Source organism: Ranitomeya variabilis, chromosome 7 (genome assembly GCF_051348905.1).
Source record: "Ranitomeya variabilis isolate aRanVar5 chromosome 7, aRanVar5.hap1, whole genome shotgun sequence".
NCBI classification, from domain to species: Eukaryota; Metazoa; Chordata; class Amphibia; order Anura; family Dendrobatidae; genus Ranitomeya; species Ranitomeya variabilis.
Window position 1 is genome coordinate 204,222,332 of NC_135238.1, and position 72,089 is coordinate 204,294,420.

A 72,089-nucleotide genomic window follows, 5' to 3' on the forward strand; every position below is an offset into this window, starting at 1 on the left:
AGGAGTATTCTCTGTAATGAGCATTTCAGGGTCCTGGAGTGGCCTAGCCAGTCTACAGAACTGAACCCAATAGAAAATCTTTGGAGATATGGAGGAGGGGGCCAAAATCCCTGCTGCAGTGTGTGCAAACTTGGTCAAGAACTACAAGAAATGTCTGACCTCTGTAATGGCAAACAAAGGTTTCTGTACCAATATTAAGTTCTGTTTTTCTATTTTATCAAATAATTAATGCAAGAAAATGCAAATGAATTATGTGCAAATTAATTCTGAAAAAATCATACATTGAGATTTTTTTTTTTTAACCCCTTTCTGACATCTGACGTACTATCCCGTCGAGGTGGGGTGGGCCCGTATGACCACCGACGTCATACGCGATCGGCCGCGCTCACGGGGAGAGCGCGGCCGATCGCGGCCGGGTGTCAGCTGCATATCGCAGCTGACATCCGGCACTATGTGCCAGGAGCGGTCACGGACCGCTCCCGGCACATTAACCCCTGGCACACCGCGATCAAACATGATCGTGGTGTACCGGCGGTATAGGGAAGCATCGCGCAGGGAGGGGGCTCCCTGCGGGCTTCCCTGAGACCCCCGGAGCAACGCGATGTGATCGCGTTGCTCCGAGGGTCTCCTACCTCCCTCCTCGCCGCAGGTCCCGGATCCAAGATGGCCACGGCATCCGGGTCCTGCAGGGAGGGAGGTGGCTTACCGAGTGCCTGCTCAGAGCAGGCGCTGGTAAGCCTGCAGCCCTGCACAGCAGATCGCAGATCTGACAGAGTGCTGTGCACACTGTCAGATCACCGATCTGTAATGTCCCCCCCTGGGACAAAGTAAAAAAAAAATTTTTCCACGTGTAAAAAAATAAATAAAAAATAAATTCCTAAATAAAGAAAAAATATATATATTGTTCCCATAAATACATTTCTTTATCTAAATAAAAAAAAAAACAATAAAAGTACACATATTTAGTATCGCCGCGTCCGTAACGACCCAACCTATAAAACTGCCCCACTAGTTAACCCCTTCAGTAAACACCGTGAGGGAAAAAAAAAAAAACGAGGCAAAAAACAACGCTTTATTACCATACCGCCGAACAAAAAGTGGAATAACACGCGATCAAAAAGACAGATATAAATAACCATGGTACCGCTGAAAACGTCATCTTGTCCCGCAAAAAACGAGCCACCATACAGCATCATCAGCAAAAAAAATAAAAAAGTTATAGTCCTGAGAATAAAGCGATACCAAAATAATTATTTTTTCTATAAAATAGCTTTTATTGTATAAAAGCGCCAAAACATAAAAAAATGATTTAAATGAGGTATCGCTGTAATCGTACTGACCCGACGAATAAAACTGCTTTATCAATTTTACCAAACGCGGAACGGTATAAACGCCTCCCCCAAAAGAAATTCATGAATAGCTGGTTTTTGATCATTCTGCCTCACAAAAATCGGAATAAAAAGCGATCAAAAAATGTCATGTGCCCGAAAATGGTACCAATAAAAACGTCAACTCGTCCCGCAAAAAACAAGATCTCACATGACTCTGTGGACCAAAATATGGAAAAATTATAGCTCTCAAAATGTGGTGATGCAAAAACTATTTTTTGCAATAAAAAGCATCTTTTAGTGTGTGATAGCTGCCAATCATAAAAATCCGCCAAAAAAACGCTATAAAAGTAAATCAAACCCCCCTTCATCACCCCCTTAGTTAGGGAAAAAAAAAAATGTATTTATTTCCATTTTCCCATTAGGGTTAGGGCTAGGGTTATTGCTAGGGTTAGGGCTAGGGTTAGGGCTAGGGTTAAGGCTACAGTTAGGGTTGGGGCTAAAGTTAGGGTTAGGATTACATTTACGGTTGGGAATAGGGTTGGGATTAGGGTTAGGGGTGTGTCAGGGTTAGGGGTGTGGTTAGGGTTACCGTTGGGATTAGGGTAAGGGGTGTGTTTGGATTAGGGTTTCAGTTATAATTGGGGGATTTCCACTGTTTAGGCACATCAGGGGCTCTCCAAACGGGACATGGCATCCGATCTCAATTCCAGACAATTCTGCGTTGAAAAAGTAAAACAGTGCTCCTTCCCTCCAGAGCTCTCCCGTGTACCCAAACAGGGGTTTACCCCAACATATGGGTTATCAGCGTACTCGGGACAAATTGGACAACAACTTTTGGGGTCCAAGTTCTCTTTTTACCCTTGGGAAAATATAAATTTGGGGGGCTAAAAATCATTTTTGTGGGAAAAAAAAAAGATTGTTTCTTTTCACTGCTCTGCGTTGTAAACTGTAGTGAAACACTTGGGGGTTCAAAGTTTTCACAACACATCTAGATAAGTTCCTTGGGGGGTCTAATTTCCAATATGGGGTCACTTGTGGGGGGTTTCTACTGTTTAGGTACATCAGGGGCTCTGCAAATGCAACGTGACGCCTGCAGACCAATCCATCTAAGTCTGCATTCCAAACGGCGCTCCTTCCCTTCCGAGTTCTGTCATGCGCCCAAACAGTGGTTCCTCCCCACATATGGGGTATCAGCGTACTCAGGACAAATTGGACAACAACTTTTGGGGTCCAATTTATTATGTTACCCTTGCAAAAATACAAAGCTGGGGGCTAAAAAATCATTTCTGTGAAAAAAAGGAGGAATTTTTATTTTCACAGCTCTGCGTTATAAACTGTAGTGAAACACTTGGGGGTTCAAAGCTCTCAAAACACATCTAGATAAGTTCCTTAGGGGGTCTACTTTCCAAAATAGTGTCACTTGTGGGGGGTTTTAATGTTTAGACACATCAGGGGCTCTCCAAACGCAACATGGCGTCCCATCTTAATTCCAGTCAATTTTGCATTGAAAAGTAAAATAGCGCTCCTTCCCTTCCGAGCTCTGCTATGCGCCCAAACAGTGGTTTACCCCCCACATATGGGGTATCGTCGTACTCAGGACAAATTGCACAACAACTTTTGTGGTCTAATTTCTTCTCTTACCCTTGGGAAAATAAAAAAATGGGGGCAAAAAGATCATTTTTGTGAAAAAATATGATTTTTTATTTTTACGGCTCTGCATTATAAACTTCTGTGAAGCACTTGTTGGGTCAAAGTGCTCACCACACATCTAGATAAGTTCCTTATGGGGTCTACTTTCCAAAATGGTGTCACTTGTGGGGGGTTTCAATGTTTAGGCACATCAGGGGCTCTCCAAACGCAACATGGCGTCCCATGTCAATTCCAGTCAATTTTGCATTGAAAAGTCAAATGGCGCTCCTTTACTTCCGAGCTCTGCCATGCACCCAAACAGTGGTTTACCCCCACATATGGGGTATCAGCGTACTCAAGACAAATTGTACAACAACTTTTGGGGTCCATTTTCTCCTGTTACCCTTGGTAAAATAAAACAAATTGGAGCTGAAATAAATTTTGTGTGAAAAAAAGTTAAATGTTCATTTTTATTTAAACATTCCAAAAATTCCTGTGAAACACCTGAAGGGTTAATAAATTTCTTGAATGTGGTTTTGAGCACCTTGAGGGGTGCAGTTTTTAGAATGGTGTCACACTTGGGTATTTTCTGTCATATAGACCCCTCAAAATGACTTCAAATGAGATGTGGTCCCTAAAAAAAAATGGTGTTGTAAAAATGAGAAATTTCTGGTCAACTTTTAACCGTTATAACTCCCTAACAAAAAAAATTTGGTTCCAAAATTGTGCTGATGTAAAGTACACATGTGGGAAATGTTACTTATTAAGTATTTTGCGTGACATTCTGTGATTTAAGGGCATAAAAATTCAAAGTTGGAAAATTGCGAAATTTTCAAAATTTTCGCCAAATATCCGTTTTTTTCACAAATAAACGCAAGTTATATCGAAGAAATTTTACCACTATCATGAAGTACAATATGTCACAAGAAAACAATGTCAGAATAGCCAAGATCCGTTGAAGCATTCCAGAGTTATAACCTCATAAAGGGACAGTGGTCAGAATTGTAAAAATTGGCCCGGTCATTAACGTGCAAACCACCCTTGGGTGTGAAGGGGTTAAGATTCTGTCTCACAATTGAAGTGTATCTACAATACAAGTTACAGACCTCTCCATTCTTTATAGGTCAGAAAACATGCAAAATTGGCAGTGTATCAAATACTTATTTACCCCACTGTATGTATACAGACTGACCCACTGTATACACCTGGCCAAAGTACAACTATATTATGGACATACACCACAAGCTGATAGTAGCAGTGCAGCACAGACCGGTCTCGGTGGAATGCAACGTCTCTATATGCCAACATCATATCCTTGTCGCCATGCCTCGGCTGCCCAGCATTTGCCGACCCAGATGAAAAGTGGTTTGGCAACTTTGGAGATATATCTGCTCCTAGACTGTAACTTAGTCCGGTTATGCCAAAAGTCTATCCATTTGTTTGTGGGAACACCGAGTGCTTTCCTGGAGACCTTAGTAATTATGATGGACCGAGGAACGGATGTGCCAACAAGTAAGTAACCAACCGGCTTCCCTCTAAGGCAGGGTTCATGTCCTCATTGTGTTTCACAGGATCCTTTGTCCAGCAGCCATGGCGGTCAGTAGTCCGTGGCCGCTGGACAGGAGCCCTGCAAACCACTTCCTACTTTATGGCATCTCCAGCGCCTCTTCTGACTAGTCGGCCGGATGTGCCACCCTGTACATCACACCGTGGATTCCAGCAGGTAGGTGGTGGTGGTCTGTAGGGCTCCAGTCTGGTGGCCGTGGAGATCTGGCCTTGTCGCTGGACCAGGTTCCTGTGAATCGAATTGCTCATCTCTACTTTAGATCAGTTTTTCATGGCAAATAGTCGCAAATCATGGTGCATGCCGTACTTGCTGGAGAATTTCCAAAGTTTTCGACAAAAATTCCGGCAGCAAATTTGTTGTAATTTATATTAGTAGTGAAAATTTTAGCACAAATCGACACCAGCTAACAGCACAAGGCTTTATCATTAAGAGCTGTGCACACGTCACTCCAGCTAACTTCACACTGTTAGACCTTGTAGGGGGTGCGGATGTTGGGAGTGGGCTCAGAGCTGAGCCGGCTCCATATAGGGAAGGTGTCGGCTCATAATACAGGGGCGTAAAAATCACAGTCAAAGAGGTCGCAACATCGCCCGTGTGGATGAGGGGCCCGCCGACCCCAGCGCAAACTTCAACTGGATGTGACGCACATTCAGCTGAAGTGTATTGTTGCACAGAGACCTGCCAGGTCTGCGCGCTGCAATAAACACTCCTGGCCAATCAGAGGCCTGCAGCTGACGTCTGTGTGCACGTGACCATGGGCGCATAGCAGTGACGTCACCTGCTCCCGCTGTTTGCATGCTGTAGTCAGCTGACTGCTGCAGAAGAGGACTCCACCCGACGGGGGAGCGCAGGGAAGGTGAGTAGAATCAGGAACAGCGGCAGAACAGGGGACATGTATACCAGGATGGGGGTCATATATACCAGGAAGGAGCCCAAGAAGGGGGACATTACTACATAATGGTTATATTAGGTATTGCCGTGTCTGTAAAAGTCCAATTTTTTTTTTAAACATGTAAAAGTATTTATCCCATAAAGGTAAAAGCCATGCAAAATGAATTTTTTCACATTTTTTTAAGCTACTAAAAAAAATAAAATAATAATAACTAAAAACGATATAGGTTTGGTACAGCCGGATTGTAGTGACCTGGCGGGTCAATCTGTCTGCTGCTTTTTAATGTACAATGAAAACCATTAAAACATAACGCCAAAAAAAAGGCAAATTGCGTTTCTGTCATCATTTCACCTCACTTGGAATTTTTTCCTAATTTCTCAGCTCATTACATGGTAAGGTGAATAATGTCATCTAAAACTACAAAAAAATGATTCCCGTACGGCGATGTCAATAGAAGACTAAAAAAAAAAGTTATGGCTCTTGGAAGAATAGGAGAAAAAAATTAAAACAAAAACTGGCTGTGTCCTTAAAGGGATTGTCCACTAGTGGATCACACCTTACTAACTGCCCCACGCGGCAATAAATAAGCCATATACTAACCTTCCACATCAGCGCCGCTCCTGTGTTGTTAGTGTCATTGCTGGGAGTCACGTGATGCAGCATTCACAGTTCAATCACACGGAAAAGCTCCATCTGAAAGAACTATGACGGCTGCAGCTGATCATCAACTGCTGACTAGCTGCAGCGGTCACGTGACATAATAACATCACGTAACTACCGGGAATCTCAGTGCTGCCATCATGGAACAGCAGCGGTCCGGGGCCTAAGTTTATGTCTACATTTTATGTTATGCGGGCAGATAAAGGGACGCGTCAGCAGAAAATGACCAGGTTGTGTGTCGGGCTTTCCTAGACTCCCAATTCCTGCAGAAGGTCAGACGGGGGAGATCTGTGACGTCGCCTATGGTCATTGGTGAATCCTCTGTTATCAGCTGGGTAGTAGTGTTACCGATTGTTGTGATCCTGCCTCTGATGATAATGAGACTGCTGACAATGCTTCCCGCGAGGACAGCGAGTAGGAGTCTAAAGCAATCCTAGTGGCCAATGTGAGAACTACAGAAATATTAATTTATGGGTTTTTTTTCGATACAGATGAGAATAGAAAACCCACGTATAAAAACAAATGTGATTTAGGCAACAAGTCTATTGGTGATGATCACTTCCCTTTAAACATTTAAAAGGGGGGCTGTCCAGCAGTGGACACTTTAATGGGTTAATATTACACACCATCAATAAACGTGTCAGAATTAATAAAAAAATAAATACCAGTGTGCGGCTCATCAGCACTTGTAGATCTCACGCCTGCACGTCTACAAGTCACAGTGAGGCTGCAGAGCTTTCCTAGGTGGGATATTTTAATAACTGGGACATGAAGGTTTTATTACATGAGAGCAGCCAATCTGGGCGTCCACTAGCGCCGCTCTAGTGGAGACCTGTGTGTACTGCAACTAGACAATAACATTTCCATGTGGTAATAAGATACGTGTTTGCCATTAGGCGTGCACACTCCAGGCTGCAGTACGATGTCCGTGCGTGCCTCACACGGACACAGTACGGGCGTATACCGGCTGTACAGCCTACGTCCTGCGCGCTGACCCCTCCGCCGCCTCTTACCTCCACGCTGCACGCAGCGGAGAACTCTGAGCGCCAGCATCCTCACGTCTTCTCAAATACAGTCACGTGATCCAAGGCCCAACTCTCCAATTGGCTGAAACTTACTGGCGGAAGTAACGCTCCATATCATGGACAGATCCAGAAAAGGGAAACATGGCGCTGAGCGACGGAAGCCTGTATGAGCCACACTGCTGAGAAACGCAAAGCTAAATGTAATTAAAAAAAAAGATTCCTTTATATATAAGTGCATGTTTTGTCATGTGCAGGGCAATGTTCATCATGTATATGTTTAACCCTCTATTATTTTATGTAAATCACTTTTTCCAATCTTATTTGAAGAGCTGTAGCTGTTTTTGTTGAACTTTTTGACCGACAGAGCTGCAAGAAAACTTTTTTTTTGTGGGGTGTGCGTATTCCTAATAGCAAAAACTTATATTGTCTCCCCTGCGATGGCTTTGTGTGGGGGGCAAACAGGGTCGCCGCACACTGTTAAACACTTCATATGTGACAGGTTAGACAAATTGGCCTCTGATCAGCGCCTGATGGCCCAGGCCCTTCGTAACAACCCCGGGACCAGGACAGGATGCGGCTCATAAGAAGCAGGGTTGCCCAAAATTAAAGAACCCTGGCTTTTTTTAAAATCCGAAGCACTGTCACCCCTGACCTTGGCTTGTGTCTGCGATTAAGTCCCATTGAAGTGTACAGAGCTGAATTGCAACACCGCGGACAACCCATGGTCCGAGGTGGCGCTATTTCTGAAAGAAAGCAACATAATCCTGGACAGCCCCTTTAACAGTAGCTGTTAAAACATTATACACTGATAGTTATGTGGTTAAAAAATACATAGATGATTCTGCTGAAAATAGATGAATACAGGGCAGGGTGATCTATCGCAGTCCCATAGGCAATAAGACGTGTTTTTACGGCAATCGCTTTATTCCAATATTTTTATATATTCCAATATTTTTATTCTGGGCCTAAGAACTTATAGGCAGTTAGCATTGATCTGCCTGATGTATCCAACATTGATTTCTGTTGGAACAAAGCAGTCACAGACCGCTCCTGCCGGCGATTCATCAGCCGGCGATTCATCAGCTTCTCTTCTGCTAAGCTGATGGAGAGCGACTGATGAGGTCATTCTGATTGACAGTTGGCTCCCCGCTGCTTACCAACAGGGAGCCGGTTATGAATTAGCATGACGTCAGCAGTCACACCCCATCGACAAAGCCTGGAAGAGGAAGAGCTGCTTTGTTGATGTAGAGCGGGTGAATTGCCGGCAGGAGCAGTCAGTGACCACAATGAGCCGCCACCGGGTAGAACAGGCAGGTAGTGAGCAAGTACCTGACGCTTCATTTTTTAAGCCCAAAGTAAACAAAAATAAATAAAATAGTCCTGGATAACTCCTTGATATGGTATGAAATTTAAATTGTTTAAATGCTTCCGGACCGCCCAAAGACTTTAAACATCTCCATCTGTCAGACAAAGCCAAGCTCTTCATAGAGAAGGAACAGACTGTTTATCATGTCTTCTCAATCACTGTATACACGGAGTAGAACAAGCACGATGTATACAGTAATACGAAGCGTATGGCTGTGTAATGGCATTTCTTCCTACAGTGCAGTCATGTGCTTGCTGGGTGTAGGGAGTAGTGATTAGCGAATGTGCTCAGATATGGTGATATCTGAGCATACTTGGGTGCTAACAGTGTCCTCGGCCTGTTTGAAAAAATATGTTCGAGTTCCTGCGGCTGCATGTCTCACAGCTGTGTCCTGGGCCAAGTCCTGCTGGAGAATGAAATTTCCATGTCCAAAAAGCTTGTCGGCAGAGGGAAGCATGAAGTGCTCTAAAATTTCCTGGTAGCTGGCTGCGCTGACTTTGGTCTTGATAAAACACAGTGGACCTACACCAGCAGATGACATGGCTCTCCAGACCATCACTGATTGTGGAAACTTCACACTAGACCTCAAGCAGCTTGGATTGTGGCCTCTCCACTCTTCCTCCAGACTCTGGGACCTTGGTTTCCAAATGAAATGCAAAATTTACTTTCATCTGAAAACAACACCTTGAACCACTGAGAATCAGTCCAGTTCTTTTTCTCCTTGGCCCAGGTATGACACTTCTGACATGGTCTATTGGTCATGAGTGGCCTGACACAAGGAATGCGACACTTGTAGCCCATGTCCTGGATATGTCTGTGTGTGGTGGCTCTTGAAGCAATGACTCCAGCAGCAGTCCACTCCTTGTGATTCTCCCAAAAATTTTTGAATGACCTTTTCTTAACAATCCTTTCAAGGCTGCGGTTATCCCAGTTGCTTGTGCACCTTTTTCTACCACACTTTTTCCTTCCATCCAACTTTCCATTAATATGCGTGGATTCAGCACTCTGTGAACAGCCAGCTTCTTTAGCAATGGTCTTTTGTGGCTTACCCTCCTTGTGGAGTGTCAGTGACTGCCTTCTGGACATCTGTCACGTCAGCAGTCTTCCCCATGATTGTGGAGACTACTGAAACAGACTATGGGTATGTGTCCACGTTCAGGTTTGCTTCAGGCTTTGGTCAGGATTTTATGCAGGTAAAATCCTGACCAAAACTGCACGTGAGGTCACAGGCAGGTCACCTGCGGTGTTCTTGCATGTTTTGCTCATTGTAGCAACATGCTGCGTTTTGAAAAAACGCACCGCATGTGCGTTTTTGCGGGAATTCCGTATGCGTTTTTTAATGCACAGTGGAGACGGGATTTCATTAAATCCCCTCCACTTGGCTGTAACATCTGGACGCTGCATTTTTGACGCTGCGGCTCAATGCTGCGTCAAAAACGCAGCGTTTCCTGAACGTGGACACATACCCTAAGGGACCTTTATAACACTTTGAATAATTAACAAAAAAAGGCTTCCTAATTTACTGAGATGACTTTTGGGTTTTCATTGGCTGTAAGCCATAATCATCAACATTAACAGAAATAAACACTTGAACTAGATCACTCTGTTTGCAATGATTATCTAATATATGAGCTTCACTTTTTGTATTGAAGAACTGAAATAAATTAACTTTTTGATGATATTCTAATTTAGTGAGAAGCACTTGTAAATGGAAGTGGAAAAAAAAAGCCAATGCAAATCACTGCTCCGCCCTTTAACAAAAACCTGTATCCGATATATAAATATAATTGTTACAGAAAGGAGAACAAATTGCTGTTGTCCTTTGTGGCCACGGAAAATGTAAAACAAAAGGGAAAAACAGACAGTTACTTTCCCACAGGTATCAGCAAAAACGTTAAAAAAAAAAGTAAATGACACAAAAATGAAGTGTCACGTAGGGGGGTTTAAACTTTCATTTTAAAAAATGAGACCAGGAAGTGCAGCCGTACTAACTGTCACTTGAGAAGTTGCTTCCCAGACAGTCCTGAAAAATCCCAGCTATAATCGAGATCTTAATCTGAGGTTACACTCACACATCTGCGGAAAATGTACTGGTTTTTTCAGGTATACCATGCCTGAAGAAGAGCCCTAAGAAGTCTCGGAAGCTTGCTTTGTAACATCATTTGTTATTCTTGTTAGCCATTGAAAGTGATGAGCAAGCATGCTCTGGTGCTAAGAGTAACTTCGACATGCAACCGTGGGAACTCGAACATATTTTTTCGAACAGAGCACATCGAAGTCACTCTATTAGCACCTGAGCATGCTCAGATAACACCTATTCCCAGCACCCTCGCTCATCACTAATCATAACTACAAATTATCTTGGTTTTCCCACTGAGAGCAATCTTTTTTTTTTATCTTTTAAGTTTGGAAAATGCCAGTTTCTCTAAGCTTTTCAAAATCGGAGGGGCTCTTGGGGACGTCTGATTGATCTAAACCCCTCACACCAGCATATTTTATTCCCCAGTCTTATGTTGTCAAGCCTTATGATAAGCCTTACGTGAAATGGGTGGCGGATATTCCGGACTGGGCGGTGGAGGAAGGGGGAGAAGTGGGAGATACATTTTATTCCTCATAGGTGAGTGCTAGGGATGGTTTGATCCAGACAACTTCTAAATAGTTTACTAGACCCCGGAAAGGTTCAGGAGGTTTGGGATGGGTTCTGGATTATTTGTGTTTTCATTATCAAGTAGGGTAAAAGCCTTTCTGCACTCAGGTTGGTCCTGTCCGAAAATGTATCCATTCTGGTCTGAGCTACTTCGGATTCTTCATGGACACTTTGATTTGCCTAGGGTGTTGTCCCCTAAAAAACACCTGATGGTTAGTATTGATTGATCCCATGATAGACTATTGTTTAGATTTCTGTTTTTGTGCCCTAAAAAAATAATTTTACGGCACGGAAATCCATCGAAGCCCCCCAGTATGCTCCACTGGCTGCACGTAGTCAATAGGTATATTCCATTATGTAAAGTCATCATTACAAGTAGGAGATGAAGTTTGCCAACTACCGTCCCCAGCACTTATCAATCACAGACACTGCAGGGCACTGGTCAGGGTCCGACACCCCCACAATCATCTGTTCTCGTTGTTGGCGGCTGCAGATGCTAGATTGCGGAGCTGCTCCGTCTTCTGATAGTGGCTGCGGCCGGGTGTCGGACCTTAACCGGTCAGATATTGATGACCTGTCCTAAGGATAGGTCATCAATGAAAAGGTAGTGAACAACCTCTATAATGACATTTCGGAGGAGGGGTGACGGGCATTGATTGTGTGCGGTGTATGAAGTTGCATGTACTGAGTATTGGTAGGATTCTTTAGTTTTTTTCAATTCGTTCTATGCACCTACATTATATTGCTCTAAAGTCAGATATTGAACTTGGTTCAGTGAACATTGGTGACACTTATCGATTCTAATAGTTGCCATTGGTAACACTTTCATTGTTTGAAAAAAATAAAAATAAATAAAAGTTAGAGTGGCGTTTAAAAAACAAAATACTGAAGTAGGTAGACTATCTAAACTTTTGCTTAACCATTGGATCAATGACAAATAGATAAAGACAGTGTACAGATGTGTCAGTGCAGCGTTAAACAGGATATCGTGGACTTTACAAAAACAAATCTAAGCAGTAACAAGAAAAGTAATAACTTGCCCATCTGTTGTGCACGGCGCCGTTCTTTCCCGGCAGAGTGGCTACATACGCTCCTCTCGGGCATTCAGAAGCCTCTGCTGACGTCACATCTACAGAGTGGAGGCTTCTTTTCCGCTCTGTAGACAGGACGGATGTTCCGAGGTCATTCTGATTGATAGCGGGATCACTCTGCTGTCTATCTGGGGGATCTGGCTGTCGGTCGGAATGACCTTGGAAGTCCCGTCGCGTCAGCAGATGCAGCTGAATACCCGTTGGAGCACGGCGCTGTGCATAGTAGGCAGGTAAGTTGCAATTACCTGCTTGTTCGTGCTTAGGAGCATTTTTGGTTTTTTTGTTAAGTCCCGGATAACCCCTTTAAGGGAATGTATTGTCTGATAATGTCATAATGAAAATTTAGTTACAAACATTTAAAAATGGTGATTTTCTGTGTTTATGATCAATTAATTAAAAATAAGGAACGGAGGCTGAAATTTCCAGTTTTCTGCAGCTTCACTTTCCCTGTGCCATAGTCAGCAGCGTGACCTAACCATTGGAAGTTGAAAAACGCAAAAGATTTCTTTTAGAAACAGTGTCATCACGGACCATGGCCCTATTGAAGTAAATGGAGTAGAACTACAATACCACACACACCCCACGGTCAGGGGTGACACTGTTTATGAAACATAGCAGCCATGTTTTTCTAATCTGGGACAACCCCTTTAATGACATGATGACACTGCTGTGCTATGGGAGACCCAGATAGAGTAGGACAGTAAAACTATAGCTTGTACACATGGTTATGATTCTGTATGCAGCTCGCCAGTTATTGTTACTCATTGGTGAGGCACGGTCTTTATTACCCCAGATTGTATTAATCCATTATACCGGTATCCTATTAATTGCAGCTGCCATAAAAGCGAGCACTGCACGCACAGTTTATACAGAAAATACGTGAGGGCCCCCAATGAAATCCTTTAAAAATAAGTATATTTAAAAGATCACTTTATACCCATTCTACTTCTAAAAACAAAAATTGTTCATGCCAGATTGCCTTTAATATGGAAGAACTCGATCAAGAAAAATAAAACACATGCCGATATATAAATGAACAGTAAAAACTTTTTTCACCTTTTTTTTTTATTATTTTTAGTAGTTAAGTGCCACTGAATAACTACAGACATTAAGAACCAGGTTGAGTTTTCTAGAAAAATAAACAAACAGTTGAAATGCACAAAAAACCAAAGTGGCATTATATGTCATACACATGGGGGCAGAGATCAGACTATGTACAGAAATAGAAGTGATGTGCAGCAATAGCATTTTTTTTAATTATTATTTATTAATTTTTTTTGTTTTTTACAGCTCACCACAGACATTGTGCCTCCGCCTTTGTATGAAGGCACACAAATGAAAATACAGGTCAAATACAACTCGTGCAATAAACCAGTTCGATTTGCCAGGGTTTAGGGTTTCTGCTAATGCAGCGTGTGAAAGTGCTGCCTCCAGGAACAGCATTAATACATCACAGACCGATGATACAACTCAAAATGTTAAAGTCCGAAAATTTACACGCAAGAGATATGGACACAGATTTGTTTTTTTTTGTTTTTTTCATTCAGAGATTCACTGGCAAACACTGCAAACGGCTGAAGTTAAGAAGGTTGTACAACTCTTTGCAATTATCAAGTGCCTTATGCCTGGGCAAGTCTTTCCACCGTCCTCCTGAACTCGGACACCAGCTCCTGGTAACTTTCCTCTAGCTGCTCGTGTTGAGTTTTCAGGTCTATCTGATTCATTTGGTTGGTAAGCTCCTCGGGTTTTAAACATCTTCTCATCTTGGCCACCTCCCTCTGGTTTTTCTAGAATTTAAAAATAAAATTCAGATTAGACACAGAAGAAATTAACATTTCTAAAATAGCTGCTGTTAAAAACAAAACAAAAAAAAACATTAAAACAATACATTATACATCAGAAAAAGTAAAAAAAAAATTATCTAGTTTAGAATTATGGCTGATGATGTTGGGATTAACACTGCCTTACTATCACTGACTGAGTCTTCCTGCCGCTGAGCTGGGAGATAAAACTATGTAGGGTAGATTGTTATTGCGGTCTACATAATGCATGTATGTGATATATAAAGCAATGCAAGATGGATTGCTGTGTGTTCTAGAACAGCAGGAGGAGAAGGAGGAAACATCCAAAAGAGGTAAAGTGGTCACAGCTTCTCCTCCATGTATCTGGTACAGGTGTAGTGAGAGACTAAGGAAAACCCTTTAGAAGCAGCTATGGCTGATTGACCCTTTAGAAGCTGCTGTGTCCTCCATAAAACACAGGGACATCTATTACATGGCTGATAAATAACTGAAGTTCAGGCTCCTCGTATTGGATGTGAGGAAAATATTCACCTGATCTGCATTTGGCAGCATATTAGTATTCAATGATTAATTTACGTTTGTAGTTTGCTTTTGGAAAAATTGATTCTCCCATTGTATTTTTTGCTTGAATGACTCAACAAAACAATGTGAAGTTACGAGTCCATTCTAAAAGGCCCCACATACACATTAATGACGGCTTCTAATAGTGTAGTCTAATGTGTATGGGGGCCTCCGGACAACGGATTCTCAAGGAAGATTTCAATTGTGTATGTCCAGTTTTTGACTTCTTTGTTCTCCCAGAGATGAGCCATCGCCATGTCTTTCCCACAGAGAACACAGGAGCACTCAGTCGAACAAGCCGAAACTGCAATCAACCAAAGATTCGTTTGTCCCATAGCTAATGTGTATGGCTGGCTTAAACCATGCACAAGATTCCAAGTACCAGTACGATACTTTTAAGAATGGTTTGACTAACTTTAGAGAAGCATAGATATTTTAAAGGACAGAGGACGCTATTCTGTCTTCCAAAGAGACGGTATATATTTTTTTTACATTACAGTCAATGAGCGATGTATGCAAAAAATGTAATGCTTAAAGGGGTATTCCCATCTCCAGGATCTTATCCCAATATATAGTAACTGTAATATTAATATTAGCAAATAGCTCCAATTAGAAATGTAGTATAGTTCTTCAGATTCACTATGTCTCTATCCTCATTGCACAGCCTTAGGTGTCCATGGTTACTAGCAACTACCTGTCACTATATTGGTGGTCGCAACTATGGATACCCTAAGGTCCAACAATGCCTGCACAAGAGAGAAGAGATAGCGAATCAGAAAAACTATACTACATTTCTAATTGGAGGTATTTGTTAGTCTTATTATTATTACACCTACTACATATTGGGATATGATCTTGGAGATGAGAATACCCCTTTAAGGCTTAAACATACTGTATACGTCTTCCTTGCTTTTAACCAAAAAAGTTAAGATTCAACCCTTCTCTACTCCTATTCCTCTTTACAGTCACCCAAAAAAGGAGGCAGAAAAATACTCTGATGTCCCAGAATTTTTGACTGCAAGATTATCTTAACATACAGCGCTATACATACTGTCAAAAACAGTCAGAAACTTTATGGATTCCCAGTACAATGAGATCCAGCAAGAATCACTGGGAAAATAGGAGAGTCATGCCGGTCATGGCTTTGTTAGGAATGGAAGCCATGAGGCTACAGACAAAGCCCCAAGAACAAGAGAATTACCCCAAACCCTACAGTAACTGTTTCTCGATTTCTGGACTGTATCCATACCATTACAGCGAGTGGCTGAGTCCCAACAGTAAATGCTTGCGCTCACAGGCCTAGCTTTTGGTACAGCACAAATTAGTATCAGATGTCAGTAATTTGACGACATAAGATAGACGCTGTAGTCGTACCTTATATGGGCCAACAAGTCGTTTTTTTATTTCTAGTCTGTAAGCTCGGGATTTCTCAGAATCACTCATGTCCGTTGCACGAAGCCGAAGAATTTCATAAACACGCCTCGCATGTTGCTATCAGAACAGAAGCAAAATTTTAGTAGGACAAAAAAAAAATAAATATACAGATTAGAAGAAAAAAAAAAAAGACTAATTGTCAACTTAAGAAGGGAACCGGTCACCAAGTATTTACTCTACCCATCTGACAGCAGCATAATATAGGGACGGAGATCCTGACTCCCATGATGTGTCACTCTAGGGGTTACTGCAGTTTTGGTAAAATCCCCGCTATGTGCTGCAAATCTAGCAGTGTTCTAAACGCTGAGCTCTGTATAACCCCGCCCACACCACTGATTGGCAGATTTCTGTGTACGCTGTGCATAGGCAGAAAGCTGATATCTATCTATATAGTAAACAAACAAGGGAAACAGCACAAAAAGATGTAAAAGAAAAAAAAAAAAAAAAAAAAAAAAAGGGACTTTAATGCTCTGTGGCGTGGCAAACAAATCCTCTTTCATGGCTTGAGAAAGGATTTGTTTTATCTGAAAAGTTGCCACGCCACAGGGCATTAAAGTCCTTTTTTTTTTTTTTTTTTTAAACATCTTTTTGTGCTGTTTCCCTTTTTTGGTTACTGTCTGAAAGGCCATTGGAATGCTGGTCAGGGAAGCGTGCACTATTTAAGGTATTTTTTCTGGTGTTGTTCCGCTTTCTAATATATATATATATATATATATATATATATATATATATATATATATATATATATATATATATATATATATATATATATATATATATATATATATATATATATATATATATATATATATACCCAAAAAAAGGAAAAGCAGCACAAAATAATTGAAAAAAAACTTGACAAAGGATAACACATCCGAAACGTTGCCACGCTGTTCAGGCATTAAAGTCCACTTTTTTTCAAATATCTTGTGCTGCTTTTCCTTTTTTTGAGTTTATTACTTTTTGACCATTGGATTGCTGGTCGGATGTATATATTTATACACACAGACACACAGTTAGGGGGAATTTTTCACCAAGTGTTTTTGCAGCATACACATATAACTGTATAAATTATATCACTGTCTATATATCTACACACATACACCCCCTAGCAGTTACAAGTGCAACCACTAAAAGAAGCCCCCTAAAATCCAACCCCATTAGATTGGGGAACAAGCTATAAGAGTACTGCGTATTGCTGTCCATTTAAGGCAATGTGAATAATGTATATTTTTAGGGTATTCCTTACATTCAGACCAGAGCGGAAAGTTCATCGCTTTCCCACTACTGTTGAAACTTCATGAAAGGAGACTGAATTCCCATGAAGCCCAGATGATCATATGGAATAGTGTATGTAGTGTTCTTGTAGTGGAATTTGTGCGAGTCCCCAGCCTGTCACTGTAAAGAGTGATGTCGTGTACAGTCATCGTGGCCGGCGGTGGAGTTCAGATACCTTATTTATCTTGAGTTTCTGCTGAGCTTCTGTCACCATCTCTTTACTGAACCCTTCAAGGAGTTTCTCGGGAGAGAAGCATGGCAGATTTTGGCAAAGTTTAGAGAGAACGAAATCTCGGAGCCTGACAAAGTTCTCAGATGGATCTTCAGCTAGAAGGAGGGAAAGGTGACGGCTTTATTGCTTTTATATTTTACACAGATGCTACATAGTACATACGACAATTTTTAAAGCAAGACGACATCTTCTGTTCATGTCACCCATTGGCGTGTTCCATAGTAACACAATCAACCTGTACCAGGGTCCACAGCAAAACTTCCACTTTCAATTTTCAAAACCACTTTCTGAAAAGAAAGCAGTAACTGCTGTGTTCCCCTGTACTGGTGATATAGCACATCACTTTTTATTAGGAAAGTAGCGAGCATGTGAATATAATATATATCAAGAGAATACACAAATAAGCAAGGGTATAACGCACCTGCGTAAATTGTAAACCAAACAGTAGTAACAGTTATGTACCGCAAAATAATAATAATAATAATAATAATAATAATAATAATAATAATAATAATAATAATGAACAAGTTAACCATAGGAGTTTAAAAGAAAAAAAAAAACACCATTCGGAAGCATGGAAGTTAACCTTTAGTTTGGCAGGAAATTCAGGTGGTGAGTGGAAGAAGGGGTGTGACCAAATAAATTTAAAGGCAACCTGTCAGCTGACTGTGCACAGTAACCTACAGACAGTGTCAGGTCGGCGCTGTTATACTGATTACAATGATACCAGGGCTGATTAAATCGGTCTTGTGGTTGTTATTTAATCTATATTTTCAGTTAACGAGATCCTCGTGCTCTGGGGCGGGGCTATTGGTGGGGCAGTAGGCGGGGCGATAGGTGGGGCTTTGTGATGCTCTCTGGCCTTGGTCATCCTTGTGGGTTAAATGACAGGTCACCAATCCTTCACTGACCTGCCCTCTATTTTAAATACTAATCTTGTGCAGTTAACAGTGTGGTCTTTGCAAAAAAAAAAAAAAAAAAATGTTAAACTCCAGCAAAATGACTCCGGCGCATGAGCAGTAGCATCTATCACTTGCAGACATATGCTACTGGAAATGCGCTGCTGCCATTTAGCTAGAGCAATTTTTTTTTTTTTGCTCAAACAAAATGGCACCAGAGGCAACGCATCTGCAGCAGCGTCTATCAGCAAATGATTGATGTTACTGCACATGTGCAACCTACTATTTTGCCGGAGTTTTTTTTTCTTTTTCTTTAACCCCTTCATGACCTTGGGATTTTTCGTTTTTCCGTGTTCGTTTTTCACTCACCTCCTTCCCAGAGCCATAACTTTTTTATTTTTCCGTCAATTTGGCCATGTGAGGGCTTATTTTTTTGCGGGACGAGTTGTACTTTTGAACGACTTGATCGCCCGTTATTGCATTTTAATGCAATGTCGCGGCGACAAAAAAAACTTAATTCTGGGGTTTCAAATTTTTTTCTCGCTACACTGTTTAGCGATCAGGTTAATGCTTTTTTTGTATTCATAGATCGGGCGATTCTGAACGCGGCGATACCAAATATGTGTAGGTTTGAATTTTTTTTATTGATTTATCTTGATTGGGGTGAAAGGGGGGTGATTTAAACTTTTATATTTTTTTTTATTTTTTTCACATTTTTTTACCTTTTTTTTTTTTTTTTTTTTTACTTTTGCCATGCTTCAATAGCCTCCATGGGAGACTAGAAGCAGGCACAGCGCGATCGCCTCTGCTACATAGCAGCGATCTGCTGTTCGCTGCTATGTAGCAGAAAATCAGGTGTGCTGTGAGCACCGACCACAGGGTGGCGCTCACAGCTGCCGGGGATCTGTAACCATAGAGGTCTCAAGGACCTCTATGGTTACAATACTGAAGCATCGCCAAGCTCCGATCATGTGACGGGGGTCGGCGATGACGTCATTTCCGGCCCCCCGGCCGGATGCGGTAGTTAAATGCCGCTGTCTGCGTTTGACAGCGGCATTTAACTAGTTAATAGGCGCGGGCAGATCGCGATTCTCACCGCCGGAGCCCGCATCAAAGAGGGGCTTCTGACCTCGGACGTACTATCCCGTCCGAGGTCAGAAAGGGGTTAAATAACTCACTATTAAATGCGCAAGAACAGTATTTAATATATAGGAGGCAGATTCACTGAAGGTTCGGTGACCTATCATTTAAGCCACAATAATGACAATGATGCTAAAGCACTAAAAAACAAACAAACAAACAAAAAAATAACAACCCGTAAACAGCCCCCCAAACAGGCCACACCGGAGCATGAGAATCCCTTAGAAGGGAACCAGCCAAAACATTAATATAAGGATGTAGTGTGTAGTGGTACGGCAGTGTAGGTGGCTGTCCTCCAAGAGAAATTAGTATTTAGTTATTTATTTTTAAGATCTGATGTGCCAGCCATGACAAATCTATGCGCCATATGCAAAGCAGGGTGAAAGTGCACTGGGGGAGTGTCAATACACTTGAAATGGACACGCCTCCAGTGCACTTGCAGCCTGATTTGCATATGGCTTCCACACTAGATTTCTCATGGCTGTCACATCGGGTCCCTCCAAAAAAAGGTATAATTTTAGTTGGAGGACTGCAGCCTACACAGCCATATCACTGCACATATGCAATACTATGTATTACACACACAAAAAAGTGCTGACAGGTTCGCTTTAATTCTAAATTTAATAAAATAAATGAAAAGTTTTAGAATTTATATATATTTTTTCTGCATTATTTATTCACACAATGTTGGTAGCTCACTATTTTTAATTAATTTAAATTCTCACAAAATATCGCCCTCTATATAAAATATTACTGGATCGTTAAACAAAGCACAATATTACTGAATATTTTAATTTATCACAAGGCAAGTAATTTAATTTTGTCAATTTTATCTGAATTTAAGGAGGACTGAATCTAACCAGAGACGGTGATGTAGATAGAGGGACAGAGAAATGTTACACATTACTATTAATAAGTAGCTGTGTAAGGAGGCTTTTTAATCCCAGGCATGGAAGCAGCTGCCTGGGAAAACCAGCCTGGCTACCATTATCCATAGTCATTAGCCACTCCATTGTACTGTAAGCACATAACGACCCAGCGTGTCAAAGGGAGGGAAACAAAAAGATTTAATTGTTGAGAGAACCCTGCGCCGTTTTCCTGCCAAAGTATTCAACCAATGGCAGAACTACCGGCTCGTAAACCGTAGACCGGGCAATGAGGAGTTCAGCGCTTGAACCATTAAGGCAAACCTTCATAATGAACCTGATCATGGAAAGATGGCAAAACAAAAGAAAATTTAACAACTAATGTTTTTGGAGAATTTCACTCAGATTATTAAAAATGTAATATAAAAAAAATGAATGCAAAAAAAAAAAATCACAGAAATTATATTCGATGTTTTAAAATGCGCTGTACAAAATTCAATATAACAAAAAAAAGTACCACTCGGCCATAACCTACATCTGGTATTCCATAATGGGTCAACAGTCCATGGACCTGAGCGCTTCAAAGCGTGGTTTATAGCAATCCCTAAAAACACAATCATGGAGCTAAAACCATTTGCAGAACTCCGAGGCCTCGTCGGTAGTCAGTGTTAGAGTCCTGCGAACCTACTCCTACCTTACAGCATCCCTCAATGCCTCTTCTGATTACTAGGTTTGATGTAACATCATTGTATCATGGCGCAGACATGTCGTTGAGTCGGGGCTACCAGCAGAGAGGAGGTGATCCTCAAGACTCTGGTCCAGCAGCCACAAATCACTGACTGATCAGGGCCTTGCATTTTTGCTTAACTCTAGTATTCTGTATGACATTCTCGCAAGCACCCATAGGCTGGAATGGGCGCCATCTGATTTACTGAAGAAACTAGTGCACGCTACGATTCTTTTCTCACGCTACCGGTCAGTGAAAATTCACATCTGCAGTACCCCATTGAAAAACATTGCTCCTTTTTTTTTGCCATGGACAGCATTCAGACCAAAAATACAGTCGCGTGAATGGGCCAAGAGTCTGGAGGAGCCCCTTCATTCAAAAGAGCATTTATTGAGGTCAGACACGGATGTTGGAGGAGAAACCCAACTCAGTCTTCGGGCTAGATGATGCCAAAAAGTGTGATGGGATTGAGGTCCGGGCTCTGTGTGGACTTTCAAGTTCTTCCACACTGAAACGCCCCCAACCATGACTTTATGGACCTTGTGCACTGGGGCACAGTCATGGGGGAAAGAAAAAGGGCCTTCCCAAAACTGTTCATACAAAAGTTGGAAGCTACAATTGTCTTGTGCTGAAGAATTAAGATTTCCTTCAAATGGAACTAAGGGTTCCTTCACATCACATTTAGTGTGCTTCCTTTTTACCCCGTCCCCCAAAAACAGGATTTGGACATATGCTCAGACGGGGCCATAGACTGGAATGGTGCAGGCAGTGTGTATGTGCACTCTGTCGTGCATGATTTGCAAGAGTGTACGCCTACTGGAGGCGGACATAGACGTAGTAGACTGCGTCCGAGTCTCCACCTCCACGCTCGCTCTGTCTTCTTCACTATAGCCTATACATGCGTCCAAAACCAGTTTTTGGGGGGAAGTTTGTATGTATGCCTCAACGGGGTCACCGAGCCTGTACTAGACGCTAAGTGAAAGCACCTCAAGGAGCAGAGTCCGATCCCTTAAGCACAACACTGTAGGATTATTATTCTTCCTCCAAAATTTCCAGTAGGCACACTGCAGTCATGTGGGCAACGTTCTCCTCGCAGGCACGAAACCCAGACTCGTCTATCAGACGCCAGGTACAGAAGTGATTATTCATATGTACATAATATGTTTCCATTTATTACACCGGTGACATCCTATTACAGGACCACGCTGGTGGGGCTTAAATTTATACACCAGTGGTAATGGGACCAAAAAGGAACGCGAGTCCTTATTTAAGTCAGAGCAAGTAGGTGTGAGGGTGCACGTGTGCGTACGTCTTTTTCCCCCACATATGAAAAGATTTATTATTTTAAGCTTTACATTCTGACATTTGTTACCATCCAAGTTATAGGTATTTTTTTTAAAAAACCATATCTCTCTCTCTATATATATCTATATATATGTATAGCTCTATATATCTATCTATATATCTATCTATCTATCTATCTCTCTCATATATATATATATATATATATATATATATATAGTTTGAGAATCTACTTAATAGTGTATGTCAGTTTAAGAGGGAAATCAAGACATTACACCATAAACAGAGAGGGGGGAAAAGAAAAAAAAGTTTATACTCTATCCAGAAATCGCCAGAACATGGGGATGCAGATCCTCAACATATGGCAACCACATTTAAAGTGAAGAGAAGGAAAATCTCATCAAACATGTCCGGTACAAGATGCGCTATCTGCGTGCTTAGCATTCCTTTACTTATATACACATCCATACATAATAAATAAGTATCGGCACTGTATGTATGCAGAATATTTCTGTTTAGCTTCAATATTGCATTTACGCCTTTTCTGCGGTACTTTGTTTTCTGACTCCGGTACAGTGATAAGTACTTTCTGGTTTTCTACCATTCCTTGGAATAAATGTTAGTCATACAGGAACGCACTCCTCCGTTAATGATGGACAAAAAATGGTTATACAGTAAAATAAAAAAAAATCCCATACATGTATAAATCTACACATTCAGAGCTTACATTTTCAGATTCAAGCAATCACCCCCGTTTGGGCACACAGAAAAAAATATGTAATAAACACTTAAGTAGCACTTAAAATGTGCATAAAAATAGCTCATGCATGTTAATCGCCTGAAAAAAAAAATCTACCTCTGCAACAAAGCAGATCGGCAAAGTGTTTTCTTTCATGTTCTCCCACCCTACACTTACAGCTGACGGGCCAAGGTGCAAGGAGCCCGGGCACTGCCCACTGTAAAGTATAGTGAAGCACACAGTCATACCACGACGCTCAACACAGACCTCGTTATATAAAAGGGAAAGGGAGGAACTCGAAGAGCGGACACGAATTGTATGGTTGGGGGTGGGAGGTCTGAGGAGAAGGGGGCAAGGGAAAGACAGGCAGGTGTTTCCGAAGAAATGAAAATAACCTTCTCTTCGGTGTTAAAATATATTCACCAATACACAAAGTATTTAGGGCAAGTTTTCATCTTGATAAATCAATAATTACTGAAAACAAAGTAAGCAGCATCCACCAGCCGAACCACCAATGATCGAGGGTGTATTCCTCGCTTCTTCAGTAACACAACAGATTTTAGGGGTTTTTGGTTTCTTTTTTTTTTTTTCTTCAGGAAATTAAAGCCAGATCAGCACCCTGGATACACACAGACCTCACATCCAGCCTATATTACCAGAGGGACACACAGACCTCACATCCAGCCTGTATTGCCAGAGGGACACACAGACCTCACATCCAGCCTGTACTGCCAGAGGGACACACACACCTCACATCCAGCCTGTACTACCAGAGGGACACACAGACCTCACATCCAGCCTGTATTACCAGAGGGACACACACACCTCACATCCGGCCTGTATTACCAGAGGGACACACAGACCTCACATCCAGCCTGTATTACCAGAGGGACACACAGACCTCACATCCAGCCTGTATTACCAGAGGGACACACACACACCTCACATCCAGCCTGTATTAAAAGAGGGACACACATACCTCACATCCAGCCTGTATTACCAGAGGGACACAGACCTCACATCCAGCCTGTATTACCAGAGGGACACACAGACCTCACATCCAGCCTGTACTACCAGCGGGACACACAGACCTCACATCCAGCCTGTATTACCAGAGGGACACACAGACCTCACATCCAGCCTGTATTACCAGAGGGACACACAGACCTCACATCCAGCCTGTATTACCAGAGGGACACACAGACCTCACATCCAGCCTGTGTTGCCAGAGGGACACACAGACCTCACATCCAGCCTACATTACCAGAGGGACACACAGACCTCACATCCAGCCTGTATTACCAGAGGGACACACACACCTCACATCCAGCCTGTATTACCAGAGAGACACACAGACCTCACATCCAGCCTGTATTACCAGAGGGACACACACACCTCACATCCAGCCTGTATTACCAGAGGGACACACAGACCTCACATCCAGCCTGTGTTGCCAGAGGGACACACACACCTCACATCCAGCCTACATTACCAGAGGGACACACAGACCTCACATCCAGCCTGTATTACCAGAGGGACACACACACCTCACATCCAGCCTGTATTACCAGAGAGACACACAGACCTCACATCCAGCCTGTATTACCAGAGGGACACACAGACCTCACATCCAGCCTGTATTACCAGAGGGACACACAGACCTCACATCCAGCCTGTATTACCAGAGGGACACACAGACCTCACATCCAACCTGTATTACCAGAGGGACACACAGACCTCACATCCAGCCGGTGGCCATCATATTGTGAATATGGAGGGGGATGGGGTGGCTGTGGAACCAGCCATCAAACTATGTACAGAGGGGGTGCCGGTGGCCATATTGCATATGTAGAAGGGATGGGGCGGCTGTGGCGCCGACCATCATACAACATACAGAGGGGGGTGGTGGTGGCCATCATATTGTGAATATGGAGGGGGATGGGGCGGCTGTGGAACCAGTCATCAAACTGTGTACAGAGGAGGTGCCGATGGCCATCATATTCCGTATGTAGACGGGATGGGGCGGCTGTGGCACTGGCCATCATACTGTGTATAGAGGGGGTGCCGCTGGCCATCATATTGCGTTATGTAGAGGGGATGGGGCGGCTGTGGCACTGGCCATCATACTGTGTATAGAGGGGGTGCCGCTGGCCATCATATTCCGTATGTAGACGGGATGGGGCGGCTGTGGCACTGGCCATCATACTGTGTATAGAGGGGGTGCCGCTGGCCATCATATTGCATTATGTAGAGGGGATGGGGCGGCTGTGGCACTGGCCATCATACTGTGTATAGAGGGGGTGCCGCTGGCCATCATATTGCGTTAGGTAGAGGGGATGGGGCGGCTGTGGCACTGGCCATCATACTGTGTATAGAGGGGGTGCCGCTGGCCATCATATTGCGTTATGTAGAGGGGATGGGGCGGCTGTGGCACTGGCCATCATACTGTGTATAGAGGGGGTGCCGCTGGCCATCATATTGCGTTATGTAGAGGGGATGGGGCGGCTGTGGCACTGGCCATCATACTGCATACAGAGGGGTGGCGGAGGCCAGCATGTTATGTATTTTGGGGTGAGGGGGTGGCTGTGGCGTCGGCTATCAAATGACGTAAAGATGAGTTGGTGGTGCCGGCCATCATACTGCATATGGTCTGCTCATTTTGTCAAACCAGTCACGTCTGCAAATTGGATCAGTGTCCGTAAATTAGACTAGCACATGCTACGATTTTGGTTTCCCCCCCAACATAGACATTATTGTCTGTGTGAAAAATAGCACACGGATCCAAAGTAAGCCTGTCTGTGTGCAAAAACAAACAAAACACGGATGAAAGAATACATTAGTCTAAACCACCCTAAGGCTTCTTTCACATTTCCGTCGGTACTCGGCCGTCGCCAAGTGTCGGCGCGACGTACCGACGGAAGTTTGTGAATTTGTGAGTGACGTGAGCAGCGAACGCAGTGTTTCAACGCATCTGCTGCCCATGGTAAAGTCCCAGGGAGGAGGTGGAGTTCCGGCCGGGCATGCGCAGTAAAAATTGCAGGACACAATGTACGAAAAAACGCTCCCTTGAACGTTTTTCGATACGACGGCCCGCCAAATACCGACGCATCCAGTGCACGACGTATGGAACGTGTGTCCATACGTCGCGATGCGTCGGTAATACAAATCTATGTGAAAAAAACGCATCCTGTGGGCAACTTTGCAGGATGCGTTTTTTCACAGAACGACGCATTGTGACGGTGTGCAAAAGACGGAAATGTGAAAGTAGCCTAACCAGCAAAATACCACATTTCAGACCGCACTTCTTACCCTAATTCTGTGCACTTAATTGTAGAGCCTACAGTAAACGTATAATGCTCACATGGATGGAGGCATTGCTAAATAAAGTGACATTTAATGAACACTTTGTAAAATTAGCACAAAAAAAAAAAAAGAGAAAAAAGAAAAAAAACAAAACATCTGTTCTGCAGAAGGGAGGAAGACCACCCCAGCTACGGAGTGAATCCCCTCTGAACATCATGGTTATGAATGCAGCCCAGGAAGGCCTCTCTTAGGTGGTAATTCAATAAATCTTGAAAGATTACAAGCTGTAGATTAGCGATGATGAATGGCTGCTGCAGGCCTTACCCACCCTACCCCCAATCCCTTTCCGTAGATCTGTCCGATTGCCCATATTGCCTGGATTACTCTGAACACATTTTCATATCAAAAGGACAGAAGAGGTAAAGCATTCAGGAAGGATTATTCCCCACTCCCACCATAGTAATGTAAAGTCATCTCGGAGGGCAGACTAGTCGCGTCTACAAGAAACATCTCTATGTTTACAAGCACGAGGTTAGCGGGGAGCAGATTTTATCTCGCGTCCCATAAGCAAATGTTAGTCTGTGGTGTACGGGGCTAAAGCCGAGACCCATCTGAAACGGAAAACATTACAGGACTTCAAAGAAAAGTGCAGTAATCGCATAAGAAACCCCAATGTAATCTGGAAAACATTTTCTTAAAAACAGGCTTTCTTGATTAACATGACAGATACATTTCAAACAGACGGGAGAAGACTTGGCGCTTATCTTCCACAACCGACCTCCTCTCCAAGCTACTGCTCACGCCGGCTGCCTGGCGCGAGAAGCGTGACATAGCGAGCAAGAGTCGCTCATGGACAGGAGGAAAAGCTAAACTATACTACGAATGGCGCTAGAGGGGTGGAAGCACGTTACATGTTATTCAAGATCACAAAAATCCACATATCATAGGCGCCAGGGCTGTGGGGTCAGTAAGCCAAACCCCCGACTCGTCAATTTCCATGACACCAACTCCGACTCCACCAAAATGGGCTCCGACTCCACAGCCCTTATAGGCGCCACCGCACAAGAGTACTTGGACTGTCCACATTTGGCGAAGCAGTCTTGGATAGGTTAAGGGGTACTTCGAGGGACTTCTGATATTCATGACCTATCCAAAGGATAGGCCATAAACATAAAATCAGAGGGGCTACTACACCCGGAACCCCCGTCGATCAGCCAGCAGGAAGTGCTCAGTTGCAGAGTTGTGCAGCTTCATCAAGTCTAGGGTAGCCACAGCTGGGTACTGAGCATCCACCCCCTATTGCTCTGAATAGAGGGTCAATATGCAGGAACAGCTGATTGCGGAGTTGCAAAGTGTCGCCCCCCTCCCCTTCCAAGCAATCAGGTATAGATTGCCTTTCCTTAGGTTAGTCAATGAATAGAAAAGTCTTGGACAACCCACTTATGCCCAAAATAATCAGATTATACAAAACACTGGTCTCGCCCGGATGTCTATCAGCTTTCTACATCAGAGGAAAATAAAAGGGGAAGGCGTGAAATCAACATGTAGCAGCTTTTTATTGCCCCCATAAACATTGGGCCAACATCGGCCAAACCAGCTGATATGAACGGCTTCGGCTGACAGACTAATGTGCGTAGGGGCTTCACGACTGTCATGTGATAGATGTCAGTGGGGTCGGGGTTATCTGATTTCGGACTGTTGAACCTTTTGTTTTCTGGGAGAATCACTTCCAGGTATGTCTGGTCTCTTAGAGATCACAGGCGTGCTCGGCAATGCGAGCGCTCCTCTGTATGGGAGAGTCAGACGAGATGGCTTCCGGCCTAACCACTGTTCAGCCAAGTGTATGGAGTTTATTCCTGTATATGACTCCAGCTACAGAAGTGTAAATAGTAAGCTATAGCCAACGATAATTTTAGCTCGTCTTATCCCATCTTCTCTGCGGCCTTCGCTCCTGCTGCTGGCACCGAGCTGTGCGCCCTTAAATGCCACTTTATGAGGCAACTTTGCATTAGTAGCAGAGGAGCGTTAAAGCTTGCATGGAACGGGAGATAAGAGTGTGCCCTTTGCCTAGGAGACAACCACCGATGCCAAGACTGCAGCAGTGGCCAGTAACTTCGGTAATGAGCAGTAAACAATAAAATTAAAAATCCAATTCGGTTTTTACAAGAATTTGCAATTTCACCAAGAAAAGCATGAAAATAACCCTTTAAAAAAAGAGAATCTATAACTTCAAGAAACTATTTAATTGCAGATATAGGGTTACATCACTGAAGCACACCTTGCTTCATCACACATGTCCAAAACTAAGATACTTGGAATTCCTAGAATATGGCTAAGAAAGGAACCATAAGCTTAGACGTCAAAATAGAGGAATTTAAAGATGTAAACCTTAATAGATGCATTAAGAAATGAGCCAACATTATGCCTGGCCTTCTTGGCAATGACCAACATCTCACAGGTAAAATTACAACCAGAATTAAAATCTAGCACAAAAGAACTTTATCTACTCTAGTACTGTAGTTTGTGAGGAGAGGGGGCGCGCACAATAGCAGCGAGCGCCACTAGAAACATAAGTATCAGCAGAAAATACTGAAGAGCAACACCGGCCTCACTTCATTTTGTGTAAAAAAAAAAAAACAAGAAAAAAACAGTTCCATTGCCTCTACGTGAGCCGCCTCAATGTTCTCAATATTCCACATAACCAAAGTTCAACCTTTTCCCAAAATACGTTCTTACAGCTCCTCACAGAAACCTCTAATTACATTATCCTGTCCCGTGGGCAATGACACTTGCAGACAATACAGTATTATTCTACACAATCTAAGTACCGTATATACTCGAGTGTAAGCCGAGAATTTCAGCCCATTTTTTGAGGCTGAAATTGCGCCCCTCGGATTATACTCGAGTCATTCCCAGGGGTCGGCAGGGGAGGGGGAGCAGCGGCTGTCACATACTCACCTGCTCCTGGCGCGGTCCCTGCACATCCCTGAAGTTCAGGCAGAGGGCGGCGCGCACACTAATCACGTTATCGCACCCTCTGACCTGAGCGTCACTGTGGAAGACTGAGCCCGGCAGTGGAACACAGACAGGTGAATATCGCGCAATGCCCCCGTTATACTCACCTGCTCCTGGCGCGGTCCCTGCATGTCCCTGGTTCTCCGGGTGCTGACCGCTTCTTCCTGTGTTGAGCGGTCACATGGTACCGCTCATTACAGTAATGAATATGGACCCGACTCCACTCCCATAGGGGTGGAGCCGCATATTCATTACTGTAATGAACGGTACAGGTGACCGCTCAACGGTGGAAGAAGCTGTCAGCACCCGGAGAACCAGGGACATGCAGGGACCGCGCCAGGAGCAGGTGAGTATAACGGAGGCATTGCGCGATATTCACCTGTCCGCGTTCCACCGGCGGACTCCATCTTCCACAGTGACGCGCTCAGCTCAGAGGGCGCGATAACGCGATTAGTGTGCGCGCCGCCCTCTGCCCGAACTTCAGTGCAGAAGAAGCAGCGGCGCCCGGCGGTGGAACGGGAAAAAGTGTCTACAGCAAGTGCCGGGGGCCTGAGCGTCGAGAGGTGAGTATGTGACTTTTTTTTTTATCGCAGCAACAGCATATGGGGCAAATGTCTCTATGGAGCATCTTATGGGGCCATAATCAGCATTTGTGCAGCATTATATGGGGAAAACGTCTGTATGGAGCATCTTATGGGGTCATAATCAGCATTTGTGCAGCATTATATGGGGCAAATGTCTGTATGGAGCATCTTATGGGGTCATAATCAGCATTTGTGCAGCATTGTATGGGGCAAATGTCTGTATGGAGCATCTTATGGGGTCATAATCAGCATTTGTGCAGCATTATATGGGGCAAATATCTGTATGGAGCATCTTATGGGGCCATAATCAACATTTGTGCAGCATTATATGGGGCATATTTTAATATGGAGCATCTTATGGGGCCCCATCATAAACTGTATGGAGCATTATATGGGGCTCCTGATTCAATATGGATATTCAAAAACACTTAACCTACTGTCACAATTAATTTTACTTTTATTGGTATCTATTTTTACTTTTTGACATTTACCGGTAGCTGCTGCATTTCCCACTCTAGGCTTATACTCGAGTCATTAAGTTTTCCCAGTTTTTTGTGGCAAAATTAGGGGGCTCGGCTTATACTCGGGTCGGCTTATACTCGAGTATATATAGTAGATAATACCCGAAAAGTTTTTCACAAGAAAATCAAAGGACAACTGAAATGAACCACAAGAAAGAGGGTCTTCTAGAACTATGAGGAAATTTCCTGGTTTTCTTCTGAGTAGTCCAGTATAAAGCCCCCAATACACTCTAGATGGCTGTCAGCCGGACCATGGTTCAACCTGCAGCTCTCAGCAGCCTCTCTGACACACAGGAGCGCTCGCTCTGTCGAGTGCTTGCTCCGTCGAGTTTGTCTGTGTTTTCTATAAGAGACCTGCAGACAGACCTCTCTGGCAGCAGCTTACTTACGGTAGATAACAAAAACGATTGTAAATCAGACGAACTGGATGCTTATTCCCTCGACAACACTTGTTGGGTGCCCCATGCTCAGACCGTCAGCCGAACCCATCAATGTCAGAGTTGGGCCAACTTTAGCTTAACATACATGTCTCCTTAAGACATATGGCCAGTAGTTCATATGGCCAGTAGTTTTTTTTTTTTTATCCATTTTGCAATGACAAATACAGAAAAAATGATTTAGTACACAATCCATTTTATTTGAAAAACAGACAAAAATGCCCCAAAAGGTCTTTTATTAGCTGTGTCAAAAAATGTAGTCTAATTTTTTGATCCGCCAAACAAGGGATAACAACAGGAACAGTTTTGCTTTGGTTTTTTTTTACCGTTGAAGTCTACTGATCGTGATCTGTTATGATAACCAATAATGGGTCCATTATTCAAGTGCTGCACATACCCAAAACACTGGAAGCACTCAGACACATCTAGTAAAAAGGAATGCTTTGCAGGCAGAAACAAAAACAGATGTAAAACTGAAACCCAAATGTACTTTTAGTATTTGCAGCAGTGTCAGATGGGATATCCAAAAATTCACAAGAGTAAATTATTGTTGGACCTTAGAGTTTTACTATCCAAGGTCATGCCAGTATGACAACCTCTGATGCTACAGTTACCTTCACAGGCTGCGTTTCATTAAGGACTAGTTTCCATTTGTGAACCCACCGTTAACAACATAACCTGCGCTCTGCAGTTAAAATGTACCAAGGCCCGTCAAATGGAAGAAAAAAAAATGGCTGAACGTTTAAACGGAATTCTCAAAACGTACTCATTAGAAATTTGGAGAAATGTTTGTGATACAACAGTTATTGGGTTTTCCCAATACAAACATTCACGGCATTCAGATCCTATATAAACCTGATGCCCAATCATTTTGACCCCTATAGCATTAGGAAATCAAACTTCTTAGTTCTACTTAATTTTCTTTTTTTCGGGATTGCACACAGACACTGATCCATATATACTCAGACCACCCCTTTAAGACAGACGGATGGTGGGGATGTCATACAAATACAACACAGTGAAGGCCTCTTATCCAACTAAATGGAGCAGCCCCAACTCTTTCCTGATGAGTTCTCCCACTTTAATCACAATAAGATCTAATAAGCTGCAAAACATTAAATAAAAACAAGGTAAAATCATCATTTTTTTTTCTGATTGGAAGAGCTGAAGAAGAAAAGAAGCAATAAGACAAACTGGCAACTAGAAGGATGGACACAATCATGGAAATCATAAATGAGAACCCTAAAGATCCAAAAAAAAAAAAGAAGTACAAGGTAGAGAATCAGAATTCACATGGTTGCAATCCAACGGACTGCACATCATCAATTCCATTTGTACAGATTGGAGGCTCCACAATACCTGTAACATCCAAAATGTTGGGGGAAGTAACATAATATCTATGAACTGTTTCCAGCAGCTGAGCTCCGTGCCCTTCACTTTGAAATGGAGGCAGAATCAACATCTGGCTGCAAAGAAGGAAGAGAAAAAAAAACACAATTTATTTAGACTGCACCTCCTGTTATAGCAATAAACACTACACAACAATTACATTGTAATACTAAACAGCAAAGTCATGGAAATCTGGAAACCACAGGACGGGTAGACATGTTAAGGATATGTAAAAGAAGAAAAAAGGTGAAACTTTCAAACTATCTGGATCTATACAGTATCAAGTAAAAGTGTCACGCTGGTATGGAGGGCTATCCTCTTCAGTGATAAATCACGGTTTTGCCGTGGACGCAATGATAGCCGGAGATTGGTCAGGAAACCAGGTGGGCAATGCCATGAAGATGCCTTCAAGTGGGAACATCCAACTGGTCCTACTCCCAGGATTATGATGTGACGTGGTATAATATGTGGTAGACAGATTTCTCTAGTCTTCATTCCAAGTACACTAACAGCTCAGAGTTACATTGATTTTGTGGAGGGACCTAAATGAGTCCCATGAACTGATTTTCAACATATCAATGTGCATGTTGCTCATGCTACTGAGCACTGCGTGCATGGCCTGGACTGTCCACCATGGCCTGCGGCTCCGGACTCATCACATCAAGCACATATAGGACGTCATTGATTGTCAATGTCAAAAGGAGCTGCCAGCGGTGGCTCTTGATGATTTGCCAAAGTGCATTCATGTATCAGAACATTCCTCAGACAGCCAATTATAATCTAGTTAATGATGATACCCCAGAGTGCCATCAACTGATTAAATATAGGTAGCCATCCTCAAAAATCTATAAATTGCAAGCAGATTAGGGACATCATTTTAATGATACCCAGTATAAATTTTAGATTTAGTATTAAAAGTTGAGTTTTATGGCTTGCAATTGACAAAAGCTTTCATTACTTTATAAAATAAAAAAAAAAAAATTAAGTCTTTTCAGGGTTACAGAATTTTTATTTAATGTTACAATTAGGATCCAACAGAAACACATCAGCCGGCTCTGGGTAAATCGCATCTTCTTTCACCGTCCAGCCTCTTGTGTTGTTAAAAATGCTAATCGCCATTATAGGTAAAATTGGGAACTTTAGTGAGATTCACTTGTGAAACAAAATAAGGAAGGAAAGAAAGGGAAGGCACGTGCATCGCAGGCAATTACCTTACACGTGGCCGGGTTTTGTCTGGGTACACGTAGTAATTATAGACTGTCATGTAGCCTACAGTCGCGAAGAGTGTAGTCCCGTCTTTATTGTACTTCTCAAATCTGCAGATAAAACAGAAAGCCAAGCGGGTCAATTACAGGCAAGCTCCCATGCAGGGTCCATTTTCCTTTTCCATTCTCTGCCAGAGTTTCCAGTGTCAGCAAGCTACGCTGTGAGGGCCCAATGGGTACACCTGCTTTATTCTGAATGCACAATTCACTTAATTGGTGAGCTACAACTTGGATAAATCAGCCCTCTTTGCATCACTTCAGTGCACTTGCCTATTGTGCACACTGAATGGGTGGCAAGTAAAAAGGGACACAGGCAAAAAAAAAAAAAAAACTCATTTTACTGTTTAAGCCCACATTCACCACTCCGACAGACAACAGAGTTTAATTCAGTGCTATTCTGGAGGCCTCCACAAACACAATGAAGGGAAACTGTGAGCCTTGTAAACAATGGTTTGTCCTGCCTGGGAAAAAAATATCATTATACGGCAACTGTATAATTGGTGTCTACCAATTAAATCTCCAAGCTTTGCTAATGGAGGGAAGTCGAATGTTGATTTAGAATGGCACTTACACCACAAAGTAGTCCCATCGCTCATCATCCACATCGATGTAGCTAGCCGTTTCAATGAACCACATTAAGAAGGTCTGGAGCCTTTCGTGGTACTCTCTGAAGCCTGGACAGGTCAAGTCAGCCTAGGGCAAATGTCACAAGAGTCAGGTCAGACAGTTACACGTTTGTGTCTTAAAAATATCTATTGGTCATATCTGTTGGCCCAAGCTTCTGAAAAAAGTACAACCCTTGCTTCAACTCAAGGGCAACTTCTGGAAATCATCTGTCACCAGAGTGTCACGTCCCCCTGAAGACCTGGAGTTAGATGGTCACGTCAGGTAATGAATCACAGGTCTTTAGAGATGGTGTGATTTGTGTCCCATATTAAATGGACTTAGTTTCCTCAGGTGTTGAAGAGGTTAATGACCCTTTCTATGCTGGTCAGAAACATCCATTTCAACTGTGTCTGATCTGATCATTACCTCTTCTATTAAAAACTGACCAGACCTTATCCTTGCCGGTGAAATATTCATCTTTCTGTGCGGTCTGCTAAACCAAAGTGGTTTGAGTGGAGTTGTTGTGGTAGTATTCTGTGGTTTGCTGTTGTACGTGTGGGTTTATCTCCTGGTCCCATTTAGTTTATTCCTCCCAGTCCCTATCCACATGCCTATTGTTGGTTAGTGCTTTTGTATGATAGTGGTTTTCTGTTATCCCTGTTACAGCTTTGTGTCTTATTTACCTTACATTTGTCCCATGCCTCATGGGGTGGAGGAGGGAACAGATCAGGTTTAACAGGATCATAGTAAGGTCAGAGACTCAGGCCTCTCTACCTTCAAGAGTACCCCCGGGACAGGAATATTTAGAGTCCCAGTTCTAGGGACAGTTTGGGGCCCCCCATCCTTAATGAAGACAGTCACAATGTGACATCTCTTTCTACCAGGTGAAGTTGCTGGTGGTTTCATATTTTCTGATGCAAAGGCCATTATTAGACATGAGTAAATTTATTCACAAGACCTTGGGTCCTGTGGCCGCCAAGTACTGCAAATTGTCTACCTGCCAGCATTTGCGGCACCTCTTGATTAGTTGGCCTGGCACAACGTACATCCACGTCGTTGACCGACTGTCGGGTCAGCTAAGCAAAACAGAAGCCGCAGATGCTAGCAGGTAGAAGGCAGTTTGAAAGGCTTGTGGCCACAGAATTCTGACCTGGTCACTGGACCAGAGTCCTGCAAATTTATTTGCTCATTTCTGGTTACTAAATTATGTTCCCACAATCATGCTTTTGAATCAAAGAGTGAATTAGAAAAACAAAGTAGACGTCTCAGTGTTTTCTTTACCAACATGTAAATGCAGTCACTTTAACTTTATGTGGTCAGAAAATACTTCTTAACTCACTCCTACCTTATGTATCTCGTAAGTGAACTCCTCACAAGCTTCTTCGTTGTAAACCGTATAGGTGTGTATTATAGGGCCAAATGGCTTAAAGTTAACTTCTTTTTCCAGTAATGATACAAAGTCATCTGTGCCACTGCAAAACCCAGGGGGGATAATTTCACGAATTTTGCTTTCAACATCATCAGCCTGTTATAATGATAAATAGGAAAGAATTACAGCTCTGACATCACATCACAATATAACACTTGTCTTAAACAATATGAAGGAGTAAAAATGAAATTGCATGTACAGCAGGAAATCTGGCTACATGCTGCAATTAATACTGAGGAAGGGCCTAAAATATGCAGTACCCACACGACAAAACTAGCTCTGTATTAAAAAGTGAAGCCATTCTGGAAACAGACATGGGCTGAAAATCATAAGCAACGACAGAAAAGATTAACGGATATGAAATGATAGGAGTTATTGCAATTATCCTACAGCTGACAGCACAGACCAGTACAAGATGCTGATTGCAGAAGAGCTTCATGCTGTCGAAAGCTAAGTGCACACAGATTGTTTAGGCGGTCAAAAAAACGACTTTTTCAGGAAACTCCTTCTTTGCGGATTTTTAAGTTTCCTTAAACGGTCGGAGGGTATGTGCACAAGGTGTGTTAAGACGCCGGCATAGCCGTCAACTTCCAGAAAGAGGTTAGTCTTCCTGAAGCCGCTTCACCGTCGTCCTAGCAGCAGTGTCTTTTGCTTGCACGACATGAGGATTCACAAGTCTGCAGTCGCAGTGACTGCAGACTTATAACTTAATAGCGGACAACCTTTTTAAAAAGATTTTAGAAATTTGCACTCTTTTCCTGTAATTTTTTTGCTGCTTTTTCATTGAACAGTACATAGATGCAGTGTTTTCCATCAAGAGCCGCATCAAAAGACAACATTTTTTTCCCCACCTGGCATTACATGAAGCGGAAGAAAAACACTCAAAAAGACTGAACATATGACTAGCAAGTCATTTTAAAATAGAAATAAAGAGTTTTTCACGTGTATGTGTGCAGGGTTTTGTTATTTTTTTAAGGAGGGATTGGGTTCAAACGTCTCCTAAAAAAAACCCGAACGGAGCAAAATATAACAAAAAAAATTGTGAAGCAATTTTGATGCTTTTTTCATGATGCTAAAGTTCAGCTTTGCTTCCACCACAGAAGGATGAAAACAGGTTACCAATACAAGACATGTGAAACCATGCATTTTTTGTAAAAAGGGCAATCTGATCAAATTTAGTGGAATTTTTTTTTTCATATGAGTTAAAGGGAATCTGTCCCCTCATTTTTCATATATAAGCTGCAGCCATCGCCATCAGGGGCTTATCTACAGCATTCTATAATGCTGTAGAGAAGCCCCTGATGGCGGTTGGCCGAAGCTTATGTACGAAAAAGTAAGTGAGAGATTCCCTTTAATTAGAAAATACATAATCACTAATTTAATGGGGGTTTTGGGATTGAATTGGTCGGGAGTAGTTTACCTAAAGGCCCCGTCTCACTTAGCGACGCTAAAGCGATCCCGACAACGATACGACCTGTCAGGGATCGTTGCTGCGTCGCTATGTGGTCGCTGGTGAGATGTCAAACAGTGAGATCTTCCCAACGATCGCTGCTGCGATCTCACTGTTTGACATCTCACCAGCGACCTGTAGCGACCTGTACAACGATGTCACATGGGAGCTATTATGACGATTCAGTGTCTGAGTTGTCAACGAGGTCGTTGGTAAGGTGTCAAACACAGCGATGTGTGCTACCCAGCGGGACCTCAACGATCAAAAAAAGGTCCAGGCCATTCCGACACGACCAGCGATCTCACAGCAGGGGCCTGATCGCTGCTACGTGTCACACATAGCGAGATCGCTACTGAGGTCGCTGTTGCGTCACAAAACTTGTGATTCAGCAGCGATCTCGCTAGCGATCTCGCTTAGTGAGACGGGGGCTTAAGACATTGGCAGTGCATTGAGTTTGTAGGACATGGCTTACTTTCATCCTTTGGTCAGCCCTTAAGTTGATCAGGTATTGTTTAATTTCACACCTTGGTCAGCCAGTGTTTACTTTACACATATCACTCATAATTAAACTCTACTAATCCTACCTGCCAGTCTCAGGTGAGGAGTCCAAGACAATATGGTTTAAACTTAAGGGGGGGGGGGGGGAATCACAAAAACAAGTGGGTTTCATATCCTGCTGTTCATGCTTTTTTTCCCCCACTAAAAATGCAGCAAAACCTGATACCTGCATGTTTTGCACTTATTTATAGCTTTCTATGTGCAAAAAAAAAAAAGATGCAAAAACGCTGAAAGAAGTGACATACTGCTGATATAAAAACGGAGCAGTTATCCAATTCAGTCAGGAAAAAAAAAAAAAAATGAATAGCGTTTCATGTTGTGCTATACATGCCATCAAGAATGACAGAAACCAAAAAGTAGCCTCTAAAAAAAAAAAAATATACAAACTGGGTAAAAAAATAGATTTTGGGCTATAAGATACACCTAAGACATATTAAACTATTTGGTGCTAAATGACAAAAAATAAAAATAAAAATGGGGGCATTAAACAGTGTCCTAGTCACAACCTCCTCAGGCAGACAGGTGCAATCCTACTTTGGTGACATAAATTGATTAGAATTATAGAATAGAATAGAGTGAGGAGTAAAAAATAAAAAAAGGGGTTACAAGAAATAATAAAGTGTCCCTAAAAGCTAGTTAAAATAGAATTTTACATAAAAAAAAAATCACTTTTCCATTTAGGAAAACTGAAGAGCAAGTCAAGATCTCCCATTTAGGATTACAAGGAATTACAAGTTCTGAAAACAGTTGTTTTTATGCAGATTTCTAACAATAAAAGGAGGAAATCCTTCCAGACAAATGGTAATCAGAGATTAGACGTAAGCTTGTTAAACAAGCTCCATCTCCCCGTGGACTGTCAGCTGAGCAGACTCCATATTCCTTTCCAAATCCCCTAGGGCCACTCGAATGAATACATTTACTACTTATCTTAAACCATGAATATTTGATGAACTTCCACAATAACATATTACTGCATCTCACCAGGCAATAAAACATAATGAACTGGTCTCAACTTAACAAAAAATCGTGGCCCCCTTCAATGAAGTCCCTAAAAGCCTAGCAGCCTATGGAACAAAAAAAAAAAGGGAGCTTGCACCCCTATTCAGGGACTTTCTGTTCTCACTGTGTATGGGAGGGCAGCCACACAATGGAGCCAGGTTTTTACTCAATGGAGTCTACGTGGCGTTTGGCTGAAATGTTTGTATTGTATCTATATCCACGAGGGCTGACACAAGAACACTCTGTGTTCACTCGCTCAGGAACCCTTTCACACCGTTTACATGCATGATGAGTATTAGTTCAAAACCCACACTCTCGCTGCTCGCCATTCAATCGGGGAAATTAAGACGCTTAGGACAAAATACGCTACAAAAGGCTAATACAACATGCTACTAATTCCTGTCCTTTCAGCCATTATCCCCCTGGTTGAGGCAATGCACCTGCAGATGAATGGCACTTAGGTCGGCATTCAGCTACCCCTGTAAGTTACTGGCGGAGAAAGGAGACACACGCTTTGCCTTTGCTAACTCCGGCCGTTTTATTATTGCAGAAGTGGGAACAATAACCGGCTAACCGATGACCCCGGACTACTACTTATATGCGAAAACTTCCAACACCATCAATTTGTTTTCTTTATTTGTCTAATTTGACCAAGGTGCATTGCTGTAATGATATCACGCAAACTAGTGGCCACTGTAGCATTCTTCAGTAGTACGATCGGATCAATTATTGTGCACTTTTCTTATACTTCCATATAGTTTATTCCTTGTTAGAAAACTCCCTGGAAAGTACAAAGGCCCCTCCAAATCATCAAGATTGATATACTGTATGCTAGTCTTGATGGAAGGGTATGTGGGGGTAAGATGCATCAAAGTCAGTAAGAGGTGCACTTCTTTGAGCTGCTATGCACCACTGCAAATGTACTCCATGAGTACACATCCATCATAAGTTATGCTACATTTGTAGTGCAAGTGATGATGAACTTGTCGCCCCCACTCAGCTATGACCCCTCTAATGGTTGAAATCCATTCACAAAAAAAACAAAACACAACAGCAGCAGCAACAACAGCAGCAGCAACAACAGCAACAGGAGCTACAGCAGCAGCAACAACAGCAACAACAACAGCAGCAGCAACAACAGAAGCAACAACAGAAGCAACAGCAACAGCAACAACAGCAGCAACAACAACAGCAGGAGCAACAGCAGCAACAACAACAGCAGCAACAACAACAGCAGCAAAAACAACAGCAGCAGCAGGAGCAACAGCAGCAGCAGGAGCAACAGCAGCAGCAGCAGCAACAGCAGCAGCAGCAGCAACAACAGCAGCAACAACAGCAGCAACAACAGCAGCAACAACAGCAGCAACAACAGCAGCAACAACAGCAGCAACAACAGCAGCAACAACAGCAGCAACAACAGCAGCAAAAACAACAGCAGCAGCAACAGCAGCAGACGCAACAACAGCAGACGCAACAACAGCAGCAGCAACAACAGCAGCAGCAGGAGCAACAACAGCAGCAACAACAGCAGCAACAACAGCAGCAGCAAAAACAACAACAGCAGCAGCAACAGACGCAACAGCAGACGCAACAGCAGATGCAACAGCAGCAGCAACAACAGCAGCAACAGCAACAACAGCAACAGCAGGAGCAACAACAACAGCAGCAACAAAAGCAGAAACAGCAGCAACAACAACAACAGAAGCAGCAACAACAGAAGCAGCAACAACAGAAGCAGCAACAACAGAAGCAGCAACAACAGAAGCAGCAACAACAGAAGCAGCAACAACAGAAGCAGCAACAACAGAAGCAGCAACAACAGAAGCAGCAACAACAGAAGCAGCAACAGCAACAGAGGCAGCAGCAGTAACAGCAACAGCGGCAGAAACAGCAACAGCAACAACAGCAGCAGCAACAGCGGCAGAAACAGCAATAGCAGCAGCAACAACAGCAGCAACAGCGGCAGAAACAGAAACAGCAGCAACAGCGGCAGAAACAGAAACAGCAGCAACAGCAGCAGCAACAGTGTACATAAAACAACCAAACTTTTAAATTGGGAAACGATTATAAAGTGCAACAACCCTTAAACTCTACAGCAGGGGTCTCAAACTGCATTCTTCGAGGGCTGCAAATCGTGCGTGTTTTCAAGATTTCCTTAGCATTGCACTAGGTGCTAGAATCATTATCTGTGCAGGTGATTAAATTATCACCTGTGTAATACAAGGAAATCCTGAAAGCATGACCTGTTTGCAGCCCTTGAGGAATGCAGCTTGTGACCTCTGCTCTACAGCATACAGTACTTTATAGATATTCGAAAAAATCTAAAAAGGCATTGATTGGTCGCTTTTAAATAATAATTCAAAAATTACCAATAAAAATAAAATGTCTGATTTGGTAGTAAGAAAACATGTTTCATTCATTCATAAATTTCATTAAAAAAAAAAAAAAACTTAAAGGGAACCCTGAAGAGTGTGATTCCAGCTAGGAACGTTCTACTCTGAAACACTGCGGCGTTTAAGAATAAACGCCCTTTGGAAGATGGCTGGGGCCTAGGAGTCTCAGACCCCAGCATTTTGTACCTACCTCAGCACAGATGATTGACGGGACGAAACCCAGCAAAGAAATCGGGGTGTGGAGGAACCGCAGGGAACCAGCCTCGCAATGGACAGCCAAGTCATATGGTACTCGGACGACTTATCAAGGTATGTTTGTTTACTGTAAAATGCCGCAGTGTTTCAGAGTAAAACATAACCGGCTGAAGTTGCACAGTCAGTGTCTGATTCATGCGGCCTGTGGTTCAGCTAGCACGACTTGACAGGTTCCCTTTAAAAATCCCACACAAGAAAAAGCTTTTGTAGTGGTTCTCTTTCATATAAGCCAAGCTTAAAAAGGAGGTGTCAGACAGTAAAATCATTTTTATATTAGGCATGGAATGATTAAAAATACTAAATATAAGCATATTGCCTTCCAGCACAGGACACTCCGAAGGCTCACTCCAGAAGTGGCGTCTGCCCCATTCTTAAGTCTCGACACCGCTGCACCCTGTAATTGGCTGCAGTGGTCAGGTAACTAGAAGAGCGCATCATTGGACATTTCTCCAACTGTGTGTTCTTCTAGTAGTCTGACTTCCAAACAGGGCAGTTTCTGGAGCAGACCTGTGTAGTAGCGGTCTTCGCTGGAACGAGGTTATGCCTCAAGTTTATCATTTTAATTAATCCATGCCTAAAAAAAAACCCAAAACCATTTTATTAAGCAAATTTTAGAGATGAAAGTGGATATAAACCTGCGCTGTCAAGGATCCAATATACAGTAGGATACAATAGGCGGTTTTATTTGTCAACGCTTTTCGAGTCATTCCTCTTCATCAGGACAATCCACATTAATATTTTGTTTGTCTTGATGAAGAGATTTGTTTACCTCGAAACGCGTTGACAAATAAAACAGCATCTGGTCTCCAATTGTATACTGGATTCCTCGGCAGCACAGGTTTACATCCACTTTCATTTCCAAGTTTGCTGACTACCTAGTGGATCTGCAACAGCCGTCTTTGCTTACAAGCCAACAAAAAGGTTATGACTTTCACAACTCCCCCTGGTGTGAAAGTCCCATTTTACTCTTTCCTTTCTAATCCGGATAAGACCTTATTGCACTGTCATTTTTTTTTATTTATTTTTTTTTTATCTACACACGAAAAGTATTTTACTGTCAAGCCAGCCCCATTAATTTCACATTGCTTTTAGGGCATGTTCACAGCTCGAGGAAACAGTCAATTGAAAGGTTTGTTGCGGAATCTGAATCAAAATCCACAAGCATTACATTGTGGTGCTGGATTATAACATCATTTTTAGAATCAAATCATTTTTCACATTTAATAGACCATACATAATTGCTCTGCTTAGAAACCATTCTCGATTTTCTTGTCTGTGATTATGGTGAAATAAATGCTGAATAATGGTGCATTTACACAGCACGATTATTGTGAACACGAGATCCTAGTAAAACTCGCAAAAAAAGATGGTTTTCGGCAGCACATCATCCTGTGTAAACCGGACCTCTGCTGCCGAAAACAGCAGCAGCCAAAATACACTGAATTATTACTATTAAATGCGGTCTACCTGCCTAACCGGAGAGTAAACTTACAAATATACATCAATATCTGATTATAGTATACTAGTGACTACACAAAAACATATTTCTAATTAGAAATAATATTAAAGTAAAGAACGAAAAAAAAACCAGCACTACTTACTTGGACCTCTTCAAACTTTTCATCAACTTTGGAAGTGTAATGGATACGGAACATAGTGGATAAGTTTCCAGCGCTGTAGTAAAGTAAAATCTGCAAACCCTTATATCCGAAAGCCACCTCACTGACATTACAAAAGAAAAAAATATATATATAATAATATTTACAGGAATACCAGAACATTTACTCATTAGGTTATACTAGATCAATATGCAATAACTATGTTTTTTTCCTCCACTTCTTCCCAGAGCCATAACATTTTAGTTTTTCTGTCAATATGGCCGTGTGAGTTGTACTTTTGAATGACACTATTGATTTTACCATATAGCGCATTTGAAAACAAGAAAAATAGGGATTTTTGTGTACTCACCATAAAATCCTTTTCTCCGAGCCAATCCTTGGGGGACACAGGACCATGGGAGTTATGCTGCTGCCACTAGGAGGACACTCTAGGAGGACACTAAGTGAACACACAAAAAATTAACTCCTCCTCTGCAGTATACACCCTCTGTCTGGCTAAGATTGAACCAGTTCGGTAGCAAAGCAGTAGGAATATTAAACAAAAGGCAATAAACTATGTCAAAACCGGACTAACAACAAGCCAATAGGCTAACAGGGTGTGTGCTGTGTCCCCCAATGATTGGCTCGAGAAAAGGATTTTACGGTGAGTACACAAAAATCCCTATTTCTCTTACGCCTCAATGGGGGACCTAAAGCAGTCCCTGGGTGGGAATTAACACAACTGCTATTACCCCATGTACCGGTAGCTTATAGCTGAGGTGCTGCCGATTGCAGAATGTGCCTGCCAAGTGCAGCATCTGCCGAGGATTGAGAATGAACGTGGTTATGTTTTGTAAAAGTATGCAAACTGGACCAAGTCGCAGCTTTGCAGACCTGTTCTGACGCCTGGTGCCGAATGGCCCAAAAGGCGCCCACTGTCCCGAGTCAAATGCACCTTAATCCCTGCTGGGACAGGAGTGTTCCTGACACGGTAGGATTCCTGAATAGCCGAGCGGATCCACTTGGCTAGTGTGGCCTTTGAGGCGGGTAGACCCTTCCTAGGTCCCTCTGGAAGCACGAACAGGACATCTGACTTGCGGAAGGGAGCCGTCCGAGAGATGTGCCGTCGAAGAGCCCTAACCAAATTGACAGTGTGGAGAGCTTTCTCGATACGATGGACTGGTGCCGGACAGAATGAAGGCAAAACAATCTCCTCGTTGAGGTGAAAAGAGGAAACAACTTTGGGTAGGAAAGAGGGGGAAGTCCTCAAGACTGCTTTATTTGGATGAAAGGTCAAGAACGGTGGTCGGCAGGAGAGAGCTGCCAACTCCGAAACTCGTCTGATTGACGTAATCGCTACTAGAAAGACCACTTTCCAGGAAAGAAAAGTTAGCGAGACGTCCTGCAGTGGTTCGAAAGGAGCCTCTTGAAGGACTCCGAGAACAAGATTAAGATCCCATGAATCCAGCAGCATCTTATAAGGAGGAGCCACACGGGCGACTCCCTGAATGAACGTCTTAACCGGTAATCTGGTGGCAATTTTGCATTGGAATAGCACTGACAAAGCTGACACTTGTCCTTTGAGCGAGCTTAGAGCGAGACCCGATTCTAATCCTGATTGTAGGAATTCCAATATGGAAGGAATGGAAAACACCAGAGAACGCCCATGGGCGTTGCACCATGAAAAGAAAATTCGCCAGGTGCGATGATAAATACGCATGGATACGGGCTTCCTAGCACTAATCATGGTGGAGGAAACCCCAGGAGAGAATACAGCTTGGGGTAAAATCCAGGACTCAACGGCCATGCCGTCAAAGACAGAGTCCCGTAGTTCTGGTGGTAAATCGGGCCCTGTGAGCGTAGATCCATGAGATCTGGTAGCCGCCAGGGAACGTCGGAGACCAGTTGGATGAGTTTGCCGTACCATGCTCGGCGTAGCCAGTCCGGCGCGACTAGGATCACTGGTACCCCCTCTGCTCTGATTTTCTTGATGACCCTCGGGAGCAAGGGGAGAGGGGAAAAAATGTACGGGAGCCGGAACTGATGCCACAGCAGCACCAAGGCGTCTGCTCCGATGGCGCATGGATCGAGTGATCGGGCAAAGAACTGGGGAACTTTGTTTAGCCTTGAGGCAACGAGGTCCACATCCGGAGTCCCCCAGCGACGGCAAATCTGCTGGAAGACTTCCGGATGGTGAGACCGCCCTCCCGAGGCGAGGCCCTGGCGACTGAGAAAGTCCGCTGCCCAATTCTCCACCCCCGGGATGTGGATTGCAGAGATGGGTGAGTGGTTGCTCTCGGCCCAACGAAGGATATGAATCATTTCGTGCATGGCCGTCCTGCTGCGGGTTCCCCCTTGACGGTTGATATACGCCACCGCCGTGGCGTTGTCGGATTGGATCCTGATGGGGTGACCTGCGAGGAGATGGTGAAAACTGAGTAAGGCAAGTCTGATCGCTCGTATTTCCAAGATGTTGATTGGGAGATGCGACTCTCGAGTGGACCAATGACCCTGTGCCATGTGGCGGTTGAAAACTGCCCCCCAGCCCAAGAGGCTGGCATCGGTGGTCACCACTAACCAGCTTACTGGGAGAAAAGACTTCCCTTGGTTCAGGGAGGACTTCAGCATCCACCCCCTGAGGGTTTGCCTGACCTGCCGAGGCAGACGGAATCGACGGTCGAGTGAGAATGGGCTCCTGTCCCAGGCCAATAGCAGCGTATGTTGCAAAGGACGGAGATGGAACTGTGCGAACAGAACCGCTTCCATCGCTGCAACCATTTTCCTGAGAATGCGCATGCTGAAACGAATGAAGTGAGGAACTGGGTGGGAAAGAGTGCGTGCTCCCTGTTGTAAAGCCGAGACCTTTTCTGGAGGGAGAATGACCAACCCGCGGGAAGAGTCCAGGATCATGCCCAAGAAGGAAATTCACTGAGCCGGTACCGGAGATGACTTCTCGAAGTTTATTTTCCAGCCCAGGCGAGAAAGAGTACCCACCGTGATACCGACGGACTCCTCGCAGGCTGGGTAAGACGGGCCTTTGATCAGTAGGTCGTCCAGGTACGAAAGTACCACCCCACCCCGAGTGTGAAGAATGGCCACGACAGCTGCCATGACCTTGGTGAAAACCCTAGGGGCGGTGGTGAGGCCGAAGGGCAAGGCCACAAACTGGAAATGTTTGTCTCGGAATGCGAAGCGTAGGAATTGTTGATGAAAAGGAAAGATTGGGATGTGGAGGTAAGCATCCTTGATGGCTATGGTTGCTAGGAACTCTCCTCTTTCCATGGACACGACAACAGAACGTACAGAGTCCATTCTGAAGCGTCGGACCTTGACAAAGTTGTTTAACAGCTTTAGGTCTAGTATGGGTCGTAGAGAACCGTCCTCCTTCGGGACCACAAATAGGTTCGAGTAAAACCCCCTGAACCTTTGGTCCTGGGGGACCGGGATAACTCCGTCTCTTCGGAGCGCCTGTATGGCCTGAAGAAAGGCTGATGTCCTTGTTTTGGGAGGAGAAGACTGGAAAAAACGTGTCGGGGGAGGGCAAGAAAACTCAATTTTGTATCCGGAGGACACCAGCTCTCTGACCCACTCGTCGTGAACGACCTAGAGCCAGGATTGACGGAACTAAAGTAAGCGACCCCCTACTTTGTCGGTGTCCGCCGGATGTAGCGACGAGTCATTGTGTAGAAGGTCTAAGGGATCTGGGTCCCTTAGAGCTGGATGCCCTCGGTCTGGGTTTCCAGGTACAGTTAAGTCTGTATGAGACCTGGGAACCTCTGTCTCCACGCGGAGCTCGTCCTGAACCCGAAGAGAAGGTTGTAGAGGACCAACTGGAGTTGTTGTGAAAAAGCCGGAACCGAGGCTATTGTTGATTCCGAAAGGGCCGGGCAGGTCTTTGCTGAGGAAGAAATTTACTCTTTCCTCCAGTAGCGTCAGAAATAATTTGGTCTAGTTTTTCTCCAAATAAATCGACCAGCTTGGTAAGGCAGAGAGGTCAATGTAAATAACCATGGTACCGCTGAAAACGTCATCTTGTCCCGCAAAAAACGAGCCGCCATACTGCATCATCAAAAAAAAAAAAAAAAGTTATAGTCCTCAGAATAAAGCGATGCAAAAATAATTATTTTTTCTATAAAATAGTTTTTATCGTATAAAAGCGCCAAAACATAAAAAAATAATATAAATGAGATATCGCTGTAATCATACTGACCCGAAGAATAAAACTGCTTTATCAATTTTACCAAACATGGAAAGGTATAAACGCCTCCCCCAAAAGAAATTCATGGATAGCTGGTTTTTGGTTATTCTGCCTCACAAAAATCAGAATAAAAAGCAATCAAAAAATGTCACATACCCGATAATGTTACCAATAAAAATGTCAACTCATCCCGCAAAAAACAAGACCTCATATGATTTTGTGGACCAAAATATGGAAAAATTATAGCTCTCAAAATGTGGAGATGCAAAAACTATTTTTTGCAATAAAAATCCGCTAAAAAAGTAAATCAAACCCCCGTTCATGACCCCCTTAGTTAGGGAAAAATAATAAAATTAAAAAAATGTATTGATTTCCATTTTCCCATTAGGGTTAGGGTTGGGGCTACAGTTAGGGGGGGTTTCAATGTTTAGGCACATCAGTGGCTCTCCAAACGCAACATGGCGTCCCATCTCAATTCCAGTCAATTTTGCATTGAAAAGTCAAATGGCGCTCCTTCCCTTTCGAGCTCTGCCATGCACCCAAACAGTGGATTACCCCCACATTTGGGGTATCAGCGTACGCAGGACAAATTGCACAACAACTTTTGGGGTCCATTTTCTCCGGTTACCCTTGGTAAAATAAAACAAATTGGAGCTGAAGTAAATTTTTTTGAGAAAAAAAGTTAAATGTTCATTTTTTTTTTTTAAACATTTCAAAAATTCCTGTGAAACACCTGAAGGGTTAATAAACTTCTTGAATGTGGTTTTGAGCACCTTGAGGGGTTCATTTTTTAGAATGGTGTCACACTTGGGTATTTTCTATCATATAGACCCCTCAAAATGACTTCAAATGTGATGTGGTCCCTAAAAAAAAAATGGTGTTGTAAAAACGAGAAATTGCTGGTCAACTTTTAACTCTTATAACTCCCTAACAAAAAGAAATGTTGGTTCCAAAATTGTGCTGATGTAAAGTAGACATGTGGGAAATGTTACCTATTAAGTATTTTGTGTGACATATCTCTGTGATTTAAGGGCATAAAAATTCAAAGTTGGAAAATTGCAAAATTTTCAATATTTTCGCTAAATTTCCGTTTTTTTCCCACAAATAAACGCAGGTAATATCAAAGAAATTTTACCACTATTATGAAGCCCAATATGTCACGAGAAAACAATGTCAGAATCACCGGGATCCGTTGAAGCGTTCCAGAGTTATAACCTCATAAAGGGACAGTGGTCAGAAATGTAAAAATTGGCCCGGTCATTAACGTGCAAACCACCCTTGGGGCTTAAGGGGTTAACAACCAGCCTAGCACTGGCATTTGTTTATAGCTCAGTACTTTCTTTTTTCCTTCATTTTCCTAAGTTAGGCTACTTTCACACTAGCGTCGGGCCGAGGTCACCGACACTAGCGTTGTCTCCGCCACACAACGGGGGCAGCGGATGCATTTTTCCAGCGCATCCGCTGCCCCATTATGAGGTGCAGGGAAGTGGGGGCGGAGTTCCGGCCGCGCATGCGCGGTCGGAAAAAGCGGACCGTCGGGAGCAAAAAAAAACGTTACATGTACACGTGTTGTGGCGGACAGCCACAACACGGCGCAACCGTCTCACGACGGTTGCCACTTGTAGCAATCCGTTGCAATACGTCGCTTAATGTTAGTCTATGGGGAAAAAAACGCATCCTGCAAGCACTTTTGCAGGATGCGTTTTTTCTGCAAAACGACGCATTGTGAAGGATTGCAGTTAACGCTAGTGTGAAAGTAGCCTTACTGACAGAGTTGGCACAGTATCTGTCCTGGTATCAGCAGCTTTAGTGCTTTCTTAGTACAGCACCAGTGTGTTTATCCTTTGTCAGTGTTTTTTTTAATTATTTTATTTTGAATGGGGCAAAGGGGGGGGGGGGCGCGATTTGAACTTGTGTTTTTTTTATAAATATCTCAACACTTATTTTTTTATTTTTTTACAGTATTTAATAGTCCCCCTAAAGACATTTGAAGCTGCGATTGTCTGATCGTTTGTGCTATACACAGCAGGGCTTTCAGCACTGCTATATGTAGCAGAAATCACAATCTCCTATAAATATCAGCCACGGCCTGGCGTTCATAGGAGATTTACAATGACAGGCATGGGGGTCTCCTGCAGACCCCAGACTGTCATTGTCAACCCATTGGCGCCCCACGATCACGTGACGGGCACTGATGTGGGCGTCTTATGACGGTGAGTGTTAAATACCGCTATTAGTGATGAGTCAGTGAGGCATATCATATCAGTTGTCATATGCAGGGAAAGATGCAGGCTCAGCACCAGAGCCCGCATCAAAGGCAGGGACGCGACCTTGGATGTAGCTATACGTCTAAGGTTGTAAAGAGGTTAAAAAGGACACAGAACTTAAAGTATTTTGTCTACCCATGTGCAGGGGGGCTGAATATTTAGTTGCACTCACAGCACAGTCTTGTTGAGTAACTTATTTTTAGCTGCTACTTCTATAACAAACTTATTAATCAGGAATCTTTCTATAGTACTTACTCATCTCCAAATATCTGGTGACTGAACTCTGGGGTAAATGTTGTACCGTCATCATCAATGTCCTCAGGAAAGCGCACTGGCATGAAGTAGAAGGTAAAAAAGTGTTAGAAACAAAAGCATATGAGAAAAGGTTCTATGAGCAGACACGTGTCCACATCTCTTATAACATTGCCGCCATTCATACAGACTGATTGGGGTTTTGAAGAAAAAAAAATATCAATGTTAATGCTTCTGCTTGTCAAAGACTTGAAACATCACCCAAATCTGAAGGCAAAAAAAACAATCCTGACCCAGTCCTGTTCATATAGCTGTAGTTTCTGAAAATATAATGTAGATCGTAAAGTTGACCAAGAAGATTTGCAGGACCTGAGTCCAGTGGCCACAATGGTTGTCCATGCCCGACCGGACTATAGTCCTGCGAGCCTCCACCTAGCAGCTGGCATCCATGACATATCTTCTGATTACAGCAGGATGCAGGCACGTTGTCGTGCTAGGCCTCCTGCTCAGAAGAGCCAGCAGGTAAAAGGAGGTACGAAAGGCTCAGAACAGGCAAACACGGAGGACCCGCTTGCCTGATCAGAGATTTATTTTTTTGTTCACAGGGAATGGCCAAACTAAGAAAAACAGTTACGTGACAAAGTCAGCATCCTTGATGGGTTATTCCCAGCAGGATATAGTGCTTGTTATCATCAGTACTTTTGCAATTTATGCTAATTAAAGTTTGCAGCCAATCTTGAGATATGAAGACTCTGGTTTCCAGCTTGTTACCTAGACCACCGCTACAATCCACCACACAGGCCCAGCGCTGAAGCTGGACTGGATTAAGAGGTAACGGCACGCTCCAGCGATCCTGTCAATCTTCAAAACCGTGCTTAAAACAGAAATCAAAATATGCTTGCACTCACTGTGCATTTCCTGCCATCTAGCAGCAGTGGTCGGTTTCCAAGGAATAGAACCATTAACAAAAGAATATAGTGTTAAAGGGGTTGACTGGTCTTCTGATAGAGCGAGAGGTGAGGATACCTGGTGAGGCTGTTATTTGCTTACTTCCGGCCACAATCCGATTAGATATGCATGGCTTGTCTAAATACAGCTGAATTGAGGAAAAACCCGAGCACGTTTAGTCGGCATGTGACCGCATATATACAATTGTGGTCTCCTGTCAGTCTGCTCTCACCTCAATACCGGTGAATCCTGACAGTATGTAAACAGCTCGCTGTCAGAATTAAGAAGTCCGCAGACTTATTAGAAGACCAGACCCTTTAAAGCTGCACAGCATTTGTTATTATGGATAGCAAGCATAGCTACTCTTAAGACGGTTTATACTCACCCAATTTCAACTTAATGACTTCATTTGTGTTACATTTATACTCAGCCAACTTCTTTTCCATAGTATTGAGACCTAAGACAAACATTACAATAAATTGGTGAGTCATAAGAATAAAAAAAAAACAAAAAAAAAAACACATGCTCAAGCTGCAGAAACAAAGCAATTCTGATTCATGTAAGGAATTATTCAGTCACAGAAGTTTCTGCAACATGTGAACAATGCCTACCGTGTACTTATCACAAGTGTCCTCTATGGAGATTAGTTGCTCCCCTACTGGTACTTAGTACAGTTTGTACATGTAGTATGTGCCAAAAAAAAAAAGGAAAATCTGGAAATAAATGATAAAACTTATCCTTACATTGTGTCTGTGGTGAGGGGGTCATGACTGCATCGGGAGGGGGGCTGATGCAGCCACTGACTTCAAAATATGACTCTATGGACTACGCTCTCCTTTGACCCCATTTCCATACTACTATTGTCAGTCAGTATTTCCCCAAAGTAGTAATAATACTTAAGTGTTTTCCGATTGACGCAATGTCTTTTTTGCACTAAAATGAGGTGCAAGCATATGATGGGCTCATGGGCTGTTTTTCAGGAGGATTTCACCTGGAATCCGCCTGAAAAAGTGCTTAAAAAAAAGTATAAGACGACGCGTGCATATACACTTATGCGACATTCCAAAAGGCTTTGGATCATAATTTTACAGATTATGTGCCAGAAAAGTGGCAGTGCCTGTGTCTTGTATTCTGTACGATATGTCACAAAGGGCCTCAAATAAATTTGTGACGGATGCTCCAGTTTTATGGGTGACATATATAACAGGAAATTATGATGGCTATGTATGAAGATGGTGAAGTGAGGCTAATTTGCGTGAAGTAGGGCCAAATGTAATAAAAGTGTATCAATTATACTTGATACAATTTGCAAAGAAATAAAAGTCTTGTTCTTTTAATTTCTATTTTTAAAATATCTGTTTGCTGTCAATGCACGAAAATATTTGTTTACATACCGTACAAACCTAGCTCTGCTTAAGAATCAGAAATGGATGGAATGATATCAAGCTCTGAGAAGTGCTAGGTTTGTAGGTTTCCAGCCTGTGTTATAAACACAAATGTTTACATGTATAGAGGAGCTTTCACCACATTTTTCATGTTGAGCAGAACACACGACAGAATACTGGCTGCAGAGCGCGAGCAAAATATATATGTTTTGGGGGCATTTTGCTGTTCCCCTTAAAGAGATATTAGCAATGGAAGTATTTGGCACCTAATGAGTTAATTTTAATTAAGACCAAGTGGGTGTTATTGGATATTTTTCACTGGCTGATGGGAGCTTAGTTGATGAGTTAGACTCATCCGTGCTCTCCTCCCAGCACTTCCTATTCATGCAGGTTGGACCAAAGTCGTATCCTTACATCTCACACACTGAGAAATCTGCTGTAAGCTATGGTGGGGGCGTGCTCTTCTTCCCCTCAGTGTTGCTGCTTGCTTATGATTGGTCAGCATCATACCAGAGGAAGAAGAACACGCCCCCAGTTAAAAAAAAAAAAATCTGATAACACCCACTTAGACTTAACGAAACCATATTGAGCCAATTACTTTGATTGCTAGTATATCTTATACAGAAGATCTTTGCAAATCTATTGCATCAACTTGTCATTAAAAACACAATTATCGAAGCCGTGAGGTTATATTCACAGCGTTAGCCACTGAATGTAGGCGCTGTCGGGGGTTTAGGTCAGATCCTTCCCAAAATAGGACTCGGGCTTATGCGCTGATGGGGCCATTGTCTATAATGATGCAGACATAGTCACAGTGTGCTATTTTGTGCATCATTTTCAGCCATACACAACTAGTTGAGGTGGGTAACAAGACATAATGGACTACTAGATGTATAAGGCCAAAAATGATGCACAAAAGAGCACACTGTGACTACGTCATGATCATTATAGTCAATGGCCCCATTAGTGCATACGCCCGAATCCCATTTTGCGGGGGTTCAGATGAAGCCACTTAATGTAAGGGCAAAAGTCTTGTAAACCCAGCCTGATGCCTTTACAATTGAGCTTTATAACAATATAGAATCATGAGTAGTGCATACTGCAGGTGCATCTTCAATATACACTTGACCTAAACTGTTACATGTAAAAGTTTGTGCACCCCTGATCAAAATTACTGGTATTGTGAACAGTTAAGCAAGTTGAATATGAAATGATCTCTAAAAGGCCTAAAGTTAAAGATGACACATTTTCTTTGTATTTTAGGCAGAAAAAAATTGTTTTCATCTTTTATATTTTAGAAATTACAATACGGAACATTGTGCTAAAAAACAGCAGCCAGTAGGTTCTTCTAAGCAGCTGCCTACCACGTTGAAAATGAAAATATTGGAGGCTCACAAAGCAGAAGGCTATAAGATAGAAAAGCAGTTTCAGGTTTCACTTTCCTCAGTTTGAAATATAATTAAAAAATGGCAGCTAAGAGGAGCAGTGGAGGTCAAGAGAAGGTCTGGAAGACCAAGCAACATTTCAGTGAGAGCTGCTAGTACAATTGCTAGTGAGGCTACTCAGAACCCCTGCTTGACTGCAAAAGACCTTCCGAAAGATTTAGCAGACTCTGGAGTTGTGGTACATTCTTTTACTGTTTAAACACACCTGTACAAATATGGCATTCATGGAAGAGTCATCAGAAGAAAACCTCTCCTGCCTCACCGTAATATTTAGAGCCAGAAGTATGCAAAAGAACATGTAAACAAGCCTGATGAATTTTGGAAACAAGTTCTATTGACCGATGAGGTTAAAATAGAACTCTGGCCACAATGATCAAAAAGGTATGTGTGGAGAAAAAAAAAAGGCACAGAATTTCAGGAAAAGAACACCTCGCCAATTATTAAGCATGGGGGTGGATCAATTATGCTTTGGGGTTGTGCAGCAGCCAATGACACAGGGAACATTTCACGGGTAGAGGGAAGAATGGATTCAATTATATTTCAACAAATTCTTGATGAAAACATAACACCATCTGTAAAAAAGCTGAAGTGGAAAAGAGGATGGCTTCTACAAATAGTTAATGATCCTAAAACACAGATCAAAATCCACAATAGACGACCTCAAAAGGAGCAAGCTGAAGGTTTTACAAAGGCCCTCAAAGTTCCCTGATCTGAACATCACTGAAAGATACCAGCTACCTGTGAAGTGGCCTGTAACCTTGGCAACCAGTGGTACACTAGAGAATAAAAAATCCATCTGTTCTTGCGAACAGAATGGGGTTTTTTTTTAAAGGCAACCTGTCATCTGATTTATGCTTCTCAAACCGGACAGATCTCATAACTATATTAGAAAAAGATATACTTGGCGGCAACTGTGCAGCCAGGCTCTGATTTATGAAGTCTATGGTTTGGGCAGCATGAATCAGATGACCGGATCCCCTTAAAATACAGACTTCTGTCACATCCATGTCAACAGAAATTGTGAAAATTAAGAACTCTCACTACATGCTCTTCAGACATTTGCTTTCTAATAATTTTATGTCTATTATGTGACTCCATGTATTTCCAATGACTGCACCATAGATTGAAGCTGAAGTCTAAACTGAGAACGTTTGCACATATGCATGATAAGTCGTGACATGCTCCCTAGCTATAATACCTGTATATTACCCTGAAAGATCAGATCACATATCTACATTATCTGATAACTTACATTTATTTCAAAACTTGTTTTTTGGGGGTGGAGAGAGGGATATCTGACACCTTTCATCATCAGATGTAAAAAGGGGCATAGAACTTTTGTCAGCAGGTTACACCACACGCAACACCCATCAAGTGGCCTACAAGACAATGTCAGCAGCGCCTCTCGCCTCCCGTTGCAGAATTATTTCCCTGACAGCATCACTTTACTGTGGAATACTCAACTTTTTGTAACAGGATCTAATTGGATAAAAGTTGCAGCCAGCTGCAAGAAATATACAGAGCAGGACATCAAGCAGTTAGCATACAGTATATAGCAAATCCAAATAGGAGTCGTATACCAGGTAAGAACTTGAGGATGGGTTCCACGTTGATCCACTACAAAAGTTTAACATATAAAAAAGACAAAAGGTACCTGCAGATACATTTTTCATTACTTGGCTGAGTAGCACAGCAGCACAACACTCTGCATGCCGAGCAGCTCGGGTCTTAGGCTGCAATTACTCCTGCAGCTCTTTTGACAATATTTTTGCATCAAAGCAAGAAGTGGATCCAGTAAGAAGTGCAAATCGTTCTTTAAATATTTATCATCCCTTTTGGCTTAGGGTATTTGTGCAGTGTACAACCAGCAGCAGACAGCTGTTACAGCATAGTGGATAGGATTTCAAGAAATCCCATGTCCACTATGCATCCAGACATGCCTGTGGATCACCGGCGGAGACAGACATGCGACGCATCTTTTCAGACTGCAGCATGTCTATTTATCTTGCGGAGACATGAGCCTCTGCAAGATAAGATTTCACCTATACAAATGTATTGGACGCAGTGAATCCGAACGGTTCAGTGAAACACATGCGGATTTACCTGCATTCAATAGCTGGCAGCGCTTTGGATGTGGTGGACTTGCGCTGTGTTCAAAGCGCTGCCAATGCCAGAACGTGTGCACATACTCTTAAAAGTAGAAACAAGTAACCACTGTGACCACACGGTGCTCACCCAGGCCCTCTATGTAATAAGGCTGTCACACAGGGGCCACCAGCAGAAAGTTAAACACAGAAACAGATCCCTAGGAAGCAGTTCGTTTGCATCTTGAGACCCACGGTCAGTCATTATGCATAAAAATACAAGAGCGTTAGTCTACTGAATGAAGCCATATGTCCAGCTACATATGCAAGTCATGAATTCTGAGCAGGTTGCTTTTAATGCCTCAAGCACACAGCTGCATATGGTGCACGAGGGTCTCACAGTACCTGTGACTATTGTAAAGGCTTTGTTGTCATATTCCGCATGAACCCAACAGAAATAATATTGTGACGAGCGCCACCCGATTCAGTTTTGTGGTCCATGGGACCCTGAGCAATCAGACACTTCCAGGAAGTTACTGTCAGAGGGATTCTACAGGACATTAAACAATCTGTCACCAGTTTTTCTGCCATCTAATCGGAGAGCAGCATAGTGTAGAGCCAGAGACACTGACTCCTGCAATGTGTCAGTTACTGGGCTACTTGCTGTAGTTTTGATTAAATTAGTTTTATCAGCAGGAGATCTTCGCCAGAGGTCTAGTAAACCTACAGCCATGCAGACCTCCATATTCATGAGCTTTATAATACAAATCCCCACCACTGATTGACATCTTCTTGTGTACACTGTGCATAGGCAGAAGTTTGCCAATCGGTGGGGTGGGATTATACCGATAAGTAGTAGATCTGTGATTTTTATTAAAACTGCAGCAGCCTAGTAAATTACATCTCTGGAATCAGGGTCTCATCCCTTATATCATGCTGCTCTCAAATGGAGTAACAAAAACTAGGTGACACACTCCCTTTAATAATCATGACCTATTAGGATAGCTAGTGAATATCAGATAGTGTTTGGCTGAGGAGGTCTAACCTATCAGCTGACTGAAGGGGTCACCATTGTTCGCAGAGTGCTGTACGCTTCATAGCGCCTGTGCTTTAGTCCTTCACCTCAGTGCAGTTCAGCCTCATTCAAGTCAGTAGCAGACACAGCCGCTACAACATATACAGACCTTCAATCAGGGGCGGTGAATCTCACCCACAATTATGTGATATTACTGACTACAGATGAGCAAGTCTCCTAAAAATCAATTTGGGCATATTTTCTTTGCTGAGAATAAATTTATTCTGAATCAAAACATCCCCAATTGCCGTGAAGGTAGGAGAATAAGATTTAAAAAAAAAACAAAAAAAAAACCTTTATTCTCATCTTTCCTTAGCTGATCTTGCACCACCGCTCTTCTCTGCTCCGTCAGTTTCCTGCTCTTCCGGCACAGAGGCCTGTGATTGGTTCATGCAGTCACCTCGCTGGGTGGTGTCACAGGTCTCAGCGCCAGCAGAAGACCCATGTGTCAGAGCAGGAGAGTATAAAGCTGTGTTTTATTCCATTTTGTTATAGGCATTGACCCCTCTCCCAGGTCCATCGCTGGGTCTCCACTGCTGCTCCCACAGTCTGTCAATCACAGGCACCATGAGCAGCAGCGCTGGACCTGGGGAGGGTGAGTAAAGCTCCTTTCAATCCCATCCCCCAATGTGGCAGCTGGCTGCTATTCTGCAGGATTCATGCAAAACAGAATCAGAAAATCTGTAAGGTTTTGGTAAATGCTGATTTTAAAGTTAATTTGCACCAATTCAATTGACCAAAGGAGCAGATAAGACCCCAAACCATTTCCTTCACCCCCTGCACAACACATAGGTGAGGAGAGCCCCGCACAAGCTGCGTGCACCGGGCTGTGATACAGTGCACTGAGGCCGCAGGGCCCCGGGAACAGTCAGCATGTAGCCACCAGAGTATTTGGCGGGAGATGGCGCAGGAGGGGGGAGCAAGAAGTGACGTGTGACCGAACACACCGGCCCTCGCCGCTACCCACCCTGCTGACCCCCCGGGACCGCACCGGGAGGAATGCTCGGCTGTGACGAGTGTTATCTGCTGTCCTGTAACCTGCTCCTATAAGCGCCGCTGCCCTGCAACTTACCCGCCATGTCTGCTCATCTGCAGCAACGTCAAGAGGCCACAGCCAATCAAACGGCGCGTTCCACCGCACACGTCACATCGTGACGTACTTCCGCTTCCGGCGGCGGCAGCTGGCTCACCAAGCGCTACATGGTCTCCTAGCAACCGCCTAGACTGCTGAGCAGGCAGTGTCCAGGCCAGCGTTCTATGCGGGAGAGCAGCCACTGTAGTGTTCTGTAACCCCTTCAGGACCAAACCTTGTGTGGCTTCTAAGATCACAGGGGGGCTCTTGTTTTACTACATTTGCAAGAACCTGCACCCTTCTGTATGTTTCCATTTATATAGCGGTGTGGGGGCTTGCTTTTTTTTTTGGAAGATTAAAGAGCGTCTGTCTGTAGGATCAACCCTCCTGAGCCGTCTATATGGGCACGCAGGTCACAGGAAGCTGAATAAAATGATACATTGATCTCTGCGATCCGATGTCTTATTCTAGAGAAATCCACAGGTTTCTTAATAGATCTTCGCTCATTTACATATTAAGAAAACCACGGTTTTCTCTGGAGTAAGAAATCAGATCACAGATATGAAGGTATCACTCATCCAAAAGAAAAAAATGGCCACAGAAATCAAGTGTACAATAAAAAAGTATATCCCTTTATTAAATGTTCATCAAAGACGTCCACTAGTCAGACAACCCCCGCTCGATCTTAATATGTGCCCCCGTTAAAATAAAAACATACCTCCCGTACCGGTGTCGTTCCAGTTGTGTCGGCACTCACGTTCCCCGGCTCACCACATGAGCCCTCCGCCCTATCGCCGCTGGCATCATTGTCCCCACATTCGGATGTATAAGTAATAGTGATGAGTGAACGTGCTCTGATAAGGTGTTATCTGAGCATGCTCAGGTGCTATCAGCATGTCTTCGGCGTACTCGAATAATATGTTCGAGTCTCCGCGGCTGCATGTCTCACGGCTGTTAGCAGCAACACCTGCAGGGATTGTCTATCTGTTAGGCAATCTCTGCATGTGTTGTGGCTGTCTAACAGCCGTGAGACATGCAGCCGCAGAGTCTCGAACATATTACTTGAGCATGCCAAAGATACGCGGATAACACCCAAGCATGCTCAGATAACACCTTATCTGCTCATCACTAATCAGTAATCAAGAGGAGGTGAGCAACACATGCACTGACGTGTGACCGCAAGTACGTGATTTGAATATATTATTATTATTATTATTTATTTATAAAGCACCATTGATTCCATGGTGCTGTACATGAGAAGGGGTTACATACAAGTTACAGATGTCACTTACAGTAAACAAACTTACAATGACAGACTGATACAAAGGGGCGAGGACCTTGCCCTTGCGGGCTTACATTCTACAGGATTATGGGGAAGGAGACAGTAGGTTGAGGGTTGCAGCAGCTCCGGTGTTGGTGAGGCGGTAGCTTCAGTAGTGGTGAGGAGGCAGCGGGGTCAGTGCAGGCTGTAGGCTTTCCTGAAGAGATGGGTTTTCAGGTTCCGTCTGAAGGATCTGACTGTGGTTGATAGTCGGACATGTTGGGGCTGAGAGTTCCAGAGGATGGGGGATATTCGGGAGAAGTCTTGGAGGCGATTGGATGAGGAGCGAATAAGTGTGGAGGAGAGAAGGAGGTCTTGGGAGGACCGGAGATTACGTGAGGGAAGATATATGGAGATTAGTTCAGAGATATATGGAGGAGACAGGTTATGGATGGCTTTGTAGGTCAGTATTAGTAATTTGAACTGGATACCGATATATGCGGTGATGAGCCAACTAGACATGTACGGACTAGCTCAATACAACCGAATTGAGCAATGCAAGACACGTCTAGTCAGGATATGGTATTCAAATCGTATACTTGCGGCCTCATGACCTCTCCCGCCACCAGAGAATCCTGACAATGCGCACTGTGCATGCGGAGAGCATTCACAAGTCTGCAGTCACATAGAGTGACTGCAGACTTAAGCCCCAAAGCCAGACAACCCCTTTAACTCTTCCAATTCCAAAGAAACCAAAATAATTTAGTTCACCAGAATGTATTTCAGAGAAATGTTTGGCCGCCCCTGACGTATTTGTAGTCTTCCTTTTGTAGATATCAGGAATATGCTCTGTAATTCTGTTTTTCAGTTTTCTAACAGTGCAAATCACATAGTTAGCTATTTCTTATAGTGTTCAGTATTAAAATCCAGATAGCTTTATGTTCCAACAGATTAAAAAAAATGTCTTTACCATAGTGGGTGAACAAATAGTGCTAATCAGCCTGTCCAAAAATTCAATATGAGTTTTACTTTTATGTAAAGTGAATTTAGTTCCCCAGTTATGAATGTTAAATTATTAATTAAATTGGAGGGTTCGCTCGACTGTGCCACGCCAAATAATGAACAAATCATCAATGAAACCATGATATATGAGGATATTCCTCTGATACAAAGAGTTGTGCAGGGAGAATATGCAATTCCTCAAATCTTCAGAGAATGTCCTATATTTGTGACTTGAAAAGACTTTTAATATTCAAGATTAAAATATGAGTAGCTAATACCTTGCAATGACATGTGTACAGACATTAAAGTGATAAAGTGAACCAGTGCTCAATTAAAAAAAATGGTTGGATCTTACCATTAGAAATGTTCAATCGGCAAAAACAAATGCATTTAATCCATGTCCTGTACAGCACTCTGTCAGCATTCTGCCACATAAAGGGGCTGTGATATAATTGCAGCACACCCTAATTGTCCTTTTTGAAACATAGGAGGGTTCCTATTATCCAGGACCCCTCACAGTCTATTCCCTTTAGGCCTGTCCCACACGTCCAGATAATTCCGGTACCGGAAAATCCGTGTGCCCGTGCGTTTCTGTGGCACATCAGTGCCCGTGTGCCGACTGGGTACCACACGCACCGTGCAGGAGACAGCGCTAGAGATAAGCGCTGTCCCCCCCCCACGTGGTGCTGAAGCTGCCATTCATATCTTCTCTGCAGCAGCGTTTGCTGTAGAGAAGATATGAATAATTCTTTTTTTTGTTTGTTTCTCGTGTTTAACATAAAGATCCCTGTCCCCACCCCCCTCCCACCCCCTGTGCGCCCGCCCGCTGTTATTAAAATACTCACCCGGCTCCTTCGCTGGCGCTGCTTCCTGTCCTGGCCGCACCTTCTACTGTATGAGCGGTCACGTCGGGCCGCCGATTACAGTCATGAATATGCGGCTCCACCTCCCATAGGGGTGGAGCCGCATATTCATCAACTGTAATGAGCGGCCCCACGTGACCGCATACAGGAGAAGGTGCGGCCAGGACAGGACACTGCGAGGGAGGCGGGTATTTTAATAACAGCGGGCGGGTGCACAGGGGGTGGGAGGCTGGTGGGGACAGGGATCTTTATGTTAAACACGATAAACAAACAAAAAAAGGATTATTCATATCTTCTCTACAGCAAACGCTGCTGCAGAGAAGATATGAATGGAGGCTTCAGCACCATGTGGGGGGGACAGCGCTTACTGTAGCGCTGTCTCCTGCACGGCACACGGACTGCATACGGACAACGTCCATGTGCGGTACGTGTTTTACACGGACCCATTGACTTTAATGGGTCCGTGTAATCCGTGCGCTCCCACGAACACTGACATGTCTCCGTGTTTGGCACACGGAGACACGGTCCGCAAAAAATCAATGACATCTGCACAGATGCATTGATTTCAATGTGTCTACGTGTGTCAGTGGCTCCGGTACGTGAGGAAACTGTCACCTCACGTACCGGAATCACTGACGTGTGAAACCGGCCTTATATACATTCATCTCCCCTAAGTGGTCCCGCCTTTAATTAGTTCTGTGACCGAGCTCTTAACTCCATTTGCTCTTATATTTATATTTAAAAAATTCCATTAAAATGAATTGAAATGCTATTAATCCATTCAAGCCCCCCCAAACCACACCAATTTTTTTTGTTAGATGTTTTTAAATAAGAAAAATGTACTTTATTAACAGAAAATAATGTACAGTATAAAAAAACTGTTAAACTTATAAACTATTGCTACTTTACTTCTTTTTTTATTTCTTTTCACTTAACTTAATCTTCTTCACTGACTTTTGCCTTTTTTGGCCACACTCTCCTTGTTTTTACTTGCAGGGCGTTTCAATAAAAACTTGTCCAAGGAGGTTTGTTTCTTCCTCCCGTTCAAAATGTTTTGAAAATGAGTGAGGCAAGTGTCGTTACACAGCGCCAGTGTGAATCCTTCAAAGTCCCTTTTGGACACAACCTCAGGCCACAGCTTCTTTCATGCCGACTTTAAGGTTCTTCTTGTAACGCCCTGCCAGGACATGTCGATGATTCTAAGGCAGGACACAATATTGTAGTGATCCTTCCAGAACTCTCGAAAGGTGAGATATGTGCTCTCCATAACCTCAAAGCAGCGCCGGAAGACTTGCTTGGTGTAGAGCTTTTTGAAATTTGAAGTCACCTGCTGGTCAATGGGATGCAGGATAGGGGTAGTGTTGGCTGGAAGATAAAGGAACTTAATAAATTTAAAATCTTCAAAGATGTAATCTGTGAAGTTTTTTGGGTGCACAGGAGCATTGTCAAGGATGAGAAGGGCTTTCCGGGGTAGGTTATTTTCCAAAAGGTACTTCCTGACTGAAGGACAAAAAAACAGGTTTACCAACTGCACAAAGAACTCCCTGGTGACCCATGCCTTTGGGTTTGCCCTCCACATAACCTGAAATTTTTCTTTAAAGATCTTATGAGACTTATAGGCTCTGGAGTTTTCAGAGGCTTAATCCTGCAGTCACCACTTGCTTTCGGGCACTGTGCAAGGGTTAACCTATCCTTCATAGGTTTGTGGCGTGGCATGTTTTTCTCCTTTGCCTTTATATACAACGGCATCTTTTTCCAGAAGAGCCCTGTCTCATCACAGTTGAAGACTTGCTGTGCTGGGGGATGTATTCTTCAGTTTCTATCAGTTTGAAAAAAGGTATAATGACCTCGTCAGCTACCTTCACATCCAAGCTTGCTGCCTATACATGCTTGACCACTGAGTGAATGTAGGTCCTCTTTCTAAAATTATTAAACAATCCCTGTCTTTGAATGACGCTTCCCTTGCCTTGTCTGTTGATGTTCTCACTGTCTTTTGCGCTAAATCCCTATAAATGTCTTGTGACTTCCCACACATGATGCTCTTGATATCTCAGGCGAGCTGCTTCATGGACAGAGGTCCAGAGCTTTGAAATAATCTTAACGCCCTTGGCCAGCATTATAGCCATTATTGACTCTTTGTGCTTCAAAATCATACATATTCTAGAAGTACTACGATCGTACTGCCTCGCCAGGTCGACAACTCGCACACCTTGATCATGTTTTTTGATGATTTCTTCCTTTATATCCAAGGACACCATCCTTTTCTTCTTCTCAGCACTGATCTTAGCACTCACTTTCTTAGGAGAAAAAAGAAAAAAATATATACCAGCTCACCTGTCGGCATGTGTTGTGGGGAAACATGGATATCGTGTAGTCATCACGTGATCAAGTAATCCAAAAAAGAAGAGTAGCAAGCAATGCGTTTCGAACAATGGTATGTTTTTTCTCAAAGGCTTTGAGAAAGAACATACCATTGTTCGAAACGCGTTGCTTGCTACTCTTCACTATGTAATTTATTGGATTGGACTGGACTTTGCCTTTTATCCTTAATACATTTGTACGTTTTTGGAAGCTGGATTTTTTTCTCTTTTTTGGATCACTTTCTTAGGACCCATGGTTAAAAACAAAGCATCAGCGACGACAGAGCTGCTTGCATGGCAGGATAACCACGTGAACTGAATGCTCGCTGGTCTACCTAGTGGTAAGTGGTGTAAGTTTTTTTTACTCTTTTTGTTGTGACGTAGGTTGTGATTGGAGGAATATACCTTTTTTTTGGTTTCTCTATTATATTTTGGGTTCTTGCTAAAAAAGTAACCGAGGCATCTTGTCCTGCTCATGTGTTTTCAGTGACAATTGGGTTACCATGAAGATTTATTTCATTGGCAACAGTGTCGTTGTATATTGTGAATAAGGAACTATCAATCAACCTTGATTGGGGCTGATGACCTCTCCCATAAGGACGGTATATCACCACTGGTTCTCTATAGGGGACCCACCAGTCTATTTATTTGACCATTCCCTCTAATGAACACAATGACTTTAGCTGTTAGTTGCCATACTTGGGCATATCTTATTTCCTTCTAAACTAGCCTTCTGAAGTTTTGTTTTCTTTTGTCGGGAACTTCATGTCATGAAGATCTCGCAGTTTCCAAAACCTTTTTAAATGAAATGCATTTGCAATGACTGAATTAACAGCCGTTACACATACTTGTGACACTTCTCACATCACATCTTGGTCATTCAGTGAGCCAATTGCTATGTAGTGTCAGTGGTTTATTGACTGTAGACAATGGAATAAACAATCTTGGAGGAGATCACAAAGTTATTTAGTTTTGTGACATATATTTCCCTTGATTGCTTTATAAAGAGAAACATACTAGGAGGGAGATTTTTTGGGGGGTGGAAAGGCCCTGTGGTGTCCTGTTTCATCTTTCCTGAAGATGTTCATTTGTCTTTCACAGCAGCTAGGAAAACATAGATCCCTTACTAAAGTCTGTTTGCAAAGCTGTAAATGTCAACACTGCTAAATCATGTGCTGGTTAGCAAAATACAACAGCTGATAATGCGGTTAATGCACATATTCAATATGAAATACACTATATGGAGACAAATATCAGGACGCCTACACACTACACCTACAGGAGCTTTTCTCTCAACCCATTCTAAATCCATAGCCCTTATTATGGAGTTGATGGCTCCTTTGCTCCTTTGCAGCTATAACAGCTTCCGCTCTTCAGGGAAGACTTTCTACAAGATTTTGGAGGTGTCTATGGGAATTTTTTGCCAATTCATCCATAAAAGCATTTGTGAGGTCAGACACTTATGCTGGAAGGGGGCTGGGGATGGGGGGAGGACTGGGCTTGTAAGCTCCATTCTAGTTTCCCTGCACTTAATAACCTTCGCTCCTATCAATGATGTTATTAATGGTTGTCTGAAGAATGTTCTGCCATGCTTAATGCACTTAGTCAAATCATCAAGATCCGCTGCTGGTAGCTCCCTTTCAGTGCGGCAAAACCTTTCACAGACAACCATTAATAGCCTCAATGATATCATGCCAAGGAGTGTAAGTGCTGAGATTTTTCAGTATGGCATTCATACTTGATACTAAATTGAGATATTTTGAAATTTGTGTCTTCATTTATTCATAATTTGAAAATCCTAACATGTCTATCAATCCCATGAATTCCATAATTCCCCAACTCTGATAGATAGATAGATTGATTGATAGATAATAGATAGATAATAGATATGGGATATATAGATAGATGGATAGATATGAGATAGATAGATAGATAGATAGATAGATAGATAATAGATAGACATGGGATATATAGATAGTAGATATGGGATAGATAGATAACAGATAGATAATAGGTAGATAGATAGATGATAGATAGATAGATATGGGATATATACAGTAGATAGATAAATAGATGGATAGATATGGGATAGATAGATAATAGATATGGGATAGATAGAAAAATAGATAGATAGTAGATAGATAGATAGATAGATAGATAGATAGATAGATAGATAGATAGATAGATAGATAGATAGATTTAGCCCCGTTTGACAATACTTGTGTTTATTTCAGAATTTAGCTTTCTGGAGAGGATTTGAAGTGAGGTTAACAATAGTATTTTTCTTTGTGAACTGTCAATTTTCTCAATTTATGCTAATAACATTACTAGATATGATTGAGTGTAAACATAAAACTTCCAATGTGCCGCCTATGAAGGGAAGTGTCTCATAGTGACAGTGCCCCAGAAGCCTTTAAATAATAGACTGTGCAACATCCCTGTATATGCTTTACCCAGCAAGCTGTAAAAAGTGTTTCTTGTTTTCAAAATCCTTCATTATTCCATATAACATCCCTTTTGAATTATATAGGAAATATGTCTGATAGTTATAGTTAGGCAGCACAAGTACCAAGGAGTGTTTCATATTTTATTCTCAATGTGGATGAAAGTTCCTATAGTGTCTTGAAGGTGAACCCTACATAAATGTTAAGAGTTTATTCTGCTCTGAGCAGGGGTTCTTCACACTCCATGCGTTGAGCACAATCCACTTGTTCAGTAAGGTTCCTATGATTAATGTAACTAACCTGATTGAAATAATATAGATTTGCGAGATTGGCTAAGACACATGTGGGCATCAGTACAAATTACGGAGATAGCTGTGAGTGACTAGGCCTTTTCAAGGACATGCTTTTCAAGCCTGCCAAGTAGATTGCATCTGCCGTAGTCATTAATAGAAGAATACAATCAGCTCTGCAGTGCCATCCGCCTTTATTTTGGAATGAAAATGTTTCAGCAGAATTCAGAATAAATCAAAATACAACGATGCGGGGAATGCTACTTTTTATTAACCACATGTTACATAGAGGAAAAGTCATATGCATGATGTTGGTAAAATTTTTATTTACACTAGCCCACTGATACAATTAAAAGGATAGTCTAATGACATTGCGTGATTTACTTTTATTACTTAATTTTTCTTCTAAAACCAGATAATTGTTTGTTATTGATTTTCAAGTAGTAGTAAGGCTCTGATTATATTATACTTTTGGTCTCTGATTAACATGAATGCTGGGAGAAGATCAAAAAGTACTATATAGGTTAAACAAAGGCTGTGACGGATGCCACGTGATGGCATTGGTTGGAACTTGGAAGGGTACGTCATGTTACATTATTGCACAGCTCACGGCTCATCTGATAAATAAATGCCTAGGACATATACCATGCAGTGTTCCGTCACCCAATGACATTCATCGCATCAATGCACCCACAATGGAGACCAAATCTAGCTCAAGAGACATCTCCCAAACATCCTGAAAGTCAAGTGAGTTTTAGGGTGTCTAAATGACTCTTGTAGCAGAAGATATACAAAAGTCTCAATTTGTACTTAAGGAAACAGCAGTTCACTCCAAACCCCTATCAATCAAAGGGAAATCTTAGAAGAAGGTACAGTATTGGCTGTTTTCTGCTGGGTTCTACCGTTTCTATACCTTTCTATATTTTCTTTACAGATGGTGATCCTGTTGTTAATACACACCTTCTTTAGTATATTCCTTTAACTACATAGAGGTCATAGAACAGGCTGGTAAACTTAGTAAAAAGACCCAGAAGAAGCCAACATTGTCGAAACCCAAGACCAGGTGAAGACAATAAATGTGCCGTTGTGAGATGTTTTATATGGAACTTTTTACCATAGTTTGCAGATCTGCACTATGTCCTCTGTGTACTTACAGTACTATTAAAAACATGTGTGCAATTTACAGGATCTCCAGCTGTCACAAATCTAGGGAGGCATAACCATGAACAGCGGTAGCATCATCCAAGCCTTATCTTGGATATTTGAAAGTGTTTTGTTGGGCTATGAAATTAGTGGTCCCCAATGCAATTTCTCCAACAGGGTCCTCACTTATCACAGATCTGTAATAGTATTTGTCTTCTCATGGGCCAAAGGGAGCTTTTGGTACCCCTAAGCTCCAGGGCTCGGTGCAACGGCAACCTCTGCACCCACTATAGTTATGCCCCTGTTGTTGAGCTAGGGTCATAACTCTGTGCCCTCTATAGATGGAGAGAATGAGGAACCTCAATCACCACCTCTGTGTTCCCAGGAAAAACTGTTATGAAAAAATGCAAAACAATTTTTGTAACCAAAAGGAGTGACCAGAAAATAATACAAGACTGCTTGATGTAACTTAAACTCCTAGAGCTGCCTTTATTGCCCCTCATTGGACTACTGTCTGCTGCTTATTTACAGTTTTTAACCCCTATCTATCATGGAACTGATCAGGGTGTTTGTAGCTGACCCAAGAGCTGTGCCTCTCCACATAACATAGGGCAAAAGCCAGCTGTATTACACAGCTGGCAACTGTCTTATGCAGCTGCAATCAGAGCCTGCTCCAGTCGTTTCTGTTAACCCCTTAAATGCCATTGTCAATTATTGACAGCGGCATTTAAGCTATGCGAACATTATGGTAGGGTATGCCATGGTGGTACTCCTATGAAGACCAGTCAGTAAACCATGACCATGAGTATATATACTGTATGAGTGTATACACTGTCTCCAATGCTGTGATATTGCGGTACACAGTACAAGAGGTCAAATTATCCAAATTCAAATTCCCTATGGGGACTAAAAAAAAGTGATTGGTAAAAACTGCAGCTCACCACCTGGAAAACCAAACAAAAAGTTATGGTTCTCTAACAGCTTATTTTTAAAAAAAGTTCAGATTTGTGTTAAAATAATAAAGAAAAAAAAATTGTGTGTTTTGTCCTGCCGCAATTGTACAGACTTGGAGCATCATATTGCCACTTTGCCAGGTCTTTTTTTTTTTTTACCACGCTGTAAAAAACAAAATAAAAAAAAGCATTTTACCTCCCTGGAATTTTGTTTCTCATTTTTCAGTACATTAAATGGTAAATTAAGTTCTGTATTTCAAAGCTACGACTCATCCTGCAAAAAAAAGCAAACCATAACAAGACAATTTAGAAGGAAAAATAAAAAGGATATAGCTCTTTGAAGAAGATTAGAAAAATATTAACACAAAAATGAAAAATTGACTGCATCCTTAAGGGGTTACTCTTCAAATGGGAGCCAGAGCGCTGACTTGAAAAATTGTACATCTGTATGGTCCTGTGACAGATGTATCATCTGCTAAAATCTAGTGTAGCACGGCAATTGTGGGACTGATGCACAACCTTTGCATTAACCATGGGAACAATAAGAAACTTGCACAGATCTCATGATGGGAGAACTATGCAGCTGAAGTCATGGCACACAATTGCAAAATAGTCATCAAAATTCAGATTTAAAGAATGCTTTACTGTAGCTCTACATCATGCTTCTTTGATGTTAGAATGGAAGTTGAAGTTCCCCAATAGTAATAAAAAAAATGTTCAGGTGTTTTACTATAGTAATAAGTTTCGAAATCACCATCCTATTACAACCTTTTAATATATGACAAATAATTTTTGCATATTTTTTGATGCCTAACCTAAATTAATATTGAAATATCCTTATGTGAATTATCATGAAGGCATTGAAAGAAAAACACAAAAGCAACAAATGCAATGCACACACTGGAAATATAATTATACCAAATAATAAAGGTTGATAAATAGAATATTTAGTTTTCCTTAAGAACATATGGCACGCAGGAAGAAGAGGTGGCTAAGAGGAGCATAGGGGTATTGTAGTCAATCATGATTAGAGCAGAGGGATTATCAAGGGAAGTATTTGAAGACCAGGTTATAGATGCAACAAAGGCCAACATGATAAAATGATGCGTGAGTGACAGCGAAGATTTGGACTTTGATTTGAGAGGAAATGAGAAGCAGAAAGGATTTGTATAGTGAAGTACCAGATGAAATGTGCTTTGATAAGTGAAGGAGTTTGGCATCCCTATCTGGTAAAGAATGAAGTGGGTAATAGCTGTTAAGGAAATACCACCAGGGGTTTGTAAATTCCATACAATCCACCATGGGAGATGTTCTCTAAATTATAAGCAGAGGAGGCTTAATTGGGCAAGTCAAGGATCCATTTTTTGGATCTTCTCACATCATTTTCTAAAACGAAATTTAGCAATAAATTACAACTTACAAATTACCACCAATAATATTTCCTTATATTGTTAAGCAACTTTGAGAATGTTTATTTTTCTCTGCTTACCTTGCAGTGATTTTGCCTAAAATTATGTTTTATCATTTATTTTCCATTCATATCAATGGACATCTCTTGCTACCATAGATGGTAAAATAGTAAAAGATAGAACTGTCTGAAGTAGACGGATAATGTAATAATTTGGTCTAAAAACGTTCCATGAGCCCTTTTTGACGTTTTAGAGGACAATCTGTAATAAATAAAGTCAAACATCAAACAACCAAATAAGCCAAAGTAAAATTTTCAGAACCCCTCTACACCAATGGTCCCTCTACACCTTGGCAGCTGTTGAGCGGAGTAGTTAGGAAAGCTGAGCAATGTCTGTCAATGTTGGGCAATCTGCAAAGGTGCGCAACCGATTGGTAATCAAAACATTGACTTGTCCTAGTCTAGTTCATAGGACACGTGCACGATAATTGTGGGGCACCAGCTGGCGTGCAGCACCCTCTCTCCACACAGAATTGGAGGAATGATAGTGCATTACTGCTTCACTATTAGCATTTATCAATCATATAACAATCATTTTTGATCAATTCATTTTAAAACTATGTTGCATGCACACCACTCAGTATATGATGGAGATATAAAGGAAACATGAGGGTTTTTTTTAATCATGGGGAAATCTTGCTCAGGGGGACCATTAATTATAATTATTGACAGTAGATAGGAGGTAATGATTTACAGGCACACAGCTATGACACAGTTCTGAGCTGAAGTTGATCACAAGGGTTTTATTCAAGCTTCTTTTCATCACACAGAATCACTTCTCTTCATGCAATGCTTCATCAACATGTATGAAAGTCTCTTCACAGATAATTTCTCTTCACAGATAACTTATTTTCACACACAGTGTCTTAGCCTAAGCAGAGCTGTACCTTGCTCATGCAGTGAGGTGTGGGAGGGGGTTTGAGTCCCATGCTGTAGCTCTCTCTCACATCTATCTTGGAGTAATAAAGATGCTCCTGGCTGTCCTGACTGCTTCTGTGATTACAGCAATCGCTTCCCATGAAGAACTGGTCTACACAGTTCTCTGATTTCTGTCTGACAGAAAACTCTCTACCACACACCTTCCTCTTGGATGTCCAGGACACAAATCTTTTCCAGTACCCTGGGGCTGAGCTAACTACTCCCAATCTGCTGTGAACATTTTAACCTCTATAGTTGCTGGATGATCCTAAATCAACAGTGCAGCTTCAATCTGTGACAACTATCCCAAACTAAGGCTCAGTTTACATCAGTGTATTTTTAATTCAATGCTGAGGCAGAACAACAAAATTAACGGTAATGCCGGTGGACCTGTGCCATGATGGACATCAGAGGTGCCCTGACGAACACCAGCACTCCGGATCCATTGTGTTTCTGAAATGGTGAACAGGATTTTACTTTACAATGTAAAACAGTCTTGTATTTTCAGGCGGATATGCAATAGAGGCTCCAACACAGATGTGAACGTACCATAAGTACAGGGTTTTGACCTGCAGCTCTGCTGCTCCTCTGTGGTTCCTAATGGGAGGCACCTCCAGGGCTATTAATTAGAGGCACATAGGGTTAGCTACTACTGATGTGAGGTACATGGGGTTACTAAATTTATAACTACATTTGCCTCTTATTATTAGCAATGATTTTATGAACTTCGCGATGGTAGTTGGGAACAAGGATGCAACTATAATGCATGCAGAGGATGCCAAAGCGCTCAGAACCTGGTGCCTCGTGGGTACCAAAAAAGTCCCTTTGGCCCAGATGAGAACTATTAAAACCTCATGAGAATTTTGAAATGGGGCCATAAGCTTCAAGTTAAATCACTAGTCAGGAACACATTATTGTGGTAGGTGCTCCTTGCTTACTACAGTTTTGTGCTTCTGCTGTGCCAGCGCGCTCTGTTAGTGCCTTTTCTTTCATCTCCCTTAGGTGCTTCCTCTGCTACAACAGCAGCTCATAAGTGTGCATGACTTCATTGTGGCATGTGCGGCTGCATGCTTTCAGTAGCGCCTGGGTTGGGTTTGGGACTGATCAGAGTGAGCTTAGATGCTGAGCAAGCGTGCAGCTAAAGCTGCGGTCACACGTTTAGTATTTAGTCAGTATTTGACATCAGTATTTGTAAGCCAAAACCAGGAGTGGGACAATCAATGGAAAAGTATAATAGAAACACGTCACCACTTCTGCATTTTTCACCCTCTTCTGGCTTGGGGTTACAAATACTGATGTAAAATACTGACCATATACTGAATGTGTTCCCGAAGCCTTAGACACAAATTTTCTATCTCATAGCTGTATGTCATATTTTCATTGAGATGCTCCAGGATTGCATCACTTAGAAAACATTCACATATTTTACCCACAACAGAGATAAACTTGTGGGTCAATAGTTTTTAGACTCACTTTTTCACATTAGCTGTGCACCAGTAGAATATGCACTAACCAGTAAAGAGCTGTCTGGGACTGTTGTTGCTAAGGTCAACTATGAAGGAGATGTGTCCTTCTTCTAGGAGCTGTAATCCCGTCAGTCAGATGGTCAACAGTGATGCAGAAAGTCAGATACCAAGTGATTTCATAAGGACAGACTATCTCTATCAAGGT

General features: G+C 42.6%; 2 protein-coding genes across 4 annotated transcripts in view; both read right to left on the reverse strand.

The window, feature by feature from the left end:
* METAP1D (methionyl aminopeptidase type 1D, mitochondrial) overlaps positions 1-7,216 on the reverse strand; it is a 217,926-nt gene extending 210,710 nt beyond the window's left edge. For both annotated transcript variants that reach the window (XM_077272698.1, XM_077272700.1), the window contains exon 1: positions 7,093-7,216. In XM_077272698.1, coding sequence (XP_077128813.1) covers positions 7,093-7,132 — 40 coding nt within the window. In that variant the 5' untranslated portion in view covers positions 7,133-7,216. The remainder of the gene's footprint in view (positions 1-7,092) is intronic.
* Positions 7,217-13,252: 6,036 nt separating this feature from the next.
* On the reverse strand, positions 13,253-58,009 carry HAT1 (histone acetyltransferase 1). Of its 2 annotated transcripts, none has more exons than XM_077272704.1 (11): positions 57,717-58,009; positions 51,041-51,112; positions 49,711-49,786; positions 42,994-43,114; positions 35,654-35,833; positions 34,274-34,395; positions 33,649-33,753; positions 32,408-32,514; positions 17,459-17,610; positions 15,946-16,062; positions 13,253-13,995 (listed from the first exon to the last, which is right to left on the reverse strand). In XM_077272704.1, exons 1-11 carry the CDS (start codon positions 57,721-57,723, stop codon positions 13,828-13,830), a joined length of 1,227 nt encoding a protein of 408 aa, XP_077128819.1. In that variant the 5' UTR covers positions 57,724-58,009; the 3' UTR covers positions 13,253-13,827. The 2 variants fall into 2 exon arrangements, with proteins under 2 accessions (XP_077128819.1, XP_077128820.1); XM_077272705.1 differs by lacking the exon at positions 57,717-58,009 and adding an exon at positions 57,612-57,702.
* Positions 58,010-72,089: the final 14,080 nt, after the last annotated feature.

What these genes read in the sequence shown, in the direction of transcription:
- HAT1 (XM_077272704.1), bottom strand. An exon ending in CACCAGATATTTGGAGATGA is followed by an intron (nt 43,115 to 49,710) that starts GTAAGTACTATA and finishes TTGTAATGTCAG; the next exon opens with TGAGGTGGCTTTCGGATATA. An exon ending in AGAAACTCAAGATAAATAAG is followed by an intron (nt 16,063 to 17,458) that starts GTATCTGAACTC and finishes CTGTTCTGATAG; the next exon opens with CAACATGCGAGGCGTGTTTA.